This window comes from Carassius carassius, chromosome 28 (genome assembly GCF_963082965.1).
Source record: "Carassius carassius chromosome 28, fCarCar2.1, whole genome shotgun sequence".
Taxonomy (NCBI): Eukaryota; Metazoa; Chordata; class Actinopteri; order Cypriniformes; family Cyprinidae; genus Carassius; species Carassius carassius.
Window position 1 is genome coordinate 21,175,141 of NC_081782.1, and position 72,089 is coordinate 21,247,229.

At 37.9% G+C, this 72,089-nt stretch overlaps 3 protein-coding genes across 9 annotated transcripts in view; 2 read left to right on the plus strand and 1 right to left on the minus strand.

Annotated features, from left to right (window-relative positions):
- Positions 1–12,660: 12,660 nt before the first annotated feature.
- Positions 12,661–39,513, plus strand: LOC132108183 (prolyl hydroxylase EGLN2-like). Of its 3 annotated transcripts, XM_059514793.1 has the most exons (6): positions 12,661–12,857; positions 13,391–14,698; positions 30,074–30,193; positions 30,290–30,426; positions 37,779–37,846; positions 38,945–39,513. In XM_059514793.1, the coding sequence occupies exons 2-6, from the start codon at positions 13,616–13,618 to the stop codon at positions 38,995–38,997; spliced, it is 1,461 nt and encodes a 486-aa protein (XP_059370776.1). In that variant the 5' UTR covers positions 12,661–12,857; positions 13,391–13,615; the 3' UTR covers positions 38,998–39,513. The 3 variants fall into 3 exon arrangements, with proteins under 3 accessions (XP_059370776.1, XP_059370777.1, XP_059370775.1); XM_059514792.1 differs by lacking the exon at positions 12,661–12,857 and having other exon boundaries at positions 13,357–14,698; XM_059514794.1 differs by lacking the exons at positions 12,661–12,857; positions 37,779–37,846; positions 38,945–39,513 and adding an exon at positions 31,869–32,229 and having other exon boundaries at positions 13,353–14,698.
- A 5,597-nt stretch (positions 39,514–45,110) lies between these two features.
- LOC132108184 (transmembrane protein 160-like) lies at positions 45,111–48,445 on the plus strand. 4 transcript variants are annotated; one of them, XM_059514797.1, is made up of 5 exons: positions 45,111–45,368; positions 46,703–46,724; positions 47,101–47,125; positions 47,705–47,797; positions 47,884–48,445. In XM_059514797.1, the coding sequence occupies exons 1-5, from the start codon at positions 45,190–45,192 to the stop codon at positions 48,183–48,185; spliced, it is 621 nt and encodes a 206-aa protein (XP_059370780.1). In that variant the 5' UTR covers positions 45,111–45,189; the 3' UTR covers positions 48,186–48,445. The 4 variants fall into 4 exon arrangements, with proteins under 4 accessions (XP_059370780.1, XP_059370782.1, XP_059370781.1 ...); XM_059514799.1 differs by lacking the exon at positions 47,101–47,125 and having other exon boundaries at positions 47,680–47,797; XM_059514796.1 differs by lacking the exon at positions 46,703–46,724 and having other exon boundaries at positions 45,114–45,390.
- A 9,327-nt stretch (positions 48,446–57,772) lies between these two features.
- LOC132108185 (neuronal PAS domain-containing protein 1-like) overlaps positions 57,773–72,089 on the minus strand; it is a 40,526-nt gene continuing 26,209 nt past the window's right edge. For both annotated transcript variants that reach the window (XM_059514800.1, XM_059514801.1), the window contains exons 5-12: positions 71,725–71,814; positions 64,672–64,846; positions 63,766–63,878; positions 62,378–62,574; positions 61,966–62,072; positions 61,263–61,410; positions 59,836–59,948; positions 57,773–59,744 (exon numbers count right to left, since the gene is read on the minus strand). In XM_059514800.1, the coding sequence (XP_059370783.1) occupies positions 58,777–59,744; positions 59,836–59,948; positions 61,263–61,410; positions 61,966–62,072; positions 62,378–62,574; positions 63,766–63,878; positions 64,672–64,846; positions 71,725–71,814 (1,911 nt within the window). In that variant the 3' untranslated portion in view covers positions 57,773–58,776. The remainder of the gene's footprint in view (positions 59,745–59,835; positions 59,949–61,262; positions 61,411–61,965; positions 62,073–62,377; positions 62,575–63,765; positions 63,879–64,671; positions 64,847–71,724; positions 71,815–72,089) is intronic.

Here is a 72,089-nt window from a genome sequence, read left to right on the forward strand (position 1 = left end):
GATGACAAATAATTTTCTCCAATTAAATTCGGATAAGAAATCTGGGTGTTATATTGGACAGCAATTTGTCTTTTGAAAATCATATTTCCAATGTTACAAAAACCGCATTCTTCCATCTTAGAAACATTGCCAAGCTACGAAACATGTTATCTGTTTCTGATGCAGAAAAGCTAGTTCATGCTTTCATGACCTCTAGACTGGACTATTGTAATGGACTTCTAGGTGGTTGTCCTGCTTCGTCAATAAACAAGCTACAGGACGTCCAAAATGCAGCAGCTAGAGTCCTTACCAGGTCAAGAAAATATGATCATATTACCCCTATTTTACAGTCTCTGCACTGGCTACCTATTAAGTTCCGTATCAGTTACAAATTATCATTACTTACCTATAAGGCCCTAAATGGTTTAGCTCCTGCGTACCTAACTAGCCTTCTACCACGCTACTGTCACACACCTGAACTCATTTTGTGTGTTTTTGCCCCTGTGACCCAGTTTCTGTCTTCCGTGTGTGGTTTTGATTAGTTCCCAGGTGTGTCTAGTCATTTCCGCATGTGTTCCATGTCCCTGTTAATTTAGTCATGCCATCCACCTGTGTTTCCCCATTATCCTTTGTATAAAAGCCTTGTCCTTTCAGTTCTGTTTTGTCGGGTCTACTCGTCTACTCGTCTACCTGTCAACTTGTCTACTCGTCTACTTGTTACCTGTTACCTGCCACTTGCCACTTGCCACCTGTTATTTGCCACTTACCTTGCCTATGTTTGCTTTAATAAATCCTTGTTTCGTTTATCCCTCGGCTCCGTGTTCCTTCCAGCAGCGTAAGCCGTGACAGAAGACCCGACCTAAAAAGTTAAAAACTGCGTGTTTTCCCTCCGTTTTGTTTTCCGTTTTTTCACAGTCTTTTTTTCTTTCCGTAGTGTGTCATGGATCCCCTCTATCGCCCCGAATACCTCCTCCTCCTGCTGGAGCAGGAGGGACTGTCTCTCAAGGACCATACTAGACGGTTTCTCGTGCTAGCTAATGCCACCAGCTACCCGGACCACGCGCTCTGCACCTTTTATCACGCCAGCCTAAACTCCAGGTGCAGAGCGTTGTCGCCCGAAGATGGTCCTCGGGAGGATTTCGCCGCCTTCATAGAGTGGAATCTGGTGAGAAATGGGTCACCTCTCACGGTCGGCCCAATGGAGGATCTCGCCAGGTCCACTCTGGACCCAGAGCCCAGCCTACAATCTCCCCACGGTACGAGGCATAAGCCCGAGCCCACCGATGACGGAGAGCCAGAGAGCAACCCGTCAGACCAGGTGCGAGAGCCGGCGACACTGCCCACCACGAGGGAGCAAAATGTGGAGCGCCAAATGGGTCAAAATGAGGGGGTTTCCAATTCACCTATGCCAGATCCTCCTTTAAGCCCAGGACGGGCTCCTGAACCCCCATTAAGCCCAGGACGGGCTCCTGAACCCCCGTTAAGCCCAGGACGGGCTCCTGAACCCTCGTTAAGCCCAGGAAGGGCTCCTGATCTTCCGTTAAGCCCAGGACGGGCTCCTGATCCTCCGTTAAGCCCAGGACGGGCTCCTGATCTTCCGTTAAGCCCAGGACGGGCTCCTGATCCTCCTTTAAGCCCAGGACGGGCTCCTGATCCTCCGTTAAGCCCAGGACGGACTCCTGATCCCCAGTTAAGCCCAGGACGGGCTCCTGATCCCCAGTTAAGCCCAGGACGGGCTCCTGATCCCCCGTTAAGCCCAGGACGGGCTCCTGATCCCCCATTAAGCCCAGGACGGGCTCCTGATCCTCCGTTAAGCCCAGGACGGGCTCCTGATCCTCCTTTAAGCCCAGGACGGGCTCCTGATCCCCAGTTAAGCCCAGGACGGGCTCCTGATCCCCAGTTAAGCCCAGGACGGGCTCCTGATCCCCCGTTAAGCCCAGGACGGGCTCCTGATCCTCCGTTAAGCCCAGGACGGGCTCCTGATCCTCCGTTAAGCCCAGCACGGGCTCCTGATCTTCCGTTAAGCCCAGGACGGGCTCCTGAACCCCCGTTAAGCCGAGGACGGGCTCCTGAACCCCCGTTAAGCCGAGGACGGGCTCCTGAACCCCCGTTAAGCCCAGGACGGGCTCCTGAACCCCCGTTAAGCCCAGGACGGGCTCCTGATCCTCCGTTAAGCCCAGGACGGGCTCCTGATCCTCCGTTAAGCCCAGGAAGAGCTCCAGCCCCAGAGCTTACTCCAATGCCTGCTCCTCCAAAATTCCCACCCTCCCACCCACTCCTGCCTCCTCCTCCGCTGTCGTCTGGCTGCCCCTCTGCTCGCCCTCAGCCTACCATCATTGTGGTGCGAGCTCAGCGGGACCGCCATCCTCCAGCGACGCCTTGGTCGGCGTCTCCCTCACCTCCGCCTCCAGCCTCTGAGGCCTGGACTCCGCCTCGGCCCGTTGACCCGTCGGCTCCACCATGGCTCCTAGCTCCTTCCTCTCCGCCGTGGCCCGGCAGTCCACATGCTCTGCCTGGCTCCCTCGTCCCTCCGGCTCCGCCTTGGTCTGGCGTCATCCATCCTATGCCTCGGGACTCCACTCCTCCGGCTTCGCCTCATCCCTCCGTCCCTCCGGCTCCGTCAGGCTCCTTCATCCCCTCGGCTACACCTCAGTCCTCGGTCACTCTGGCCTCACCGCGGCCTTCCGGATCCACATCGCCGCGTCAGTCACCAGAGCCATCAGTTCCGCCTAGGACCTCCGGCTCCTCCCCGTCACCCTGGCTCTTCGGCTCTCCGTCTCCACCTCGGGCTCCTCCTCCACTTGCTCCGTTGCCGTGGGTCGAGTCCCTGGAGTCGGTGACCATTCCTCCTCCATGGCTCCTTCCACCGTCGGCCCCACCTTGGGCCGTTATGGCTGTAGCCTGGGTCCTGCTGGGTACCTCATGCTTCAGATCCTTCCTGTCTCCTCCCTGGCTCCTCCCTCCGTCATCTCCTCCCTGGCTCCTTCCTCTGTGGTCCCTGTCTGCTGGCCCCCTCCTGGGAGGCTGTCCTCCACCGGAACCTCCTCCCAAGTTCCCACCCACGCCTCCCTTTGTTGTTTCTACGGTGCGAGGACGCACCTACCGGGAGGGGGGAGTACTGTCACACACCTGAACTTATTTTGTGTGTTTTTGCCCCTGTGACCCAGTTTCTGTCTTCCGTGTGTGGTTTTGATTAGTTCCCAGGTGTGTCTAGTCATTTCCGCATGTGTTCCATGTCCCTGTTAATTTAGTCATGCCATCCACCTGTGTTTCCCCATTATCCTTTGTATAAAAGCCTTGTCCTTTCAGTTCTGTTTTGTCGGGTCTACTCGTCTACTCGTCTACCTGTCAACTTGTCTACTCGTCTACTTGTTACCTGTTACCTGCCACTTGCCACTTGCCACCTGTTATTTGCCACTTACCTTGCCTATGTTTGCTTTAATAAATCCTTGTTTCGTTTATCCCTCGGCTCCGTGTTCCTTCCAGCAGCGTAAGCCGTGACAGCTACAACCCATCACGCACCCTAAGGTCACAAAACGCTGGACTTTTGGTAGTTCCTAGGATAGCAAAGTCCACTAAAGGAGGTAGAGCTTTTTCACATTTGGCTCCCAAACTCTGGAATAGCCTTCCTGATAATGTTCGGGGTTCAGACAGACTCTCTCTGTTTAAATCTAGATTAAAAACGCATCTCTTTCGCCAAGCATTCGAATAATGTATCTCTTAAATTGTGAGTGTAGTTGCATCTGCATTTTTATTCTTTAGCTTGGGTTAAACTAATTTTACTTTGTTGGATCAGCAGCTATGCTAAAGATGTCTCCATTTTGTTTCTATGTTTTGCCACAGGATTTACATCCCGTGGTAACTAGGATTTACACAAGCTCCAGTCTGGATCCAGAACACCTGAGAAGAGATGATGCTGACCCTCAGAGGACCCCAGATGATCCTAACCTTGAATCAACAAACAGAACTAACAATTATTGCTACATGTGTGACTGCATCCTATAATTACTATTAATTAATAATATTGATAGTTCATCATCTAGCTGACTACGTCTTGTATTATTATTATTATTATTTTTATTTTTCTAAAATCCTGTCAAACGTGCACAAACTACTAGCTACTACTAAATATTGTAGAAACATAATTTTCTGTAAAGTTGCTTTGTAACGATTTGTATTGTAAAAAGCGCTATACAAATAAACTTGAATTGAATTGAATTGAATTCATTTAGAAGTCTTTTTATGTTCATTCTGGTGCATCTACATCTATAAAAGAAAGACAGTTTCTGTGCCTTTCTCTGACATAAAGATGTTCTGTGGAGACCAGAGGTTAAAAAGTCCCCTTAGGAATTTCAGTCTGGTTCTTCTAGGTGGGGAAAGTCAATCCAAGGATCTTGTGATCATGATTACTCTCATGGGTTTACATGTGATGCTCTTTAACCATCAATCTTGATTACTTGCCCCAAATTTGACAATCTCTTCTCCGAATTGATATTGTCAATATTTGTTTTAATGGTGTTGAAAACGTTGAAAGCTGTTCTTTGAAAGAGTTGGTTATTTGCGTCCGACTGGCTGTCACACGGATTTGATTTACAACATCCTGTTGCCTTTCTGTGGAATTCGGCTCCTCATGTTTCAACCATGCCCCCGATCGAATCTTTAATTTGTCTGGTTCGGGTCTGAGACGCTACAAAGGCTACTAAATCTTTTCCTTTTCAACATCGCTGTGAGCCATACAGTATAAGCTGATCATGTTGTGTTAACCGCTAGGATGAATTTAGTGGGGAAAGTCACCAGGACCAACAATGTAAATGAGTACATTTTTTGACAATTACACAAAATAGTCTATGCTATTCTGACTAAATATGAAGCAGTTGTGTACTGCATTCATTTATTTCACAGGTTTGGGGCACCAAAGATAATTCTTACTGACCAAGACACAGAGTCTGTTAAGCAGGTTTGTAGTTTATTCAATGAAGGGAAAAAAATCAGTATCAATTAAAATGTTCATGTGTGCATAGGTGCATTCTGATTCATACACAACATTTATGGTTCTATGTATATTTATTTTAATGCATGTTTTGCATGACAAATATTTTTTAAGCTTTCAGTGCATACAGCAAGGCAAGGCAACTACGCAAGAATTGTAGTATGTTTGCGTAATGGGAAACAAACATTCCGAGGGGAACAGAATCGACTACTACACCCTAAAGCATAGCATAGGGTTACGATTGGTGTTTGGTTTAAACAGCCTGCTGCTTACACTCAGAAAATCTTCCAGATTTGTGGACATTGACACAGAGATCAGTCATTAGGTGGCTACATTTGACCATTTATAAAAATAATTTTAGGTTTAAAAAGTGTTTCAACATTGCATCTACTGATGGACACATGAATTATTATTTGAATTATCAATCAGTAGGTTATTTAACCATGTATTAATGTTATTGAAAGGCGTTTGTCTTTCAGCCTCATTATTTACATGCAATGCAGACATTCCCAAACCTTTTGTCATCTGAACCTCTTTCACCTTATGTATTCACTTTAAAGAGATATAGTTCACCCAAAAAGTACAATTCTGTCATTGATTACTCATCCTCATGTCGTTCCAAACCCGTAAGACCTTCGCTCATCTTCAGAGCACAAATGAAGATATTTCTGATGCATTCTGAGAGCTCTCTGACCCTCCGAAAGACGGCAAAGGCCCTAACTCGTTCAAGACTCAGAAACGTAGCAAAGAGATCAGCAAAATAATCCATGTGACATCAGGGGTTCAACCGTCATTTTATGAAGCGACAAGGTTACTTTTTGTGGACAAAGAAAATTTAAATAATGACTTTATTTAACAATTTGTCTCCTCCGGGTCATCCTGGCACCATTTTGGGGCGTACACTGAACGTAAACAACGTATGTTATTCTGTGTCAGCTGCATCACGTGTTCATACACAGCTTGAGTAGCAAGATTGTGTTCAGTTTAAACTATTTCTTCCATTTTGTATTTTTGGGTAAGAATGAGCACTTCTTCCGGTACTAAGTGTCTTTCATTCCAACATAAGAAAACATTTCTGGAATCTGCATCTGAAAAAGCATGTATTTACACAGTTTATGCATCTTAGAGGGGACATGGATGCATTTAAACAGCAGATACAGATGTATAAAAAGGCCTCATGTTTTGAAGTAAATAAAATTATTATAAAATAAATAAATAAAACCTTTGTGAAAATTGGCCACAAGGTGGCACTGTTGTAGTTAGCAAATTAACTTGTTTTCTAGTAACTGCAACCTCCTAATTTCCATAAATCATTCAGATTCCATGAATCAATCGATCATATTATTTATTTTTGCAAGAAATTAAATAAATGAATAGAAACAGTAGGCTACATTTACAGTATTTATGAGCACAGCTTATAATAATCAGCTTGTAAATAAATCTGCAATCCTCAAAATTATAATGTATTCTTAAATTATTTTTGATATGTCCTAATGAAATTGAAAACATATTTGTCAAGTTTCCAGACATGATTGAATATATTGTCATTATTATTCCTGAATATCACATATCCTTTATGTCAAAAGATAAAGGCACATTTTTTAAAAATATTTAGACTGAAAATGAAAATATATCGAAGATGAACTTTTATATTGAACCATCATCCCTTCTACCAGTTCTGTCATGAGTTGTTTACAATTAACTCATCTAGAAGAATGAAAAATATAAACAAAAAAGATTAATGAATGGATCATATGTGATACAATCCAAACAATAGGCCTACTAAAAAGTACTGTTTTGTCAGTGAAAAAAAAAAAAACGTTAACATGCTATCTGTGCACCCACAGAAGTGCAAAATACAGACAGATGTTTGGCACAAGATTGTGCTTTGATGGAAGTCTGCCAGAGAAGTTTCTAACAATTCGTATTGGTGTTGGAGTATGTGGTATATGAGGAAATGATTTACATCCACGCTGTAAAATATATAAATAAAGGCAGATCACTTCTGAAAAAACATTCTTTGGACGGCTGAAATTAATATCAACATGTACCAGAATGCATGGCTTCCAGTGGCACTGGGTAACTGGTCATTTAATTGTGAGTGAAGTCCATTCATATGTAATGGGGTGAAGTAGCAGAGCTAATGCTCCATGGGACAAGATTCCCCAGGCCAAAAACAAATCTACAGTAGTACCAAAGATTAGTAACCTGGAATTAAGTGAAGTGTACAGTACAGAGGTGTACTTATTTAATTTGATTGGAAAATGATAAAAAGTCTCAGTGGATTGATTGTTTCTTTCCTGAAATGCATATTATTTACTTGGCTACCAGTCTTCATATAATTATTCAATATTTTATCATTGCATTTCATTATAAACCAATATCATTCAGTGTGAATGTTACTATTATAACATACCTTATATATCTTAATAATATATTGACATTTAAATATGTATATGTTCATAAGCCTATAAACAATTACTTTTCAAATGAATATCTGCTTTGTCTTGTGGTTATTCAGTTATCTGACTCAATTGCAATTTTTAAAATAGTTGATTTTGTATTTTACATGAGTGTGTGTGTGTGTGTGTGTGTGTGTGTGTGTGTGTGTGTGTGTGTGTGTGTCTGTGTGTCTGTGTGTGTGTGTGATTTTCTTTAGTTTTCTTTATTAACACATTGGCTAATGCATCATCATCCTGCAAAACTTACATCTTAAGTTTACTATTTAAAAGTAGATGCACATTGTTTATTTTTAGGTGTACTGTCCTTAATTTGCATAATATGCATGTGTCTATAGTCATTTAAATGTAAAAATTACTTTAATTGCTCTGTTGTTTACAGTGAGTAGAGCACATTTCCCAGTGGAATTCAGCTAAAAGCATCATTCATCTGCATTTATCTTTCCTTGGTGTCTATACTGCCCTCTTATGGATACTGTGATATTTACTTTAGTCCATTATGCTGCTAGCTATTGCTGAAATATTGCTAATATGTGCTGTGGGGAGAAAACAAAACTGTCCTACTGGTGTTAATCTATTGCTTTATCACCATTGGTGTTAAAATCACTTTTATTTAAAAATAATCTATTACTTTTGTATTTATTACATTTTTACACTGGAAAAAAAGATCTATATTTTCATTTCAGCAGTTTCTGTTCTAAAAGACATTAAGAAATATGACTAGGATTATGTATACTTGCATTATGTATACGTGCAGTCTGGCACTCTTGATCATGGCACTTGCTGAGGAACTGCAGCTGCAAGAGAGCGATGGCCTTGGCACTGGTTACTGAGTTATCCTGCTAGAAAAACAGCATGAAGATAAGGGTCACACAAACCATACACTAATGATATTAACGTCCTTGCCCTCATCACGTTTCCCTTCACCGTGGCCATTTGTGTTATTAGCGTGAACGAACATGAAAAGAAAACATTGTATTTATAACACACAAAACTTTTACCCAATACACTAAATCATAACCAATAAAGTTATCCAAACCACTATAAAAGGCAATTAACTTAAGGTTTAGTGAATTGAAATGTCAGGAAATTCCAGTATGCTGTAGTTTATTTACAGTTTTAGGACATTTTAGCTAATGTTACAGTCACACCTCAACGTTTTGGAAAGTTGGTCCAGGTTTGTGTTTATATTGTGAATTATTTAAAATGTGCCAGTATTGTGTCTGTATATGGATTTTAATAATTTCTTCACATTAATCCTCGTGTATTTGCTCTTAAGTTTATTCCAGACTATTTTCTATTTATTCTATGCTTCACTGTTGACCAATATGACCAATCACTTCATAACATTTGATTATGAAAGGAGTCTTTCTTGGAGTTGTCATGTTTCATAGAAAAAGAAAAAAGAAAAAAAACCTGATGACCTGTACTCCAAGAAAAAAGAAAAAAAACCTGATGACCTGTACTCCATTACCAGAAAAGTCAGTGACTCATAGCTAGATTGCATTACTATCAAACTGACTGGTGGGTTGAAAAGAATGAGTAATTTAGTTACTTAGAAGGACATGAGAAAACACACCGTGTGTGTGTGTGTGTGTGTGTGTGTGTGTGTGTGTGTGTGTGTGTGTGTGTGTGTGTGTGTGTGTTTTTGTGTGTGTGTGGCTTGTGTGGGAGTTGTTTCAGTACAGCCTACAAATGGCTGCTTTTCAGGTAAAAAAAAAAAAGGACATTGTCCTGATGTATTCCTTAGCATATCCAAAACCTCAGAACAACTTGATGATGAAACAAAAACTGTGGACTCTCTCTTTTCTAGCATTTTAAATACAGTTGCTCCTTTACGCTTAAGGAAGGTTAAGGAAAACAGTCTGACACCTTGGTATAATGAGCATACTGGCACCCTAAAGAGAGCAGCCCGAAAAATGGAGTGCAGCTGGAGAAAAATTCTTTGGAGGTACTAGAAAAACTAGAGGTATGTCGTATTGCTTGGCGGGAATGTAACCTATCCTACAGAAAAGCATTAAAAACTGCTAGATCCGATTACTTCTCTTTTAGAACATAACCCCAGGTATTTATTCAATACAGTGGCTAAATTAACGAAAAATAAAGCCTCAACAAGTGTTGACATTTCCCAACATCACAGCAGTAATGACTTTATGAACTACTTTACTTCTAAAATCAATACTATTAGAGATAAAATTGTAACCATTCAGCCGTCAGCTACAGTATCACATCAGAACAGTTCCACTCATTCTCTACTATAGGAGAGGAAAAATTTTATAAACTTGTTAAATCATCTAAACCAACATGTATATTAGACCCTATTCCGTCTAAGGTCCTAAAAGAGGTGCTTCCAGAAGTCATAGATCCTCTTCTGACAATTCTTAATTCCTCATTGTCATTAGGATATGTCCCCAAAACCTTCAAACTGGCTGTTATTAAGCCTCTAATAAAAAAAGAATCTCCCTTTTCTGTCCAAGATAATAGAAAAGGTAGTATCCTCACAATTATATTCCTTCTTAGAGAAAAATGGTATATGTGAGGATATCCAGTCAGGATTTAGACCGTATCATAGTACTGAGAATGCTCTCCTTAGAGTTACAAATGACCTGCTCTTATCATCTGATCGTGGTTGTATCTTTCTATTAGTGCTATTGGATCTTAGTGCTGCATTCGACACTATTGACCACAACATTCTTTTGCATAGATTAGAACACTTCGTTGGCATTAATGGAAGTCCATTAGCAGCATGGTTTAAATCGTACTTATATGACCCCCATCAGTTCGTAGCAGTGAATGAAGAGGTATCATATCGATCACAAGTGCAGTAAGGAGTACCTCAAGGCTCAGTACTAGGGCCGCTACTCTTCACATTTTATATGTTACCCTTGGGAGATATCATCAGGAAACATGGTGTAGCTTTCACTGTTATGCTGATGATACTCAACTCTATATTTCTTCGCAGCCCGGTGAAACACACCAATTTGAAAAATTAATGGAATGCATAGTCGATATAAAAAACTGGATGACGAGTAATTTCTTACTGCTAAATTCTGAAAAAACAGAGGTGTTAATTATAGGACCTAAACACTCTGCATGTAATAACCTAGAACACTGTCTAAGACTTGATGGTTGCTCTGTCAATTCTTCATCATCAGTTAGGAACCTAGGTGTGCTATTTGATAACAAACTTTCCTTAGAAAGCCATGTTTCTAGCATTTGTAAAACTGCATTTTTCCATCTCAAAAATATATTTAAATTATGGCCTATGCTCTCAGTCAAATGCAGAAATGTTAATCCATGCATTTATGACCTCAAGGTTAGATTATTGTTATGCTTTATTGGATGTTTGTTCTGCACGCTTAGAAAACAAACTACAGCTGGTCCAAAATGCAGCAGCAAGAGTTCTTACTAGAACCAGGAAGTATGAGCATATTAGCACGGTCCTGTCAACACTGCACTGGCTCCCTATCAAACATTGCATATATTTTAAAATATTGCTCATTACTTAAATGGAGGCAGACACACTTTTGCAGTTTAAATCTAGATTAAAGACCCATCTCTTTAACCTGCTTACACATAACACATTAATATGCTTCTAATATCCAAATCCGTTAAGGATTTTTAGGCTGCATTAATTAGGTAAACCCGGAACAGGGAACACTTTCCATAACACCCAATGTACTTGCTACATCATTAGAAGAATGGCATCTACGCTAATATTAGTCTGTTTCTCTCTTATTCAGAGGTCACCTGTAGCCATCAGATCCAGTCTATATCCAGATCAGAGGGTCACTGCAGTCACCCGGATCCAGTACGTTTTCAGACCAGATGGTGGATCAGCACCTAGAAAGGACCTCTACATCCCTGAAAGACAGCGGAGACCAGGACAACTAGAGCCCCAGATACAATCTGACTTTGCTGCAGCCTGGAATTGAACTGCTGGTTTCGTCTGGTCAGAGGAGAACTGGCCCCCCAACTGAGCCTGGTTTCTCCCAAGGTTTTTTTCTCCATTCTGTCACCGATGGAGTTTCGGTTCCTTGCCGCTGTCGCCTCTGGCTTGCTTAGTTGGGGACACTTCATCTACAGCGATATCTTTGACTTGATTGCAAATGATTGCACAGACACTATTTAACTGAACAGAGATGACATCACTGAATTCAATGATGAACTGCCTTTAACTGTCATTTTGCATTATTGACACACTGTTTTCCTAATGAATGTTGACGCAATGCTTTGACGCAATGTATTCTGTTTAAAGCGCTATATAAATAAAGGTGACTTGACTTGACTTGACGATACAAATCATTACAAAGCAACTTTACAGAAAATTACGTTTCTACAACATTTAGTAGTAGCTTATAAGTGGTGACTGTCAGTTTGTGTGCATATGACGGGATTTTTCAGAAAAATTGATACAAGACGTAGTCACCCAGACGATGAACATTATTAACAGCAGTTATTATATGATGCAATCACACTTGTAACAATATTTGTTAGTTCTGTTTGTTGATTCAGGGTTAACATCATCTGGGGTCCTCTGAGGGGGTCAGCATCATCTCTTCTCAGGTGTTCTGGATCCAGACTGGAGCTTGTGTAAATCCTAAACAGAGAAAAAATAGAGACTTCATTAGCATAGCTGCTGTTCCAACCAAGTAAAATTAATTAGTTTAGCCCAAGCTAAAGAATAAGAATGTGCATTTGATCAGATGCAACTGCAGTCTCAATTTAAGAGTTGCATTATTCGAATGCTTGGCCAAAGAGATGCATTTTTTATCTAGATTTATATTATTATTATTATTATTTATAATAATGATAATAATAATAACAGCCTAATAATAGTAATAATACAGTGGGACATAACGCCCATAAAACAATGGTTCATGAGGATAAAAAAAGAAAAGAAATTAAAATAGCATATATCCTCTATTTAGAAATTTGAAATAATTATTTCATCCTCATGTAAAAATTTTGTGTGACTATCTCATGAGTCGCTGTTGTTGTTGTGGCGCTCCGGGTCACGTGATGTGAATGTGCGCACGTGTAAGTGTCAGAGCCGCTCATGGAGAGAGAGAAGGAGAGGGAGGGGCGCGCTGTCACACCAGGAAGAGAGTTTAACAATCCTACTATGGGGAAACAACGCGCTTTAATATTAAGTAGCTTGCTTGATTGGATGCTTTGAGAGCATCGTAAATCAATATTCATGAGCTAAGCCTTGGGCGTAGTAGGATGCGCAATTTCGCCACCCGCTCAGTGTTTTATCAGATACGAAGCGTAGGCTGCTTACTCTTTGTTCACCAAGGATTGAAGGGACAGAAATTACAGTGTTGTCAGAGAAAATGTTGTTTTAATTATTTGTACCAGCTGGAATGAGCGTGTACTGGATATGGGCGAGAGAACACCTCGCTGCTGGCCTTTTTTGTCATATCGAGGTAAGTACACTAAGACAAAATACAGCACTATTTATATGTTCGTAACTAAGACTTTAGCTTAACTTTATGAACAGACAATTAATATATATTTACCAGTTTACCGTGATGCAAAGTATTATACAAATAGGCCGTATTTAAAGAAATATGTTAAACTAATGGAGTGGGTGCCCGATCATTTCACTGGTTTAATCATATTTGATTTAACTTATATCGTAAAATCATAGTTTTGCAAGTAGGTTTATGAAGAAGGTCTGGACTTTGCTCCTAAAATATATCTATTTTTTTCAACCAAAAGTTTATAATATATAATATATATATATATATATATATATATATATATATATATATATATATATATATATATATATATATATATATATATATATATATTATTGTTTCATTACACTACATTTCATCTATCTATATGACATTTTCCAAATTATACAGAGTATGACTGGGCACATTTATAATGTGTCAGTTAACGTTCCTATTACTGTTTACGTGATTTAACCGATGTTACTCTCTGTCTCTAGACGCTCATTAACCCGTGCCCTGGAAATAAACAACCATGGAAAATAGTTAGTATTTAATTCCGTTATAAACAACTAATAAAAGCACCGTGTTTATGGTGTGCTGTGAGAGTTTAGTGAGGAGCTCCGTGGTAACAGCGCCGCCAGGCAGCCTTGAGCAGAGCCGATTCTGCAGAAAATGAGGATTGGACGTGAGCTACGTGCGCTTCCAGGGGTAGACGACATGACATGGAGAGACTGGAAAACACGAGCCTTTTAAAAACGCACGGACGCGAGAGTGTCTGTTCCATGCAAGAGAGAGTCACCAATGGCTGTTGTAATGCTTACGCAGTGAATACAATGGTTCTGAACGCGACTACAGCAGACGAGCTGCTGGCTGAACATGCGTCTAGATCTGGACCCGGGGTCACGCTTCTGAAGGAGTCCAAGAGCGGCTTGCCCTTGTGTAACGGTGGAGGAGTGGTGTCCCCTTCACCTACAGCAGAAGAAAGTTATCGCGAGGTCCCTGCACAGACGCAAAGTGGGTGTTTACATCCAAATGGACTGGCGGAGACCCCCAATGGGGGCCTCACGGCTAATGGGGACAGGACTTTGGACAGGCCTTTGAAGAAGCCTTGTGGAGATGTGCGATTCAGACAATTCCAGCATCAGAGGAGAGAAGATGAGGAAAACAGAGACTTTGGGGCCCATGGTGGTGGTTGCCCTGCATCAGGGTCTGGATCTAGTAGTTCTTCGGAAACGTCCCACGGACCAGACCCTTCTTTTGAATGCAAAAGGAGAAGGGTTGAATTGGACTCCAAAACAGACTCTAGTAAAAGCACACGGGCTGTTGCGCCCCTCGCGGCAAATCACCAACACAAAAACTGTGGCGGCTCCGCGCCGTCGCCCGGGTGGGTCTATCACAATGGACACAAAGTTGCAGTGAACCAGGCCGATGTTTGCTCTGCTCCGCCTGCGGTGGCCACCAGTGCAGGTTGGTCTCCAGAGCACATGGCTCAGCAGTACATAGTTCCCTGCATGAAATATTACGGCATCTGCGTAAAAGATGGTTTCCTGGGCGATCGACTGGGCAGTAAGGTCCTGGAGGAAGTGGAGACTCTCAATCACAGCGGGAAGTTCAGAGGCGGCCAGCTGGTGAGCCAAAAAAACATCCCAACTAAGAACATCCGTGGAGACCAGATCGCCTGGGTCGAAGGCAACGAGCCGGGCTGCGAGAACATCGGGATACTTATGGCTCGCGTGGATATGGCCATCATGCGCAGTGCGGCCAGTGGACAGCTGGGGAATTATGTAATAAACGGACGCACCAAGGTGAGTAAGGTGACATATCTGTGCTTAAAATTGAAGCTCATGTCATTCCAAATCTATAACTTTCTTTCTTCTATTGAACCGAAAAGAAGATATTCTGAAAAGCAATGGAAGTCCATGATTGTTTGGTTGCAAACATGCGTCAGAATATTCAAAATAAAGTAGTCTTGTAGCAGTATGAAGAAAGTCATGCAGGTTTGAAATGATGTGAGGGTGAGTAAATGATGACAAAATAAAAATTTTTGGGGTGGAATATTGTTTTTGTTACTTTGGAGCAGTAGGGTAACCCTGGGGATAGCTGCTGTCACACCTTTACTGCAGAAAGCATTTCTCAGGGTAGGTTTAATTTGTGAAAGTCAATATCTGCAAAGGCACAAAAAAGAAAAGAAAAAAATAATATTACAGATGAAAATAAGATTCAGTTTATTTACAAAACAAATATGGGAAGTTTAAAACAGCAGTTTAAAATGAACAACTAAAATTCCGTGACCTCACGTGCACCTTTGGAAAAACATCCCTGTTAAATGGAGTTCACTCCAAAATGATTTAGTTTTTTATTTGCTCACCATCAATTTGTTCCAAACCTGTTATGAATTCCTTTCTTCTGTTGAACACAAAAGGAGATATTTGGAAGAATGTCGGTAGCCATTAACATCCATAGCATTTTTTTCACACTATGGAAGTCAGTGGCTAACAGCAATTGTGAATGCAAACATTTTTCAAAATTTCTTCTTTTCCATTCATCAGAAAAAATAAATGCATACAGGTTTGGAAAAACATGACAGTGAGTAAATGATAGAATTTTCCTGTTTGAGTGAAGTATCCATTTAACATCTAAAATCATACTCGAATTGCATGGTATTGTTTTTACATTCAACATCTGATGCAAATAAAAAAAATAAGTTGCTGTCAAATTTAGCATTGATAACCAAATTTAGCAGTCAAAGTCCAGTCCTTTTAATAGGAATCAATGGAATCTGAAAATCTGTTTAAGGAGTTCCCACTCTGATTTTGTATCAGGTTCAAGTTCAAGACCAACAGACAGCTGCTTGATCTAAAAATAACATCTATGTGAGCTGTACTTTCTGTATCGCTACGCTATTGACAGTGGACACTTTTTTTTGAAGAGCAAAATTTAGGTGAAAATTCATAAAGGTCATCTTGCCTTTATAGTAACAGAGATCTGGCCAACATCTATGTTTGACATTTTTCCCCGGTCTTCCCTTTATTCAGTATCAGTAGATGCTGGTTAAGCCAGTACTTGAAGGTCAAAACTGGCACACACTGTCACCAGCAGTCCTAAACTTCATTCAGGAAGTTGCGGTTGGGTGTATTGACTGGCTGTTTTTCTCACTGTTCCACTGATCTCAACTACCAAAATGCAGAAATGCAGTCTAATCTGATCCCAGATCAGTGTTTCTCTGGCTTTGAAGGTTCATCTGTCAATCTCAGTCTCCAGCCCATATACAAACAACATATTCTCACTGGCAGTAAAGTGCATCGCTTGCGTGTAAAGTGTGTGTGCGTGCTTGTATATACAGTATGCTCATTGTGCGCGTGAGACCGTATCAGCTTATCGGACACAAATCGCAAAAACAAACCCTGGATCTGAAAAAGAGAATTAAATTTTTTTAGGTTGAAATATGAGAGTAACTGAGACTGTGGTGTCACGAACCGTTGAGAAAACAAGTTGCTCAGTTAGTGTGTGGCTGAACATCTCCGCACATCGGCCCTGTCAGCGCGCAGAAGTGTGTCTGAGTGAAATTGCCCCTATGACGCAGGTCGGGTTATTTGAGCTTGCCAGGTCCATCCAGTGTCCAGTGGCATGTGATCTTCATGCTGTAGCATTTTCCAAACACAAATTAGGTAGAGGAACAACACATCTACATTCTCAGTTCTATGAATAAAGTGTTTTATGTACTGTACAGTACTAGTCATTTGATTTTTAAATGTTTTTGTTAATGTAAAGTCTCTTATGCTCACCAAGCCAGTGTTTATTTGATGCAAAACAGAGTAAAACAGTATTATTAAGGAACTTTATTCATATTTAAAAGAACTTATTTTTTAAAATGTAACTTATTCCTGTGATGCAAAGCTGAATTTCCAGCATCATTACTGCAGTCTTCAGTCACATAATCCTTCAGAAGTCATTCTAATATGCTGATTTGCTGCTCAAGAAACACTTTTTATTAGAATTATTATGTTGAAAACAGTCGTGCCGATTAATATTTTTGGAGAAACCATGATACGCTACTATTCAAAAGTTTGGGGTTAAAATCAGTCAATGAAAATGCATTATTTTATTCAACAAGTTTGCATTAAATTGTTCAGTAAAGACTTTTCTAATGTTACAAAAATATATATTTTGATCAAGTGCAGGGTAAAGGTCATTGCAAACTGAGTCTAAAATTTTAGAAAGTAAAAAAATAAATACGACGACATTTCAATTTACACACTGCTTGAGAAAATCATCCGTCATAAAAAAAAAAAATCTATAAAAATAGGATCAGGTTAAATTTTCTGCGTTTTCGTATATGTAGCAAGTATTTTAATAGGAAAGGATGACGAATATGAAAAAAAAAAAATATTCGGACTCGTGTACGAAACATTTCCGACTCAGTGTGCAAGGGCTTTTAATCCTGAAAAAAATAAATCTACAAAAATATCAAGCAGCAAACATTTTTAAATAATTGAAAATTTGACAATAAACAGGAAAATGTATTATTGTTATTAATGAATGAGCATCAATAATAACTGACAATAGCTGAGCACCAAATTAGCATATTAAAATGATTTCTGAAGGACCATGTGACACTGGCGGCTGAAGTAATGATGCTGAAAATTCAACTCTGCAGGAAAAATGTTGTAAAACAATAAAAGAGAAAACAGCTATTTTGTTCTAATCTGTTCGTCCTCGCATCGGCCTAAATCTGCAGTGAACACTTTTTAATCTGCAGTGATGGGAGCACTGCATTAGTCTCAAGTGTTGTCCTTTCATTGTGGATTTTGCCTTAACAGTATGTCACACCAGTTGCTGTTTACATGCGTAAATCATCAGAGGTTTGAGAAGAAGCCAGTGTTGGTGTGCAGCTTCACACGAGTGTTCAGTCATACGTTTATACCTCAAACCTTGAAAACACTAGCACAGCGGTGTTCACTTGCCTTTGCAAGTGATTGAAAAAGACATCTTGCAAAAACGGCTTGATATTTTATAGTTTTGCAACTTTTGATAATTGATTGGTTTATTTTGGTCAAAGCATGCTCTCCATCAATGTGCATTTTCATACTGATGTTTGTGGAATTGATCTTAGAAAGGTTTGAAATTCAGTACTGCTTCAACTGTTTCAACTGATTAATATGTCCATCTGTTTGATTAGAAAACAAAGTAAGATACAAATGGAAAAAAGTGAAACCAGACCAGTTAAATTAGATATTCAGAAGTTTTTAGATGTTTAATTGATCAAAAATAAAGTAAAAACAGTACATTTGTGGAATACTGTTACAATTTAAAAGAACTGTGTTCTATTTGAATATATTTTAAATGCCACGATACCTCACAATAACCTCTCCGGCGCTGGATTGCTAAAGACAATAATCATGTATCGATGATAGCAAGAGATATTGTCGAAAAAATCAAATATTGGCACTGTTTACAGCATTTGGCATTTCCAATCAATGTAGGCCTGTTGCATTCTTCTTATTATACGGCTTATAATTATTTTTATTAGGTAACTCTACACAATCCCAGCCGAGGAATAAGGGTCTTATCTAGTGAAATGAACTGTAATTTTCTAAAATAAATAAGTAATATACTTTTGAACCACAGATGTTCATCTTGCACTAGCTCAACCTCACACATAACACAATCACGCACACATGATGTAGGCGGAAATACCGACCCAGTGTTTACACAGCAAATGTGCAAAGAAAGTCAGACTTACCCTACCTTTTTGAATCAAAGCACACAGAAGAAGAACTTTTTATTATCATTTTTTATTATTATTATTCATTGTCTACATGTTTGTTTAGGTTTTGACATCAAAACCGGATAAAACCCAAGCGATTTTAAAACAACACAGTTTACTTGCGTTTGTCAGGTGTTTATCAAAAGCTGATTGTTATCAGTGAGTTGCTATTTATTTGAATTGTGTACAGTTTGCATGATTAATTAGTTGTTGCAACCCTAATATTTAGGTAATTGTAGAGTGTTGATAGCACTATTTGATTATAGAATTATGATGAATCCAAGGCTATGTAAAACTGTCCAAGAGAGTGATAAAGCCACATCAAAAAGGTTTCAGCGTCTCCCATTGCATCAGAATGGCTCTGGTCTCACGTCTCTGTTCCTCTGGGGCTGCGTAACTCCCTCGTTTTCTCTCCAGTGCGCTGATTGTCCTTGATCACCCATCCCATTAGTTCTCTTTTTCCTCTCCGTCTTCTCTTCCGAGCCTTATCAGACCCTTTACTTTTTAGCCGGCTAAAATATTTCTCGCTGTTACCCTGGAAACAAGACACGTAGCATGTTGTATACTGCAGGAGAATGAGTGTGGGTGCCTGTGCCCAGCCTCCTTTCACTCGAATCCAGTGCTTTCAGAAAAAAACCTTGGTTTCATTCTCGTATGCATAGAAACCATTCGATTTTGGGAAAACGTGGCTGGGGGAAAAGATGAATAGGAGGGAACAGCGAGTACCAGAGAGTACATGGCAGACTTCATACGCCTCTCCCAGAGAGAGGAAGCAGTCAAACAAAACACCACCAGCATTGCTGTATTCACATTCATCCTCTTAAGAGTTAATAGCATGAGGTCAGAGTCAGAAATGAATGGAAGCTTTAGTCAGGTTGCATTACCGTAAGTGATTAACTGTTCTAGGAATTTTAGACATTATTGCGAAATAAACTGAGGATGAGTAAGTAACCGCCCAGAAGATCCTAGCAGGCACATGCTGAAAACTACTCCGAGGGCTTTAGAGACCATTCACAACACCCTGGCATTGTGTCCGTGAGGACTGCATGAGCTAACATTTCCCTTATGATCTGCATTGACATCTTTCTGGGTTCGAAACAATATACCTTCTGATGTTTATTTTGTGCTAATAAAAAGGAAGCACGTGAACTGAGATGCCACAGCGATTAAAAGAGCCGACAAAATTTGAAAGCTGAGACTTTTTTACATGGCAATATTAACCTGCTCTGTCTTGTCTGTCGGTGTGTTATCAGTGTCCTTTTTGCTCCGCACGAGTCCGCAGTGTATTTTTCACTGCGTGAGAGCGTGTGTTGTGTGAGCTCCGCATGGCTTGTTGGATGTAGCAACAGTAACAGTAAGGGGGGTCAATTGAAATGCCAAAAGCTGACCTCATGGAGTTAAAAAAAATAAGGTCTTGTAAACACCAACGTGGAGTTATTGCTCCACAGCATCAAAGTCTGAGACTTTACGAGATTTCCAAACTCTTGTCCTACACTGTAAAAATGTCTTACTATTTTGTTAAGATGCTTAATCTTTGGCAGTTATAATTATAGAAGGTTATAAAATAGTAGAAAGTTGTAGAAAGGATATCATGTAGCAGGATCTAATCAGCACTTCAGCTGGGTGTTTTTCTCTGCAGTGTAGTAGTTCAGTGGAGAAAGTTTGACTGGATGTTATTCTAATGTTTTTGACCACAACCCAGTGACATAGATGGAAATATTTAGGAAATTATGGCATCATAATTGGTTTTCCATTTTGATTATGTAAGCGTCATAGAAACACATTAACCCAATGGCCATAAACGACTAATTCAACATTCTGGTTTCAAGAAACCTGAATAAGACAATTGGCATATGACGGTATTAATCAGATTTTGGTTCATGTAAACATCTTGGAAGATCCGCCAAAACTGCCCTTGTGAAAAAAGAAGTACACTGACTTCAGTGTACTTTTAATACATTTACACAAATAATATACTGTAAAAGGATGTGCAAGAACATAATATTTTTGAAATTGCAATTAAATGAAAAGTAGGACTTAAATTCCGTGCACCTCTATGTGTAATTTCATAATTACTTCTGTTGCCTTTGAAATATGGGTCAAGTGTAGTGCTTTTATGATATATTTGTCAGACTCTGTTCCATGTTTTGCTCCTCATGTGTTTCCTATGCCCATATTTAGTTAGTTTCCTGTTCCTGTCCTGATTACTTTGATTTAATCCCAGGTGTTCCCTGTGTAATTTCCATTGATCCCAGGTGTGTCTCGTCTTCCTATTATCCTGTTCTGTGTATAAATAGTGTTATCTGTGTTTAGTCCTGCGTTTGGTATTGTTGATGTCAACTCTTTGTGTTATGTTTGATTCCTGTGATATGAATAAATTCCTTGGTTTAGTACTCCTGTTTCTTCGCTCCGTGTTCCCACACCATAGGAAAACGTGACGATATTACTAAAATGTCGTTTAAATTCTGAAATCTGAAACTTGCATGTCATGTATTAAAATACATTTTTAATAAGTTAATATATTGTTAAAAAACAAAATATCTTTCTTTGGATTAAAAGTGCACATGAAGTACAATAAAGTGTGTTTATTTTTCACAAGGTTGAACGTTTACTCTTTATATGTACAAACAATAATAATTCTGTATAATATTAGATAAAATGGGCTATTAATTTTATTATTAACTTTTTATTTATTTTTTTAGTTTCTTTGGGACAATATGAGCAAACTTCATAAGTGAGAGACATGTTTCATTTGAGTTACATTGAAGTATTAAAGTGTGTTGTAAAATAACAAGAAAATTGCAGAAAATTTCTTTTTTTAGTTTATTGATAATATGCTGATCACATGGTTTACACAGGAACATTCCACATTCTTTAACTTAATCAGAATATGGACCTGAATCTGGTAACAAATTTGCATTTTAAACTTTAAACGTGACCCTCAGGTCGGCATTGTGCAATTGTGGGTTTTGCATTACATGAACTGCTTGAAAAGAATTAATCAGATTTCTCAAAACAAAATACTTGAGTTTGAAAAATAATTTGTTTGAAAATTGGCTGTTAAGATGAGTGCACAATGCATTGGCAGGCACATCGATGACAGCGATGTAGTATTTGAGGGACATTTAGCAGTGTGTGTATGTCCACTTTGGAAGCCACTTTCATTTTTGTTCTTTCTAATTGGATAATTGAGCATTTCTCTGCTCAGTCACACAGTATCTGTTCAGTTTTGGTGTCCCTTCAGTCTGCCAGCGGAGGTCATGTCCTCTGCTCTGTTATGAGAGAAGCCAAGAAAAAACCCAGTCAAAGCAGCTCTAGACTGCTATCTGTGGTCACTTGATTTAGAAACATATTTAGAAATGTGTAACCTAATGAATAAGCAACACATTTGTGTTGTACAAGTCTCAGTGAATGTTATACAAATGATTTTTAACCATTTGTTAATATTAGTTAATACTGTACTGGCATGCAAAGGCAAAAGACCGTAACTTTTAGCTAGCATGATTAAATCCATAACTTAAATCCATATCTTATCCTTTTCATGTAACCCGATAAAATCAATCCATGCTTGCTGGCGTTCGTCAATCCACAAGTCGTTCTTTTAGTTTAGGCTATATTTAATACAAGTCAATATAAAAGCAATATGCTATGTCTAGCAGTATTTTACATTAATGAGCATAGCAAATAAACAGTATCCATTTGCATGTTAAACTTTTAGTCTGCTTGTTATGATCAAAAAAGAATAATAATAGTACAACCCGAATTCCGGAAAAGTTGGGACGTTTTTTAAATTTTAATAAAATGAAAACTAAAAGACTTTCAAATCACATGAGCCAATATTTTATTCACAATAGAACATAGATAACATAGCAAATGTTTAAACTGAGAAATTTTACACTTTTATCCACTTAATTAGCTCATTTAAAATTTAATGCCTGCTACAGGTCTCAAAAAAGTTGGCACGGGGGGCAACAAATGGCTAAAAAAGCAAGCAGTTTTGAGAAGATTCAGCTGGGAGAACATCTAGTGATTAATTAAGTTAATTGATATCAGGTCTGTAACATGATTAGCTATAAAAGCTTTGTCTTAGAGAAGCAGAGTCTCTCAGAAGTAAAGATGGGCAGAGGCTCTCCAATCTGTGAAAGACTGCGTAAAAAAATTGTGGAAAACTTTAAAAACAATGTTCCTCAACGTCAAATTGCAAAGGCTTTGCAAATCTCATCATCTGCAGTGCATAACATCATCAAAAGATTCAGAGAAACTGGAGAAATCTCTGTGCGTAAGGGACAAGGCCGGAGACCTTTATTGGATGCCCGTAGTCTTCGGGCTCTCAGACGACACTGCATCACTCATCGGCATGACTGTGTCAATGACATTACTAAATGGGCCCAGGAATACTTTTAGAAACCACTGTCGGTAAACACAATCCGCCGTGCCATCTGCAGATGCCAACTAAAGCTCTATCATGCAAAAAGGAAGCCATATGTGAACATGGTCCAGAAGCGCCCTCGTGTCCTGTGGGCCAAGGCTCATTTAAAATGGACTATTTCAAAGTGGAATAGTGTTTTATGGTCAGACGAGTCCAAATTTGACATTCTTGTTGGAAATCACGGACGCCGTGTCCTCCGGGCTAAAGAGGAGGGAGACCTTCCAGCATGTTATCAGCGTTCAGTTCAAAGCCAGCATCTCTGATGGTATGGGGGTGCATAAGTGCATACGGTATGGGCAGCTTGCATGTTTTGGAAGGCTCTGTGAATGCTGAAAGGTATATAAAGGTTTTAGAGCAACATATGCTTCCCTCCAAACAACGTCTATTTCAGGGAAGGCCTTGTTTATTTCAGCAGGACAATGCAAAACCACATACTGCAGCTATAACAACAGCATGGCTTCGTCGTAGAAGAGTCCGGGTGCTAACCTGGCCTGCCTGCAGTCCAGATCTTTCACCTATAGAGAACATTTGGCGCATCATTAAATGAAAAATACGTCAAAGACGACCACAAACTCTTCAGCAGCTGGAAATCTATATAAGGCAAGAATGGGACCAAATTCCAACAGCAAAACTCCAGCAACTCATAGCCTCAATGCCCAGACGTCTTCAAACTGTTTTGAAAAGAAAAGGAGATGCTACACCATGGTAAACATGCCCCGTCCCAACTATTTTGAGACTTGTAGCAGAAATCAAAATTGAAATGAGCTCATTTTGTGCATAAAATTGTAAACTTTCTCAGTTTAAACATTTGCTATGTTATCTATGTTCTATTGTGAATAAAATATTGGCTCATGTGATTTGAAAGTCTTTTAGTTTTAATTTTATTCAAATTTAAAAAACGTCCCAACTTTTCCGGAATTCGGGTTGTAATACAATCACATTACTGTATGCAATAGCCTATATGGGATAGCCCATGATCTCTAGATTTTATACAGGTGGTACTGCTATAACAATTTTGTAAGTGGTGATCAGTAACGTCTCGGTTACGTATGGTAACCCTCGTTCCCTGAAGGAGGGATGGAGACGCCACGTCGGTGACCGACGAATATGGGATATCGCTTCGATAGACCAATCTACTTCGAGTGTAAACTAAACGAGCCAATGCACATTGGCATGCAATTATTGCATCCAGCTGCCGCTGATCACTGCGTGAGTATAAGAGGGCAGCAGGTGCAATGCATACCAGTTTTTCGCTGAGGAGCCGAGCTGGGGACCCGGCAGCTCAGCGGCGGTACAGCAACCATGGTGACGGGACGTGGCGTCTCCGTTCCCTCCTTCAGGGAACGAGGGTTACCATACGTAACCGAGACGTTCCCTTTCAGTCGGTCACTCTCGACGCCACGTCGGTGACCGACGAATATGGGATCCCTATCAAAGCGCCATGGGTGCTGCCCCTTCCAGTGCCCTGTGCGAGCCGCCTGCGCCCCTATTAGGTGTAGGCCGGGGCTCTGAACAAGTAGCTCCACTCACCGTTGTCAAAGCACTACCTCACTGGGTGAGATTGGATAACACTGGGAAAACGTACCCGGTCCGCTTGGAGCCAGGACGCTGCGGAAGCCCCATCCTTCCCGAAGGAGGTCTCGGAGGCAGATACACATATAGCATCCGTTTAGGAGTATAAGGAGAAATTTGAGGTGATTAAAACCCTCTTGGGAAGGCAGAAGTCTGCCGGGGAAACACAGGCTCTAAGGCTATACCGTGGACTATACACATATGAGTGCCGCTTAGGTCTCAATATGGAACCCACCCTTCCATGGTTCTCACAGATTCATCATGAAGGTCTGGCGCCGGACGTTCCGCTGCATCCAGCTGCTTAGGGTGATGGAGGATCTCAACAGGGTCTACAATACGGACACTCTGGAGCGGTTTAAGCAAGCCGACACTAACCGGGGCCTCTCAGTGCCACTACCCGTTTGAGATGAGAACACAGGAGGATACCGGCTCTACACGAAGGCTATAGAACCTAGCGAACGTGTTAGGGGTCGCCCAGCCCGCAGCTCTACAAATATCTGTCAGCGAGGCGCCACGAGCCAGCGCCCAGGAGGATGCAACACTTCTAGTTGAGTGAGCTCGCAACCTGAACGGGCAGGGCACATCCTGAGCCTGATAAGCCAGGGTTATGGCATCCACAATCCAGTGGGCCATCCTCTGCTTAGAGGCCTCTGCCCCCTCTAAGGAACCTGACGATGAGGTCATGCTTACCCAGAGACTTCCCATTCACGGGGTCATGGTACGCAGCAATAGCGGCAACCTGGACTTTGAGGGTGGAGGGAGACAGCCTTCGCTCCAACCCTTCGTCGCTCGGAGCGCGAGGTCAGTGACGGTTTGGAGCTCCTTTAGAACTTCCGGGTCATGACCACCCTCGTGCAGGTCCTTCAGTGCCTTAGCCTGGTGCACCTGCAGTAACGCCATGGCGTGTAAGGCGGAAGCAGCTTCCCCGCAAGCCGTATAGGCACTGCCGGTCAGACCAGACGAGTGCCTACAGGCCCGGGAAGGAAGCACCGGGTCTCCACGCCAGGAGGAGGCGGACTTAGGACACAATTGCATCGCTACCGCCTGCTCCACCGACGGGATTCCCGAATACCCCTTCGCTGCACCGCCATCGAGGGTGGTGAGGGAGGAGGAGCCCACCGGCCGGTTTCTGGCAGTAAAAGGTGCCGTCCACGACCTGGTGAGCTCGTCATGCACTTCCGGAAAGAAAGGCACTGGGGTGGGGCGCTGAGAACCAGTGCGCGCCACCCCGAGAAACCAATCATCCAGCCGCGAGGGCTCGGGACGCGGTGGAGGATTCCACTCTAGCCCTACCCTCTCGGCGGCCCGGGAAAGCATAGCTGACATTTCGGGGGTCCGACTCAGGCCTTGCCACCGTCCCAGAGGGCGGCAGCGCAGCCGAATCTTCGTCCGACAGCTCTCCCTCCGATGCTGAGATCGACATCCGGTCGGGGGGAGGCCCACTGGATACCACTGGTACGCTCGCTGTAGAGGGCCCAGTGCGTTCCGTGGGTTGCTCCACTGGATCGGAGGTGCAAGAGGAGTGGTGGGCCCCAGAGGGTTGGTTCCCTGCGGGGTTTGCCACCACTGTGACCCTGTGACACTGTGCAGCGGGACTCCGCCCCCCTGAAGGTAGCGGAGCCTGGTTCGCAGCTCCGAGATGGTCATATTCCCGCAGTGAGAACATGACTCATCCACGAAAGCCACCTCAGCGTGCTCGACGCCCAGACACGCGAGGCAGTGATCGTGACCATCACCCGTTGCCAGGTAACGACCGCACCCAGAAACGCACGGGTGAAACGGCATCCTTACAAGGACGATCCGTCGTCTTTACAAAGACGCACCCGTGAAGCTCTTTTAGAGAAATTTGCTCTTTAGGAAATGCTCTTTTAGACCCTGTGACACTGTGCAGCGGGACTCCGCCCCCCTGAAGGTAGCGGAGCCTGGTTCGCAGCTCCGAGATGGTCATATTCCCGCAGTGAGAACATGACTCATCCACGAAAGCCACCTCAGCGTGCTCGACGCCCAGACACGCGAGGCAGTGATCGTGACCATCACCCGTTGCCAGGTAACGACCGCACCCAGAAACGCACGGGTGAAACGGCATCCTTACAAGGACGATCCGTCGTCTTTACAAAGACGCACCCGTGAAGCTCTTTTAGAGAAATTTGCTCTTTAGGAAATGCTCTTTTAGTGCTGAGGCGCACAGGGGAATTGGCCGTTTGCAACATGACAGGGGTAATGCAGCCTGAAGTGTGCAATCCACTCGACACAGGAACGACCGCCGCTGAAGCGCCGTCTCGCCAACACACGAAGCTTCCGAGAGCGTGCTGAACTCGTAGTTCACAGCAGACACAGTTGAGCAGAGCGATACTAACGCTCGGCTCCGAAGCGAAAAGCTGGTATGCATTGCACCTGCTGCCCTCTTATACTCACGCAGTGATCAGCGGCAGCTGGATGCAATAATTGCATGCCAATGTGCATTGGCTCGTTTAGTTTACACTCGAAGTAGATTGGTCTATCGAAGCGATATCCCATATTCGTCGGTCACCGACATGGCGTCGAGAGTGACCGACTGAAAGGGAACCAAATATTGATAATGTGGAAGTTACTGCCTTTTGCCTTGGCCTTACTTGGTCTTGCAGACAATGTAAAGGCAGAGTACATCAACTTCTAAATAGGGGTAAAAGTTTAAACTCACAATTTTTAAATGTAGATAATTTTCATTACTAATACATCTAATTGTTTAATTGTCCAGTGTCCTACCTATAATTAATTTGGATGGACAAGTAAAAAACTTTAAAGTAATTTTTCTCAGTTTCACAGGCGAGTTAAAGTCTTTTGCCTTTGTAGGGCAGAATAGTTAACATGAAAAATACTTCTAAAGCATTTATTAATGGTTAATTTTAGTTAATTTTTAGTTAACATTTACTAATACATAAATTCAAAAGTTTTATCTGCTAATCATTTTTTAATTTTCTCAAAAATTTACTAATTCATACCAATTTTGAGTATTTAATTTAGTGCTGTTAAACGATTAATCGTGATTAATTGCATCCAAAAAAAAAAATGTCCCCATAGTGTATGTGTGTGTGTTCTGTCTATATTTATTATTTATAAATAAATACACAACCATGCATGTATATATTTAAGAAAAATATTTCCAGTTTATATTACAAATATTAACAATAATAATAATACTGTATGGATATATATATATATATATATATATATATATATATATATATATATATATATATATAATACATTTAAATATTTTCAAAACATATACTGTATGCATGTCATGTGTATTTATATATACATAATAAATATACACATAACACACAGATATATTATGTAAATAAAAACGTTTATATTGGATGCATTTAATCGTGATTAATTGTTTGACAGCACTATGTCCTTCAGCACTGAATCATTCATTCATGCATTCAGTCATAATATTCTTATATTATTTACTGAGTGTAACCTTGTGTCAGTATGTAGAAAGCGACAGTTTAAACATATATATATATATATATATCTATATATATATATATATATATATATATATATATATATATATATATATATATGTGTGTGTGTGTGTGTGTGTGTGTGTGTATCTACTGTATTACCCAAAATTACCCAATGTACCCAAAATTAAAGAGATCATTTACTCAAAAAAAAAATCCCTCTCATAATTTACTCCACAACTGTTTGACATGAAACATAAAAGAAGAAATTTAGAGCGTTCATTTCTCTCTGTCATTGGTCACCAAAACTGTGGTTGCCAACATCAAAATATCTTTTTTCTGTGTTCCACAGAAGTAAAAAAGTCAAACAGGTTTGGAATGACATGAGAGTGAATATTGACAGAATATTCATTTTGGAGGAACTACTGTATCCCTTTAAGGAAATAGTGCATAGTCACTTTTGTTGATCTTCAAACAGACCTTTTGCTGTAGTGCATGCTGGCTGTGAAAGAGAGGTGGACTGAACGTGCCGCTGTCTGTCCACGTGCTGCCGTTTAACCCATGTGACACATGTTAGCACTATGCTGTGCTCCAGTGATAAAGGCTGAGATAAGGGTTAGGGGAGATTCTCTCTGGGGCTTGATAAAGAACTGACCATATCACAGAGCCGCAGCTAACAGAGCACCCTGATGACTTGCATTCCTGCCGAAACAGAGCCCTTTAACATCTCCACCATCATCCAGCCCAGGAATGCCTCATATCAGCCAGAAGTTGTGCCAAAGCTCAGCTCTGCAGAAGCCGAGCCATATGCTGTTGGTGGTTTGTTGGCCTTTTTTTCTGAACAGTCAAAAGACGATAGTAACAGATCGGGGGTGGGGTTCTGGAAATGGTACGAGCTGATGAGGCCTGTATGAGCACCACAGCTTAACACATCGGAGCATGTAAACAAACTACTGGAACAAACAAACCCTCCCCCTCTGTGTTTTGTATTTAAATTTGTCTTGTTATTAAATGAAGGCATAAAACAATTTCATTTATCTTTTTATTATTGAAAATTAAAGAAACTTTATTTTTAATAAATTAAATTTTTTGCAAACATTAAAATTAAAACATGGAAGAAATGATGTGTGAGTGTTCCTTAAAAAAGTAAAATAAAGTTTTAATAACTTTAGTAGTAGTAGTAGTATATACATTCTATTGAAGAGTAGTTATGTATTTCTGGCAAAATGTCCTTGAGTTAAACCAAACTTTTATTTTGACAGGTTGCTGTGAATAACTTTAAATTTCTGTGTATATATGATATAATAGTAATGGTAAACAGAAATGGTAAAATGCTCATGAAGTGACTCTCAGTGCAGATTAGGAGATGTTCATGTATTTATGTCCTCATTTAGTGAAGCGACCAATGCTGAAGCCACCACGAGCGTCACACGCTTTTCAGTGTGCGTGTAGTAAACGATACCATTGCATCTGTGCCATTCATTTGCACAGAGACACGCAGAAAATAGAGGATTCAAATTTAAATAGTCTTTTTGCGACTTAATATTTATGGATGCTATTCTGTATCGCGATTTGATTACATTTAAGTGTAACGACTTAACGACGATTACTTTCCGCATTATACAGTAAGTTCCGTTTTTATGACTGAATTCCACGATTCTGTTCGCGTTTTCCATATTGCAGAAAAGTGAGCTGGAAATCTCTTAAAGGGCCAGAAGACTAAAATAATGAAGAACGTAGTGTTGTCAAACAGCCCTGGACTTCAGTACCAGGTCGATACTTAAATTTATTATACTAAAAACCTTTTTGCTTAGTTTAAAACCCTTGTTTTGGTAGTTATTACTTTAAATGTGAGTAGGTGTTCCTGTAGTGTTTAACAATGTCACAAAATGTCTTTACTTAATTGTTAATCATCCTAAAACCTTACGTTTCTTTAACCCCCTCTCTTCTGTACGATCAGGCCATGGTTGCGTGTTACCCTGGAAATGGAACAGGATACGTGCGACATGTGGACAATCCTAACGGTGACGGACGCTGTATAACCTGCATCTACTATCTGAACAAGGACTGGGATGCGAAGGTATGCCGTGACCCTGCGTTTGCTCTTGCTGTATTAGTCAGGAGGGGAGTCTCCTCTAATCGATTTCTGCTGTTTGGTTTTGATCTGTTTATCCAGGTTCATGGAGGTTTATTGCAGATCATCCCCGAGGGTCGTAATGTTGTAGCCAATATCGAGCCTCTGTTTGACCGTCTGCTCATTTTCTGGTCAGATCGCCGGAACCCACATGAGGTCAAACCAGCTTTTGCCACTCGGTGAGGACACACACTGTTCAGTTACACAGTTACTCACAAAGAGCCAAATGCATTTCAAACGTACAACCTATTGTTATTAGGGCTGTCAAAATTGCTCAAAAATGACATTCGAATATTCCCTCTAAAAAATACACGAATATTCGAACTATTCGAACATCTGGTTGCGAATGTTGTAATTGACGCGCATTACGTCAATAACAGGACAAAATAATACAAAGAGACATAACTACTTGTATAGATAGTCTATTTAAGTTTAAACATATATGACAACGTATTACCTACACAAAAACAAGGAAATCAACTAATGGCCAAGACTGCAGACCTCAGGCTCTCTCACCCTCACGTTCTCTGCGCATAATGGTTTAAATGAACAAACAAATTTTTGTGCAAGCAATTTAAGGTCGCGACTGTTGTCCCAAATATAGCAGGCTTCCTTCAGTGATTGAAACAAATATTATTAATATTATTGAAGTTTTACAGCATATAGAACTGACATTGAATGCTCCGAGCGAGCTGTGCTGTGGTAAACATGGAACTTTTCATTGACATGAAATGATAAATAATCAAACCTCGGATCCATTGCTTGACAGAACTCCCCGAAGCGTGCCCCATCCACGATACTGATCGGTCTCATGTCCTTACAAATGAACGAAATTATTTTATCCGTTATGGCCTCTTGTCATGTTGCAGACAAAGTGCTTGCGGCGGGCGATGCAAAGTAACGTTAAGTGTCAAGACGTGACTGTTTAGCTGGAGTTCCACACATTATGCCATGCTCATTTGGGTGCACATTTTTGAGATGTGACCTCATGTTGCTAGTTGTCGAATGGTATGCTAACTGTAAAATAGCTTGCATACAACAATCTCGCGGGTCAACAATTTTACCTCATTTTCTCTGCTGCGGTCGAGTTGGGCTCTGCACTTGTTGGCATCTTCCATGAAGACGCGTCAACTTTCAGCAGTGATGCTGTGCCAGACAGTGCGACTCCTGTGAGGCTGTGACCTGTCCCTGAACCCTCAGGCGCGCTAGCGCGCCCACTCGCAAGGCAGACAACCATGCCTCTACTACCGCGGGCCTTTTTTTCCACATTTTTTTTTTTATTCGAATATTAATTTTCACCTTCGAAATTAGTTTTTTTAAAACTATTCGAATACATATTCAAATTTAGAATATTCGTTGACAGCCCTAATTGTTATTCAAGCATTATTTATGAAAAAATAAAATATTAAGAATGGGTTTAGTTTTAGTTTAATTAGTTTTAGTTAACAATAACAGCACTGGTACAATGTCTTAAATGGACCTCTTCTTTGATTATCATATTTTTAATTTATGAATTAAAATAAATATTTTTTAGTGAATTAAGTAAAACATGTCAGGGTGGTGAAATTGTCTTTCTGTATATCTATATCCATCTAACATTTTCTATTATTGTTGTCAAAAGACCCGGTACTTCGGTACCAAGTCGGTACAAAAAAAATGAAACCATTACGGTACCAGATTTTCTTAAGTACCGATGATACCGAGTACCCCGGTTCTTGATGCGCTATCCGAAAGGAGCGCCTATGCTCCCTCTTCATAAAAGCACTGGGTGACCTCAAAGGAGAAAGCATGCCAAACAAAACACTTTAAAGACGACACCCAGAAAAAAATGAAAGAGTTCAATCAGGTAAGTTTCATTTTAATTTGTAATATTTGGATTTTCTGTTATGAATATTATTCCATATTTTAATTTGAATGTCGGATTGAAAAAACGTCACTGTTTTTTGCATAGTTTATTGTTAGCATAAGCACGGCTAACGCTAATATAATGAGCATTAAAATCAAGTTTCTTTATTAACTATTTAATGCTCCTATAACTTTTATTAGGATTAAAAAAATGGATGACAGGATAGTATTTACTATTTTTGCACACCAGAGGCTTTTAAATGAATTGTGAATCTAAAATACGTGTGTTAGAGAATCTACAAATGGTTAACATAGTTTATTTCATATCAATCAGTCAGAAAAAAAAACAGTTCTGGGCTTTTTTTTTTTTTTTTAGCTAACTTTGGCTGGATAACTCTAGCTGGTCTTAAAAGCCCTTTAATATGAAATATGTACACAGCTTGGATTAAAGTATAGTCAAATTTGATCTCCTGTAGTCTATAAACTTTACAATAAGATACCATTCATTAACATGCCGTCTTGTTATTTTCTAACATCAACTTACATCAACTTAATTACATTAATTAATGTTTTTGAATGTTATTTAATACAAACATTTGATCATTCATGTTCATTCATCGTGCATTCAATAATTTTAGCAGATTGAACTTTTGATTTTATGTATTAGTAAATTTTGAAATTAACTCTAAGAAGAATCATTTTGTTTATTTGTTTGTTTATTGATAGGTCATGTTATTAAAAAAAATTAATATTATTGTAAAGTGTTTTTAATTAATACTATAGTTGCCATCTATTGAATATACACTTGACTTAAAATATCTGTAATCTTATCTAAATTTATTATAAAAGCTGAGGTTTGTTATTTACTGAAAAGTTATGTTTTAGCTGTTGTCTATGATCTAATGTTGCATTTGGTCAGACTCAGCTCAATGCTTTACTTAAGTAACATTATAATGTATTTTCCTTTTACAGCTGCAGACTATGAAGATCCTGAAAACACATCAGCAAACCCTAAAACAGACATCAGTTTATACTGTAGATGTTTTTCAGCAGCAGCAGAAATATTACAAAAACTTTCGGATGAAACTTTTTTTCATGCTTTTGTTACTTGCAGAAAAACTTGATACACAATTTTAAATAAGTATAAAGAATTGTGAATTTTATTTTTCTTTGACTTTATTAATAAAAATAATGTGTTTTTTAATTAACATGTTTTTGTGTTTTGCTTTGGTACCGAAATTGGTACAGAGAACTGCAGATTTTCACTGGTATTTATACCAAATACTGAAATTTTGGTACCTTGACAGCACTAATTTCTATTTATTTTAATTTATTTGTATTTCATTGTTTTTATATATATATATATATATATATATATATATATATATATATATATATATATATATATATATATATATATATATATATATATATACAGTACAGACCAAAAGTTTGGAAACATTACTATTTTTAATGTTTTTGAAAGAAGTTTCTTCTGCTCATCAAGCCTGCATTTATTTGATCAAAAATACAGAAAAAACAGTAATATTGTGAAATATTATTACATAATTATATTTACTTAAAATAATAGTTTTCTATTTGAATATACTTTAAAAAAATAATTTATTCCTGTGATGCAAAACTGAATTTTCAGCATCATTACTCCAGCCTTCAGTGTCACATGTAACATCCAGTCTATCACATGAACATTTAGAAATCATTCTAATATTCTGATTTATTATGAGTCTTGGAAACAGTTCTGCTGTCTAATATATTTGATGAATAAAAGGTTAAAAAGAACTGCATTTATTCAAAATAAATAAAAATCTAATAATATATTTTCTTTACTATCACTTTTTATCAATTTAACACATCCTTGCTGAATAAAAGTATTGATTTTATTAAAAAAAAAAAAAAGAAAAAAATTTACTGACCACAAATTACTGACCAGTAGTGTATATTATTAATACAAAATATTTATATTTTAAAAACACAGCTTCTTTTTTTTTTTTTACTTTTTATTCATCAAAGTATCCTAAAAAAGTATCACATGTTCTGAAAAAATATTAAGCAGCAGAACTGTTTCCAACTTTGATAATGAATCATCATATTAGAATGATTTCTAAAGGATCATGTGATAATGATCCTAAAAATTCAGCTTTGCATCACAGAAATAAATGATAATTTAAAGTATAATAAATTTAAAAACAATTATTTTAAATTGTAATAATATTTCACAATATTACAGTTTTTTCAGTATTTTTGATCAAATAAATGCAGGCTTGATGAGCAGAAGAAACTTCTTTCGAAAACATTAAAAATAGTAATGTTTCCAAACGTTTGGTCTGTACGGTATATAAGTTTTTAATCTAATATTTATATTTAAAAATGACAAATAATGGTTTAAGACTAAAATAATGAAGCACCTACTGTTGTCAAGCAGCCCTGGACTTAATGATAACAACACTGGTACAATGACCTCTTCTGTGTTTACCATATTTTTTATTTATTTATTAATTAAATATCATATTTTGGGGGATTACATAAAACATATTTTAGGGTGTTACAACTGTCTTTCAACAGTTCTATATCCATCTATTTTTTATTATTTCTATTTCTATTTAGTTTAGTTTGTTTTATTTCAGTTTTAGTTCTAGTAAGCACATTAGTACTTTCTTCAGTTAATTGCCAATCATTTAAGCTTTTCCTTTAAGTTTTACATCTAATATTTATACTTAAAATGATTAATAATGGTTTTAGTCATCTCTTCTGTGATTATCATGTTTTTATTATTTGAATAATTATTACTATTATTTTTTTTTTTTTTTTTTGGAGAATTGATTAATAATGTCAGGGTGGTACAACTATCCTTATATCATAATGAAAAAAGCTTTATTAAAATAATGTAATTCCTAATAAAGGAACTCTGCATAATCCTTTATTATTGTAATTATTTATTTATTTTAAAGTAATCAGTTCAATTAAATTCCATTTTATTTGTATAGTGCTTTTCACAATACCAATCGTTGCAAAGCAGCTTTACAGAAAATATTAAGTTTCTACATTATAGTAGGTATAGAGTAGGTTATTAGTGGTGATTATGGCAGAAATTTTACAGTAAGAATCATGCAGTTAGTTACAAATTACATGTAATCAAACAAATGGTAAACACTATTAACTGCAATGATTATATGATGCGATTAAACTTTGCGATTGTGATTAAAATTTGCGATTGTGATTAAACTTTGCGATTAAACAATATTTGTTAGTTCTGTATGTTGTTCCAGGGTTGAAATCATCTGAGATCCTCCAAGGGGTTGGCATCATCTCTTCTCAGGTGTTCGGGATCCAGACTAAAGATTGTCTAGTTCCTAGTTGCCTCGGGATGCAAGTCCCATGGCAGAAACAGAGAACCAGATAGAGACTAAATTAGCATAGCTGCTGTTCAACCCAAGCAAAAGAATGAAAATGTGCATTTGATCAGATATAGCTGAAGTACAAAATTACGAGAAACATTATGTGAATGCTTGGCTAAAAAGATGTCTTTAATCTAGATTTAAACAGAGTGTGTCTGAACTCTGAATGTTTTTAGGAAGGTTATTCCAGAGTTTGGGAGCCAAATGCGAAAAAGCTCAACCTCCTTAACTGGACTTTGCTATCAAAAAGTCCAGCGCTTTGTGACCTTAGGGAGCATGATGGATTGTAGCGTGGTAGAAGGTTAGTTAGGTACGCAGGAGCTAAACCATTAAGGGCGTTATAAGCAAGCAGTAATATTTTGTAACTGATTTTGTAACTTAATAGGTAACCAGTGCAGAGACTGTAAGACTGGGGTAATATGATCATATTTCTTGACGTTGTAAGGACTCTAGCCGCTGCATTTTGGACTACCCTTAGCTTGATTATTGCAGGACAACCACCTAGCAGTGCATTACAATAGTCCTAATATAATAAATATATAGAGGAAGTAACAGTCTGTCTAGTTGCCAGTTGTAATCCAAGAGATTCTGTGTACTGTTTTTGGTCCAATAAGTAATATCTCTGTCTTATCTGAATTTAATAGGAGAAAATTATTGTTCATCCTTTTAAATTTTTAACACACTCTGTTAGCTTAGGAGATATATAGTTGAGTATCATTGGCATAACAGTGGAAAGTTATCCTGTAATATTACCAAGGTGCAACATGTATATAGAAAATAGCAGAGGACCTAGGACAGATCCCTGCGGCACCCCAAACTTATCTGCTGATAATTGAGATGATTCCCCATTTAAATATACAAAGTAATAATGATCAGAAAGGTAGTATCTAAACCATCTTAAAGCCTGTCCTTGAATACCTGTATATTTTGCATTCGATGAGTATGTCATGATCTATGGTGTCAAATGTAGCACTAAGATCAAGTAAAACTAGCAATGAGATGCAGCCTTGGTCTGATGCAAAAAGCAAATCATTTGTAATAATTTAACAATTAAATTATTAAACCTGAAACCTGAAACCTGACTGAAATTCTTCATAGATGTAATTTTTTTTGCATGAAGGAGAGCAATTGAACCGACACAACGTTTTCTAAAATTTTAAACATAAAAGGAAGATTTGAAATGGGTCCGTAATTTGCCAGTTCACTAGGATCTAGTTGTGGTTTCTTAATAAGAGTCTTAATAACCGCCCGCTTGAATGGTTTTGGGACGTGACCTAAAGATAACGACGAGTTAATAATATTGAGAAGAGAAGCGGTTCTTCTGGTACACGTAACAACTCTTTCAGTAATTTAGTGGGTTCAGGATCTAATAAACATGTTGTTGGTTTAGATGCAGTTATAAGTTTCTTTTGCTCTTGTACTATAGTTGTAAAGCACTATAGTTTTTCTGTGGATGCAATGAATGGAACTGTATTACAAGCATTCTGTCAGATCTCAGTCATGTGGTGTGACCAAATGCAGAAACAGAAAACAAAAAAATGATATCATAGAGACATGGACTGTGTGTTCAGGTCAATAAGTCTCTTAAAACATCAGATAGTTTTACATTTTTATGAAAGGGAAAAGTTATTTTATGTTGTAAAATGTCATGTGGTAGAAACCGCAGTCCTACCGTTCTTGCAACCGCTCATCTCATGGAATGTGATCTATCCAAACACACACACACACACACACACACATGCACTGGTCTGTCCTCATCCACACCATTGTTCTCGCACCGCTACAAATATGCGGTTTGATTTGATCCTGCTCTTAAACCGCCGCACCTGCAGCTGCTCTTCCTCAGGAAGACGCTCTGTGTTTAAATGAGTTTGATGAAACAAACCAAACGCTGTAATTTTAGCCCATCCTTTTCTAGTAAAACAATCAAAAGAAGCCCTTGCTGTTTACGTTTTACATTACATCCTACATTTAGGATGAGGGTCATGGTGTATCAGCCCCCATCGCAGCTGGGGGGCGAGGTGGGGCGCAGGAAGTACGTACTTCCTGCTTGCAAGTGGCCACCGCTTCAGTTTGTGCACGCGTGCTGGTAGGAGAGATCTAGGAATAAACAAACGAGTCGCTTTACTATCATTAACCCTTTCTGTGCTTTATCCTAACAATGATCCACATGACTCCGTATCACAGTTCCTAAACATCTGCCTTGAGATAATCAGATCAATACAAGGTCATCAGACTGTCTGATTGAATTATTCTTTCTCTTCCCACAGCTACGCCATCACTGTTTGGTACTTTGATGCAAAAGAGCGTGCTGAAGCTAAGGAGAAGTACAAACTGGGTGAGTTTCGTACCTCTTAAAAGAAACTTGTGGCATAGGCTGTTTTCTCACTACATGTTTTCAGTTTGACTTAAGAGGTCAGTGTGTTTGGTTGGTGGGAACACAGATAGACATAGTAATATTTGAAAATTGTACTGTTTTTGCTGTATTTTGGATCAAATAAATCAGGCTTGGTGAGCAGAAAATAATTCTTAAAAAAATAATTAAAAAAATCTTACTATTAAAAAACAATTGACTGGCAGTATTTACTGTATTTTTAACTATTTGTTTATTTTTTGGAAAATTAACAGTAAATACATTTATAATTTTGCAAGAGATTTCTATTTTTAAATAAATGTCGTTCTTTTGAACTTTATATTCATCAAAGAAAAAAGAAAAAAATATGTATGTATCACAGTTTACACAAAAATATTAAGCAACACAACTTCAACATTGATAAAAAAAAAATAAAAAATAAAAAAAAAAGTTTGTAGTGATTTAAAATTCAGCTTTGCCATCACAGGAATAAATGACATTTAAAAAAAACAAATGATTATTTATTTAAGTTATTTTTATTTGTGACAATATTAATTAAATAATGCATGCAGACTTGGTGAACATAAAATCAAAGATTTTTTTAAGGTCAAAAATCTTACAGACTACAAACTTTTTAATGGTAGTGTGTACAAAAATATTATTCATATAAATAAGTATGCAGTTTTAGAGTTAAGGTATATTCAGCTGCATTATTATTCATATGCTAGATAACCATAACCTATTTGTAATCATCTAATAAAAAAAGATAAATAACAAACATTTCTTTTTTTTTATGTGTATCTGGATGAACACAAACCAAAAAAATATGATTGTTCGTAACAAATGAATGACATTAAGAAGCACAATTTAAAAATAAAAGATCCAAAATGTATCTGACTGGATGAGCCACAATTAAAGCTGTAAACATTAAAGTGAAAAAGAAAAAAACTTAGTTAAAATTTTAGATAATTTTATAATAACTTTAACGTAACCAAGTTTTTTATGCCAATTTGTTAACACCTAACACTTTAATTTTCCTGCTGTTCATCATTAAATATTGTCACTTTCTCTGTCTTTTAACAGCTACAGGACAGAAAGGAGTTAAAGTGCCTGTCACTCAAAGCAGCAAGACCTGAATCTCAGTCATTCGAGTGAACACTCAAGTGTGTCTTGTTTATGTGTGTGGCCGCCTGTGCCACCGCGCAATTGGCTGTTTTCAAGAGGAGATGAAAGAAACCCAACAATCATGGCTCTTTCTGTGGCCTCAAACATCCAACAAGAAGTTTAATTTGATTGGGTGGAAATGAACACCATAAACAAACTTGATGGTCACAGCTCTGAAAGGCTGGCAGGATTGGCCGATTTTCCTCATCGTGTGGAAAGTCAACAGTGGAAACATCACAAATGGACTTGAGTTATTTTAGTGTTTAGAGTAATTACTGTATTTAATGAGAATTACAATCTCTAAACTCAGCCCTCGAATTTCACAACCCTACACCTCTGTGTGTAAGTGGGTAGATGAGATTTTCCAGTGGCCTTTGTCATATCCTGTTTAGCCCCACGAATGTGTAACCAGCTTTACACTGAGATCTTCACTTATGCCAATGCTCTTAATCATGAAAACTGACATAAAATAACCAACAATCACATTATACATGAATGCTTCGGTGGACACAATCCCTTACGATTGAGCCTGAGCCCTAGGAGACATTCAGGGTGAATTCATTCAGAATGAACAGCGCCCTCTGATGGCGTCAGTTTTCACGTAATGCTTTGTTCACGCAAATCTAGTAGCACCACAAAAATGTTTGCAATAAGCAATTTTGCTTGCAACAGTTTCCTAGTATGCAGCAGACCTTAGAGTTGTTCATTTAAGATGTATTTTTGTGGTCCATCTTCGCAATTTTATTTTAAGTGTTGTCCTCGCCATTGCTTCATATCTCTGTGTATTTTCAGAGATTCGCTCCACGAGAGCTGCGTTTTTAAGATGCATCCAGACTGTGTCCAGTGTGAATGGCCACGACCTCAATTTGTAATACTTTGCTGGGACTGTACACTGGGCTGCAAAAAAAAAAAATCCCGCCGATAATAAAAAGCGATAATTATTGTCTAATTATAATCGTATGTTATAACCGATAACCGATAAATGGATATAAATATTAAAATTCCATATTATTTTGTAATAATACATTAAAAATGAAACGCTAAAAACTGAATTTAGTCATTTTAAATGCTACAAGTGAATGTTAGGTGTCATGACATTCACTATGTAAGTATGAAAAATGATTTAACATTAAACATTTAACAGTGATATCAAATTATTCATATTTTTACAGAAGTTTAAGTGTTTAAGAACATTTTATATAAAAATGCAGAAAATGAACTGCACAAATACATATTCAGTATTGATTAATACATTTTTTTTTACCTAACATGGAACCGATATATTGTACATCCCTAACTGTAACTAAAGGTCTAAATTTGCATTTTGTGTTTGAATTGCATATAAAATTTTAACTTAATTTGGGATGCACATTTGTCAGTCATGCATAAAAGGATCATAAGGTGTTATAGCACTAATAAACTGTCTTAAAAACATAACCAGGTTGATATATGTATCAATGAATCCAGTTGTTTTTATTCTCATACATTTGAACTAACCGAATTGTTGCTTGTTCCAAAACTAGCCATAACTAAAAACTAGCCTTATTAATCATCCATTTTAACTGAATAAATGTAAAAAGTTTTGGAAAAAACAGGTTAATGCTGATTCGAAGCCATTTGATAAAAACATTTTAATACTATAATTTAAATAAATTCAAGTAGATGCAAATGATTACTAATAAACCATGCAATGATTTTTTGTTTCTCTTTATGTTTATGAATGTCTGACAAATATGCATCACATTACATTTACTAGTTTATGTTAAAACTCTAAAGCTCAAAAAAAAAAAAAATGTTTTGAATGCACTTAAAATAAATAAATCCTACATCTAAGCCTAAATATTCTGCAGATTCGCTTCGCCACAGCAATCGATTAATCTGAATCAGGAGAAAAAGCTTCATCCCTGGATATAAAACCGATTTTAGGGATCTCCATCATTTGATGAAAAATTGTAAATCATTTTAATTTAAATAAAATCCGGTTTACATGCTTTCCATAAAATGGCAATAAATGGCTACGATAAGTGCGCCGACCACATGCTACAGTCAATCTGGCATTGACTCATTTGCATAGACAGAAGCTATGTTTGCCCAGAAAATAATAACAATAACTTACTTTGAATGTGCATGGCACAATGTCCAACCAGCTCATGTAGAACCTGGATTAACTGGATTCTCTGCGCAGCGGTGAAATCTGCTTGCTGTGAGTTAAAGTGATTTCACCCCTCAGTTTTCTGATAATAATTTAGAATTTGCAATCTGCAGAATGTATGCTATGTAAAAAGAAAGTCAAAACAGGGTGTTTGTGACTTTTTCAAATACTGCTGCATGCTAGCTTGGCTTAAAAGGGTCTTTCAACAGAGATGCACTTACCTGAGAGCTGACAATCTCCTTCCAGCCTCAGAGAGGCGCTATACAGCAGAAGAGATCTGTATGGGGCTCTCAGTTCATACAGGGGACAAGGAACACACAACAGCCTCATTCTATCAGGTGTCCACACGTGCACTACCCTAGTTCCTAAATCTATTTCCCAGAGGCATTGCAAGTTTATAAGGTGCTCATAATAAGCTATGTTCAGAATACACTCTGCACTGCTTGTTTAGAACCAGTATGCAACAGTTTGGAAAGCAAAATTGTCAAACGGACTCATTGTCATGCCAACAACAACCAAAAATAGGATTTTTTTTTATTTAATTCAGGTTTTTGTAAAAATGTCTTAAGTCAAATATATATGAAATATGAATAAAAATGTATTTCAACATTTGTAAATATATCAAAATGCACCTAGTATTACTTTGTCTCTGAAACAGAAGGTCAGGCACAATGCATTGTGGGTGCAGTGGTCCATGCATACTGTGAATTTTGGCAAATGTAGGTCATCCAGGTATATACATACTGTATACTGCAGAAAACAGTGAGACAGGACTGTGCTATTCTGAACATAGTAACAATCTGAGAACCTGAGAATTCATGCAAACACGAAACAGCACACAACATGAGATTTCCCTGCGTACTATGACCTAGGGAGTGTAGTATTGAGCTGTTCTGTGCTGAGTGCCATAAACGGCCAGAGAAGTAGAACAGTAAAACACTTTATCATATAATGTGTGATGCTTGAATGAGAAGCTACCGAAAGAAATGCTTTGTGCCGTGGAACAGTATGAAACTTAAATAATCAACTGAGAAAAAAAACCATGTTTGCTTAACCTTTCTGAGTTTTGCTGTATTTAATTAAAATGTGTCCGATTTTGTACAGCTGACCACTGTGGCGTTTTTCTTTTCAGCTTTGATATAACTATTTGGATCATTATTCTACTTAATAGTAACTCTGCTTGTTTCTTTCTAAACGGCTGAATAGTCATAATCAATAAAATGATAGTTTATGTTAAAACGACATTTGTAAGTCACATTTTTGATTTTATTTTTGAAAATGTAGTTGCTGTCTTATCTGTGTCTCTATGTAAATATGAGAAAAATAAATCAATAGCTCAGCCTAAGGACAGACATGTGATACTAGTACTTGATCTTTACTCTAGCCTGCTGGCCTGATGAGGTTTACAAGCGATTGATGTTGATAAGCAGTTGGTATTTTCAGAGGAAGCTGGTTCTAGATCAGTGTCGTCTTGCGTTCCGCAGCAGCAGGAGAGATATTAGTCCTGGAATGTGTCGACAAACAGGAAGTGTTTTTCCTTATCCGGTCGGCAAGCTCCTGCTCATTCATCATCTCCACTGTTTGCGAATGCGGCCTTTGCACTCGGATCTGTCTCAGATTACTGGAGCGGTTTGTTTAGTTATCTCAGACTGACCTCCAACCAACATGTCACAACACAAACACAGGGACACAATGACATTTGCCTCCAGAAAACAAAAACTGAACAGTGTATAAAACTATCATAGTATCTAGAACTTTCATATTCGTCGAACTCTTCTTTTTTTTTACATTCAGTTGTTTTACATTCAAAATAATAACAGCATCATAGCGTGACAATCTGAGTTCAGTTACTCTTTATTTCAAAGGCAGTCCTTTCCCAGACGCATTCTTCACACACGTGCATACAAATACACACAGCCTGCGACCCACTCCTTCCTCTCTGTGTTCCTCACGCTATATGACCATCAAGGTTGTTCAGGCGTGGTGACCCACAATCCCAGAGGATCACATTCAAGACAAAAGACCTCTGCAGTGAAAGAGAAGCAGGCCGGAAGAGACCACTCAAACACACAACACCAGTGCATACTCTGAATGACTTTCTTATGTTACCCTTGCTCTCATATGAGTACTGTATGTACTGTATGCCTTAGAAAGAATTTTGACATTTAAAAAGTGGATTGCAACAACTAAAAATGTGTTGCTATCAGCTAGGCATCCAATATTAAGGTGGTCAGACAGGTTTCTGGATTATTTAACAAGCTAATCAGCGTCTAAGACCAGCTACTGTGTTCAGAAATACAGCTACAGTCTGGATTTTCCAGTCAAGTTACAGGGTTTCCATTTAATCATATAATGTTACCATGTTAACTTATTCTTTTGTTATGTTTTATGTTTTGTTTTAAACGTGTGCTTGTGTTGTCTTTAATAGAAATAAATGTCATTGGCTTGATATTTTGTGATATGTTTAAGTGATTTACTGTATGCCTCCAAATATGCATCATATTAACAGAACATGTTGAATTAAAAGAACATGTGAAGCAGCTATTTCTAAAATGTTATCATCAAAAAAAGCAGTTTACACCTAAATAATAATAATAATTATTATTATTTTTTTATACGTATAAATCTATAAAAGTTACTTTGGAATTGTATTGTAATTAATGGTAATTTATGGTTTTCATGTACATTCACACCAGACTTATCAAAAATAATATGCAAGCCCATTTTCACCACAGAAAAAAATCATGCATAAATATGTCATAAAAGTCTAAATTATGAGATACTATATCATTATTGTGGGAAAAATTCTAAATTATATACTAATGAAAATAAGTCTTTTTTTTTTTTTGTCAAAATCATGATTTGCCAAAACGTGTGTCGGAAATGAGCCTGTGTACAAATAACATTCTGTACACTATAACATTTTGTTGTGTTTTGGCTCCACCTTATGGACATTATATGTCGAGTGCATCTTTCTAGGATTTTATATTAGTCCCATAATGGGGGGTGCTGGCTAACAGGTTAAAACATTTAAACTTTTCTTTTTTTAATTATGCATTTTAAAATACAGTATCTGACAAAGAAATGTAAATAAATAAATAAAAATAACTACGTATCATTGATATTTAATACGAATAGGCTAATAAAAATTAAATCTGATATTAATTTTGCTCCTTTTGTGTCAATTGCCCTGAAACGTATCTATGGACGATTAGACTTTCAAAAACAGTAAATAAATAAATAAATAAATAAATACGCAAATAATTAAATAATAGGAACTGTGGTTTGTGTTTTGACATTCCCCTTTTGTAAAACAATTTTGGCAGAATGTCTGTGATTTTATTGTACAAAATATTGATAATAATTTTTTTTTGTCATGGAAATTTGTATTATTTGGTATCTTAATTAGAACAGCAAAGAAAAGCAGACTCACGTTTGCATTAGGCTACGTCTTTTTTTTCTTTTTTTTCTTTTTTTTTTTTTTTTTACATACATTTCATATTCACAAATGTAAGTTCTCCTGCAATAAATAAATGAAATAAAATATTTTAGGAAGAAAATAGAGCATTACGTTGATAGGTTACTATATGACTTTCTATAACACAACAATCAATTAAAACTTGGAATTTTTTAAAGGTTTGTAGCAACTAATAACACATGTGTATTTGTGTACAACCGCCTCTTGTGTATAATGTTTGCTCTTTAATTTTTATTCTATCCCCTATAATATGTTCTTGTTCTAATGTTTATCTCTCTCTCTCTCTCTCTCTCTCTCTATCTCTCTCTCTCTCTCTCTCTCTCTCTCTCTCTCTCTCTCTATATATATATATATATATATATATATATATAAAGATATATACATCACATGAGTAAGTAAAGATAGATGGCGCCACTGAAATCCACGCACACTCCTGCCCGCACGCGGCAGCGTCTTTACGCACACTCATCTGCAGTGTCAAAGTTTAGAGTTCGGGTAAAGGTCGTGTTTTGAGTTTATTCTCCTTTACAAACAATGGCTTCCATAAGTTGGTTAACATGCAGGCGGTTTTCTCGGCTCGTGCGGCGGCCGCTGCTGCTGCAGTATGTTTGGGCTCCAGCGCGAGCACTACACCGGGGGAGCGCGCGACGTGCGGCGGAGAAAGCCCCGCTGAACAGATCACAATCATCACCGGAGCAACAGTACTTCACAGCGCTAGACATAGCTGATGCGCTGGTAAACACAGTATTACTGTATAACAGTACTTCACTGAGCTAGACATTTACATTTAGTCATTTTGCATAGACTTTTATCCAAAGCGACTTACAATTGGGGGATAAATTAAGCGATTCTTCTTAAAGAGGCATACAGACACAGGAATTGCTTGTAATACCAAGATCGAGCAGTCTTTGTAATGTGGTCTTTGAAGGTCAGCTGGTCATTAAATGTTACACCAAGATTTCTGACCGAAGTTGATGGGGAAATTGTAGAAGAGCGTAGCCGGATGGAGAAATCATACTGTAGAGTTGGAGTGGCTGGGAAGACGAGAAGCTCAGTCTTTGCCAGGTTGACCTGTAGGTGATGTTCTTTCATCCTTGCCGAGATGTCCGCCAGGCAGCCTGAGATCCGTGCAGCTACTGTTGGATCATCTGGTTGAAATAAAAGATAGAGCTGTGTGTTATCAGGATTGCAATGGTAGGAGAATTTGTGTATCTGTATGATGGGACCCAGTGATGTCATGTATATGGAGAAGAGGAGGGGTCCAAGAACTGATCCCTGAGGAACCCCAGTGACCAGTTGATGTGCTTTGGATACCTCCCCTCCCCAAGCCACCCTGAAAGACCTACCAGTGAGATAGTATTCAAACTAAGTGGAATCTCTGTGATGCCCAGTGATGAGAGGGCAGACAGGAGGATCTGGTGATTGACAGTGTCAAAAGCAGCAGATTGATCCAGCAGAATAAGAACTGATGATTTGTAATCAGCTTTTGCAATCTGCAGGGCTTCTGTGACTGGCAGTAGAGCGGTTTCCGTTGAATGGCCACTCCTTTGTTTTACAAGAATGTTGTCTGCAATACATTTGCGTGTGTAAATTAAGTCAAGTTGGTTGCCTGATTTCTGCGTGCTTGAAGTGGTAAGTCGTTTGAAATCAAATGAATCAAGAAGTGAATGGAAGTCTGTAGCATAAGGCTTGTCCAGAAGAATGTTGAAGTTGCCAAAGACTAAAACCCCGGGAGTGAGGACAGCAGGCCATCCAGCTCCTCTAGGAAAGTGCCTAGAATTTGCCCAAGAGGGCAGTAGATTACCATAACCTGGAGTTTTATAGGAGCTGTTACAGTGATCACATGAGATACAAATGAGTTATAATTGCATAGGGGAGAGTGGGTTGAGTATTTCCAATTGTTAGAAATGAGAAGACCAGTGTCCCCACCCCGGCCAACCTGACGGGGGGCTGTGAGAGAAAGAGAAATTGTTAGAGAGAGCAGCTGGGGTCGGAGCTGATGCGCTGTTAAACAGAGTATTAGTAATGTATAATAGTACTTCCCTGAGCTAGACAGAGCTGATGCGTTGGTGAACACGGACACAGAGTATTACTGTATTTGTTAAATTACAATTGTTCCTTTTTATATTACACTAATTAAGAAAAGTACTGGTGGTACTGTGGTACACTTAGTGGTTTTTTATGTTGTCATATGATTACTATATTCATAAACCATTTTATTAAGTTGTATTCCAATTAATGTGATTATCCTATGGTACTAGTACAAAATTAAGTATTATAGGCCTATTGTCTCCGAAATTCATGGCATTACCCTGTTATTATACTGCATGTCAATAATACTATTACTAATTATAATGGTAGCACTGTAAATAATTGTTTTATTGATTTAACTGCCGAATAATCTGTTTGTAGACCCTTATACTTTTTTTTTTTTTTATTTTGTAGATGCTGAGGAAGTCTCATGAAACAGGTGAGGCCATTTGTCCAGGCCTATCTACTATCGACGATAGAAAATCTTGTCATCATTTACTCACATCCATTTTTTCTGTTTTTCTGTTTCTGTCTTTTTTCTCTTAGTTTTATTGTAATATTTTGTCTCGTTTAAGTATAGTGGAAAGTAGTAGGACTCTCGAGCTTTAAATAAATAAGTATAAATACACAAAGGATCATAAGCCCAAATGTATTGTCCCTTTGTTTAAAGAACAGGCCACAAATCTGAAAGCTTTTTCAAGATCGGTTTGTGTACAATTCGTGAATGAATCATTATACAGAGTCCGGTTTGAATTAATTGTTTGATTTATTTCAGTCTAATTCATTTCAAACCGGTCTGTATTATTCAGTCAAGAATAACATTTCAGTCTATTACTCAAAGTTCTCGTTAAAATGTAATACTTTAAATAAATTGCACAATTAATTTAGACTGATATTATTTTATGTTTATGGTGTTTTGAGGTCCTTTTGAAGCATGAAATTTGAAGTTTGTTGTATATCCTTGGGAACATGCAAAAACATTATCAGATAAAGCAATTTTTGTTTATTTTTTTTGCAGGATTTTTGTCCTGGTTCCGGAATGGTCTCCTGGCAACAGGAATTGGTGTTATTGCGTTTGCACAGAGTGAAGTGGGCCGAGAGGCCGGACACGGTACTGTTTCTTTTTCCACTCAGTCTGTCGGTTTTTCTTTTAAACCATAGTCCTGTTTTGAACCGTTTCTTCCTTTCCTCCCCTAGTGTTCTTCATCCTGGGCGGAGTGTGTGTGTCGTTCGGCGGAGCGTCGTATGTGACCAGTCTTCTGACCCTGAGGAGGATCATGCTCCTCTCGCGGATGACGGTGCTGCTCCACGCGGGCCTGGTGTCCGTCGCCGCCCTCTTCTGGCTGTGCGCGGTATCGCTCTACATCGGCCGCCTGGAGTTGGAGATTATTCACGAGGAGGATGAGGAAGAGCACAGGGGAGGTGAAGACGGGGAATGCACCGAATGCAGTGCGAGACGCGAGAGACGCGGCGCTGAAGAGAAAGGCCAAGACAAGTGAGAAGAGAGGATACTCCGAGTTCAAATGGCCTTTTACACTGACCCACAGCCAGATTTCTGTATTCACAAGCTGTTTAAACCGCTTTAAGAGAAAAGGAAACTGGTTTGTGGAGTTGGAGCATCTATCAACATAACTGTCCAGTACTCTAGTGCTTGATTTATCAGGTCGAGTGAGTGTTTGTGTTTCTAATATTCCTTAACAACAGCTGTCCCACTGCGTACAAAGGGTCAGTGACATAAATGCATATTTTTTCTTTGCAATATTTTCGTTGTATTTGGGGTGTGTGTGCTGGAACATGAAACTTATCAGGCAAGTAGTTAAGCATCTTGGTTGTTCAACTGTTATAAATGGACATGTTCACTTTTTTATATAGTGGCATGATTCAGAAATAAGTTTTTTTTTTTGTTTTTTGGGGTAACTCACTTTACACTAAGGTTTGATTTTCTAACATTAGTTAATGTATTCATATAAACTAATGATAGAAACTTTTTTTAACAGCATTTAGGAATGCAACATACATTAATATCATGGTTCATAATAATAGTACATATAATATTTATGCTAAATGCTATATTTAATTTATAATGTATACCAATTATGAGTTTTATCATTTAGATTTGTACATTTATAATTTAAATATACATATATAATTTAGAAACATGTATTTGTGTGTGTAGAAATGAACATTCATCAAGATGTGCTGTGAAAGTAAGTAACAAATTGAACCTTATTGTAAAGTATTGTGTGCTTTTATAATTCGTGGTTTCTACATAGTATAGCATTAATCCATCTATTTAGGCCTCGTTCAGGTTGAGATTTATTTTTAAATGATTGCCTTACATCTCTCACTATTCATTTCAGATTTCCTGCTCTAGCGGTCGCAGTCTTATTTAAGAAAATCACTCTTTGCAGATTTGAGAAGAACTTCTAGACGTCTTCTGGCTCATGGCTTTCACTCAACAGAGATGTCAGCACATCTTTTTCTTTTGTTATACATGAATCCAAAGTTTAGATATTGTTGGTATCTTTTTTTACAGCATGCAGTCGTGCTGTTTGCTGTTTTAGGTGTGTAGATATTCTGTTGGTGTGAGATGTAGTGTCAGGTGTGTGTGTGTGTGTGTGTGTGTGTGTGTGTGTGCGCTCATACAGTCATTCACTTTACTGGAGTGTGTGTCTGTGTTTACTAATCACTGAATCAGCGCACGCTGCACACTTGCAATCAGTTAGCTATAGATCTAGATCAACTCGTATTTAAAAAAGAAATTTCCCTGTTCAGAGCAAATATACAAATCTTGCCGGACTACAAGAAGGAATAACTCAACCATGTCATGCAAAATGTCCTTTACAGATTAAATTGTTGTCAACTGCTCATTTTTCTTGTCTGTTATTTTGGATAAGTTATTAGTGGTGCTAAAACATTTCAGGTTTTAAACGAGTTAAAAGATAAAATAATAATTTGTGACCCTGGACCACAAAAGCAGTCATTAGTCACATGAGGACATTTGTAGCAATAGCCAACAATACACTGCATGAGTCTGAATTACAGATTTTTCTTTTTTGCCAAAATCATTAGGATATTAAGTAAAAATAATTTAGATTTTTGTACGTGATGCTTTGTAAATTTCCTACCATAAATATATTTATTCATATTCATAAATACATATATTGATTATTCATATGCATTGCTAAATTTACAAGCGATTTTCTCAATATTTGGACTTTTAGAACCTCAGATTACAGATATTAAAATAGTTGTATCTCTGCCAAATTTTGTCCAATCCTAATAAACCATACATCAATGGAAATTTTATCTATTCAGCTTTCATATAAATTGAATTACTTGTTTTGGGTCACATTTTACTCATACCTCAGATTGTTAAAAAACAAAATGCATTTACAATTATGTATTTACAGTAGAAATCTATGAGGCTCTGCTGTTTATGTATTATTTAAATATGATTATAATATTTTGAATGAGATTTAATTTTAATTCTGCTATCTGTCATTTTTTTTAATTATTTACATATTTGTATTAACTAATTTTCATTTGATTTTAAGTTTTTGTAATTTTGTAATTTCAGTTAGTTGCCAAGTCAATCTTTCTAATTTTGGATCAAGATTTTAAATCTATTTTAATTCTGCCTTATTTTAATAACAACACTTCTTCGGTGCAAGATACTTCAACATCATAAACACTAAAATAGCCTACGCACATTTGAAATATAATTAGCTAAAAATGTAAACATGAATTGTTTAAATATGACACTAGTGAAAGGAATCCTTGCTAACTTTGTTATATATCCATATGGACAGATGAAACAAGAAAATTAAATTGCACAGAAAATGTTAGCATGCCGACGATTTAATAAACAGCATTACGTTTACGTTTTATAGTTATATTTTAAAATGGTGTGGTTTAATGTTATTGTAGAGCATCACTTGTCCCTTGGACTTCCATAGAAAGTGCATTACAATCAAATTGATTTCTGTTTGTTGACGTAAACACCTGAATAAGCTTCTTCCACCGTCATTCAGATCAGATTTGCTGGGTTAAAACCTTCAATGCTGAATGACTGTTATGGGTTAATTAATTACAACTGTGAAATTGTAGTGACAAAAAAAGTTGTTAAATCGTAAAAAGTTGTGTCAGATATCAAGGATAGGTGGGGTCTCCTGAGGGTGGGATTCACGGTAAACAGACAGACGTGTTGATCTGTATTCGTGTGAGGTTTGTTAATAGCGCCGGGGACTTTCATCGGTCGTTCCACTTCTGTTTGTACATCTTCAAAGGGCTGCTCATTCATTTGATTATTGATTTTAATTCTTGTCATCCAAAAGATTTATTGTTGTTGATTTCTTGTCACAGTGGCTGTTGTTGTCATCAAACTCCATGTATGAATCCTCAGAGAAATGATGGCACTTATCTGTCCACATATAAATGGGTTTAAGAATCGTCGTTGTTTGTGTTTTTGTAAATTATAGAACACATTTAGAATTGTGTTTTCGTTTAGTCTCTTTAGTCCTGAAGAGGTAGACGATTGTCTTTGCTATATGACTTTTGAACCTAGAGCCTGATTGGCTGATGTTCATACTTCTACCTCTGTCATGACTGTTTTTTTTTTTAATGTATATTTATGTTAATGTGAAATGCAGAACATTCTATAAATGTACTCTTTTAATACTGATGACATTCAATGTATGTTGATTGTGAGTGTATCATGAGGTTACAGACTATTTGTTTATGCATGACCTTCAGTGCTATTTACAGTACATAATGAGTCTATGAATATGTACATAAATGGGGACTATGCAAGCACATTTGTCTCCTGCAATTTCTGAGAAGGACAAGTTTGATGTTTAAGGTGGCGTGAATTCATCACTGACACTTAAGGTGGAAATGTCATGTTAGTGGCCTTTCGAGGTTAACAAGTTGACTGTGGCAGAAGAAACTTTTGAAAAGGTAGATTCCTACATCGCAATTAAAGTTTACATTACAGACCAGCTGAACTATACATGACAGGTAGCCTATACAAGTTACCAAAAAGAAAAAAGTAAGTAAGTCTTTTTTTAAATGTATGACAATACTATATTTTAAGTACAAGCAGAGCATTCTTTATCATTTCTGGGAGTTAAACATTAATATATAAACAAATTTATACACACAAGTAAAGGTGTGAAAGAATTGAACAATTCTGGTTTGATTACGGATTTGTTTACGCCAGATTAGTTAAATCATTTTATTGGGGAATCCAACAATCCAATACACATTGTACTAACATACATCCTATGATTCCGACGTTCTAAAAGTTTTAAACTAATTTATAAAATAACAAGTTTAAACAAGTTTCCAAAAATGGAGAGTTTAAAGAAATGTAAAAAATGTATTCCATTGGACTAGTTGAGCTACATGGTGTTGCTTTACTTAAAATTCACTTAAAACTAACCACTCATTAAATCACCGGAGATTACTACAGGAAACACTGTGAAATTATTTTAGTACACAAAGGCATGTGTAAGACCTATTAACAGAACCAAACATCATTGTTAACTGATTATCAGTATTATAAACAGTGCATGGTTCAGAATTTTATCAACTGATACAATACATTTGAAAATCACTAAGACTGGACCACGATCTGAGGCTGAGAAAAGAACATAACACTGCAGTCAACTGGTAAATGCCGTTATCGCTGTTTTCCATGTTCGTGGAGAAAATATTTTCACGGGTAGCCAGTGTTTCGTATGCGTTTGGCCAATTAGTGTACACTTATGTCACTGGTAGTTGTTTCAGAACCTACTTATTTTGTTCCCCCAAATGTAGTTGCTAGAACTAAAACCATTTGTAGTTCCTGCAGTGTGAAAAAAAAAAGTGCCAAAAAGCAGGTAAATAGTTCTAGGAACTATGAAAAGGTTCCTTTGGTGCGAAAGCCCCTATTAGCGACATTTCACAAAAATCCATGGTAAATTGTCATTGCACTAAAAAGTCACTTCCAAACAGAGCATCCTTCTATCGGAAAGCATGCAGAATTTGTGTGAAAAACTTGAAAATGAAAAGTGCACCTTTGTGCTTAATTCCAGATGAAATGACTAGATTTTGCCTTCAACATTTTTATATGCAACAATAAATGTGTGCACCTTTCCTTGAAAAGCTCTCTTTAGAAAACTGCTGAGCTACTGAAATACTACTGAGAAATGTAAACCTGTATGCTACAGGTGTTTTAGTTATTTACACCTCAACACTCAGAGCTAAATAGGGAAGTGAAAACACGTCTGACGTTCTCCATCCTTTTCTTGCCTGTTCCACTCCTCCTTGTTCTGTGGCGTTTTGGTGCAGTTCGTTAGTTACTGATTCCGTGCGTGTTTCAGTGCAGTAGGCCCGCGGTCTGTCTGTCTCTCCCTCCCTCAGCACATGCAGCTCTGCTTCAAATTCAGGGCGTCTACAGGGGCCGCCACACGGCTAAAGGGCATAGCGCCCAAACACACATCGCCACAAGCAAGACTTCACACACCTGCGTTACATGAACTGAGTTCATAATCGCACAGAGTGGCATTTCCATCACACGGAATCAGTATGTTAAACCAAACTTAATTTGTTTTTGTTGCAATATGTGAATGTGCAGAACAAGATCATTGAAAGCCACAATGGTTTCCCTATTTATTGCTAAAATGACCCATAAAAGGAACTAATTCCTATTTATATGTCAACCTGCTTTTAAGAGATGGCCATGGAGGATATTTTAGAGGAGAATCTTCGGGTCACAATCGAGTTATTGTATGCGTACACATACGGTCCAACCATTTGCCTTTTCTCCCCAACAACTCGGCTTCTTTAGTATGCAATTCCTTTAGTCGTCAAGAGGGAATGATCCTCACACTAATGAACTGAGGCCTGCCACTTGAATGTAAAACAGGTTTTAACCCGTCTTCAATGTCAGAGCCCCTCCCTGGGGTTCCTTGAAACAACACAACACCATCGCTAACACCAGCACGCTCCACGTTTCAATCACAACGTCTGCCTTTGTCTCGACCCTCCGGCCTATTACTATGACAGCGGGCCGCTCACCGACTCCGCTTCAAAGACACGGAGCCAGAGTTATGAATCTGTACACAGATTATGATGAACGCCAATCAAAGGGCTTTATTGTGAGCAGAGCGGAAGAGTTGACAGAGTTGGGTAGCTTACATGTGCTCCCAGAGGGAGCTGTTGTTAAAGCAGCTTATCACATCAATCCGATCCATGTTCTTTCATCTTTCCTTTCTTTTCCTCTTCTTTTGAACTTGTTAACATGGAACGGTGTGGATTACAAAATTTACACAAGATAATAGTCAATTGTTAATCCCTTTTGAATGTTCACTTTTCAAATCCAAAAGCAATCCCCTTCACGCCATTCAAGACAGTGACTTCAAATGTCTTAAAGTTTCTGAGCATGCAACTGGTGTACTTTTTTTGCCATTGTATTTTTTTAGGCTATTCTTTAAAAGGATCACTGCAAACCTGTACTTACTTTTTTTTTAAAACACCAAACCAGACATTTTAAACAATGTGCTAGTTGAACCATTTTCATGCTTTTACAGTGAATGAGGACAGAAGCTTTCAAGGTTTCAAAATGGATGTAAAAATGTAATTAATAGTATATTTTAGTACACTTAGCGTGAGAATAAGAATTCATTTTAAGTTGTCATTCTCTAAAATGCTTAAAAACCACCTCTTTGGCACAGAAGTTGTGATGTACGTTTCGTGAATGAATGGTTCTTTTGAGTTACGTTTTTTTTTTTATGAAACTGCTTGATCTGTTTCGCAAAATTGGTGATTCTTTCACAGATTCATCTGGTTCCCTATGTTAACTGCCTCAGTGATCCAGTAGCACAAGACAAATGGACCGCTTTTTTATACTTTATGATGCTTTTTTGAAGCTTGAAGGCTTTAGTCCTCCTTCAGTGTAAAAAAAGAGTTATTAGAATATGGACTTTTATACATATTTTATAAACTATTGGGGGTTGGCGATATGACCAAAACCTACACCTACAATCTAATTTTATTTCAGTAGTACAAATAAATAAGAAATGCTACATACATTCTTATATAAACAGATCACATTTATAAAAACACTGCATATTCGTCACGGTGTAAATTAAATTTAAAGTTACATAACCGATTTAGCCAAGAGCAGTGAGAGATTCGCTCTCTTTTGTTGTTTGAACAACATGAATGACAGACATCAGCAACATTAGCAACTGCAACTGCTGTTACTTTAAGACCTAAATTACTGTGTTCATGAGGATAATTGTAAAGATGGGCATTTTGACACATACAAGTGTGTATTTAACCATTCAAGGCCTATAAAATGGCAAAAAATAGCTCTGTTCAATACTCCCGTGCTATGCTATGTGCAACGTCTTCATGTGCGCCAGCTTTTCTGACAATACTTAGCCAGTGTGCGCATTTAGTGAAATGAGTTGTCTTTCAATTCCGTTCCAACGGCTTAAAATCACTTGCTTTTAAAGTGCAATGCTTAAAAATGCATGCAAGCGATATGTTTTCATGACAACGTAGCACAGAAATGCCATGTGAGCGTGTACAGACAATGATAAGAAACTATAGTCAAAAATTTCTACTGGTTAATCATGTCTGCCGGAATATCGCCCACTGAGCAACCAGTATCATTTTTCACTGATTTTGCATAACCAAAAAGTCATGGGTTTGGAAAATGAGGGTAAGTAAATCATTATTTTTTCACCCTCATGTCATTCCAAACACCTTTTAATTACTTTATTCATGAATCACTGATGCATCTCGACTGGTCAAGTTTAAATATGCAAAGTACAAAATGACTGCACAAAGAAATGCTCAATTTTTGGAATAGAGTTTATTATTGTTTGGATTATCATAATAATTGTTTTTACAGTGTATCATTTTCATTTAATGCTCACGGTGCTGTATTTTCACAAACATCTCATCATAAAGAAGTTAGAATCACAGTGATGGTAAAGGTTAAGGGAACACCAACTCGTGCTGATTTTTCAGGACTGATTCTCTCAACTATTTACACATTCATCCTCAATCACAAATACAAAAAAAAAAACATCTCATATCGTTTAGTGCTACTGAAAACCATCATATCTGGTAATACTGCATGGTGCACACAAAAAACAACAACAACAACAACAAAAAACCTAGAAAATGTTCACATGGTGAATCTTGTATCTGTCCTTCTGTAATTAGTTACTGCTTAAACCACATTGTTATCTTTAATGTGGTTTCATCAGTTATCCTTAATCAGTTAAACTTAATAGTTTTCGTGGTCCACTTACAACATCCATATTGTTGTTCATAAAACTATTTTAATGACTACAACTTGAAAGGGATTGAATTTTTTTTTCATCTATTCATCCTCATGAAAGGTACCCATACCGTTGTTTATTTATTTATTTATTTTACATCTTTAAAGAACATAGACCTTATTGTTCTACACCCTGACTCCAAAATCTAGTGAGCTGCCTCACTTTCTATGTCTACAGACAAAAAATACACAAATAAAAACTATTTGATTCCAATAATTTTACATTAGCTAAAAATACTTTGAGCACAAAGAATATATTGTAAACACTGCTGCAATGCATTCTGGGATTTACATTCAACCGATACCTTAGAATCTTTGCAAAAAGGAGGTATCTCATTTTAATATTTACTATTTTACTGTCTGTCTTACATGAGGAGCATAGAAAATGCCTTACAATGCTACGCAGCTCACTAGGTTCTGGAAAAGTGTGCCTTAGCTTTAAATAGTGGTGTGAATCTCATTGTCACAGGTAAAATTTTACTTCAAAATCCACTAAAAGTTATATTTTTAGGACAATTAAGCTTTTTTGCAGTTTAGTATTATTTTAATGAAATTTGTGCACAATCTCCCCCTAATTCTCAAGTAGTAATGTCTGTACTTGTCTTACACTTTTTTTTTCTTTTTTGGGTGATTTTCTCTAAATTCAAGTACTTTTTTGCGTTACAGTAATGAGAATTTACAGGTGCATCTCAATACATTAGAATGTCATGGAAAAGTTCATTTATTTCAGTAATTCAACTCAAATTGTGAAACGAGTATTAAATCAATTCAATGCACACAGACTGAAGTAGTTTAAGTCTTTGGTTCTTTTAATTGTGATGATTTTGGCTCACATTTAACAAAAACCCACCAATTCACTGTCAACAAATTAGAATATGTTGACATGCTAATCAGCCAATCAACTCAAAACACCTGCAAAGGTTTCCTGAGCCTTTAAGTGGTCTCTCAGTTTGGTTCACAAGGCTACACAATCATGGGGAAGACTGTGGATCTGACAATTGTCCAGAAGACAATCATTGACACCCTTCACAAGGAGGGTAAACCACAAACATTCATTGCCAAAGAAGCTGGCTGTTCACAGAGTGCTGTATCCAAGCATGCTTACAATGTCATCTGCTGGTGTTGGTCCATTTTGTTTTTTTGGAGTACTTCAATGCTTCCTTCTGCTGACCAGCTTTTTGAAGATGCTGATTTCATTTTCCAGCAGGATTTGGCACCTGCTCACACTGTCAAAAGCACCAAAAGTTGGTTAATGGACCATGGTGTTGGTGTGCTTGACTGGCCAGCAAACTCATCAGAACTGAACCCCATTGAGAATCTGTGGGTTATTGTCAAGAGGAAAATGAGAAACAAGAGACCAAAAAATGCAGATGAGCTGAAGGCCACTGTCAAAGAAACCTGGGCTTCCATAGCACGTCAGCAGTGCCACAAACTGATCACATCCATGCTACGTTGAATTGGGGAAGTAATTAAAGCAAAAGGAGTTTGGTGGGTTTTTGTTAAATGTGAGCCAAAATAAATTAAATGCACACAAACTGAAGTGGTTTATTTAATACACAAGTTTCACAATTTGAGTTGAATTACTGAAATAAATGAAATTTTCCATGACATTCTAATTCATTGAGATGCACCTGTATAGTAAATGTACTAAATTCACATTTCAATAATGTCATAAAAAATGAATATAAAGGAGCAAAATACAGAATTTGTAAGTGAAATAGTACCTGGACATGTTTATGACAAGGCTTGTGATATCCAGTGGACAATTTATTTTAAAATAAAACATTACACCTTTATATAACAGACAACATTCTTCACACTTTAGTTTCTGATATCATCTGCACATTTCTGGCACAACTATTGTAAACTTAATTCTTGTGTTTTTTACAGTAGAAGAACTAGAATGTCTGGCCATGGATGAAGTGCTACATGTATGCAACAATATACTATAAGTGCTTGGACATGAGATATGACAAATAGACACACTTAACCACCCCCACCCCCAAAACCCCCACATTTCTTATAGGAAGATTAGTCTGTGATATTTGCTCATGTCTTGTGGGGGGGGAAATCTTTTGAAGCATTTGCATGTATGGAGTCTCTTAACTCAGCGTTATCTATATGGCTATGACCTTGAATTAATAATTTTTCAAGTGATTCTTTTAGATGTTTAAAGACAATTCCTTTTTTAATACAAAAATGAAAATTCTACACTGTTCAAAAGTTCTAATCTTTATTTTCATTATGACCCCTCTGTCAGTCTGGGACCTGTGGACTGTGCTTTCTTATGTATTGTTTCCTTAGGAATGTCTTATTTGGCAATTGCCGCCATTCTACTTTTGTCCATACTTGCATATTCCTGTGTGGTTTCTTAAATTATGGGGACTTGGAAAAATGTATAGGTGGGCCCATCTCCCTAGGGATCAAAGAGGACCTATGTATGCAACCCCAGGACAATTTCCTCGGCTCTCCTTCCACATGACCTCCCTGTATTTCCAGTGGTTTAGGCCTCAAATGATGGCCCCTTTGTGTAAGTTGCATGATGTCCTTCACATGTTCATTATGGCTTTGACTGCTTGTCCAGAGAGAGAGGAAGACACACTAACAAATTAACAGAGAAAAGTCTGGAGAGGATGCTCGGAAGACTGTTTTAAAAACCCAAAGTTCTTCTGCAGTTCCTCTCTCAACGTTGTGCCCTGTCCTTTATGACCTTTTCTGCCTCCCCTTTAAATTTTTTCTATCTTTGTCCTTCAATCCTCATCTGTCCCTGCCGTTCCCCTCAGTCCATTCATACAGAAGGGCAGAGTTGGAGGAAAAGTGGGTTCAGCTGGAGAAAATCCACTGAAGGGAGGCAGAGAGGCGATCCTTTGCAAGTGGGGAAAGAAAGTAGGAGTTTTGGCCACATGGTCTGAGCGGTGCCCTTCAGCGTGAGCTGTAGACATCTCAGGTGGGGCGTAGCGAATAGTGCTGGGAGCATAGAGACTCTGAGGCCCCTGTGGGCCTAAAGCCAGGGGATGAAATAGCACACGTCCTGCAGCCCCACTAGCAGTCAGTCTCTGCAGCAGTTCGAAGTCCGGAGCACGCCCTCCGTGGATTGACCGATCATCTCTGGGCAGGGATGAGGCCAGAATGGATGGCGACAGGGTCGGGGAGGATGGGTTGAACAGACCCTTGGATGGAGCTTCTGTCGAGGTCGAGTTTTGAGGTTGGGAAGGTGGACTGCTGCCATTGGTTCCTCCACTGCTGGGTTGAGCTTGGCTCCAACGCCTTCCAGAACCTGCACCTACACTTGTTCCCATTACTTCTTGTTCAGTCTTAATATTCGACCCGGAACTGGTCACCACACTCTTAAGATGCTGGATCACTGCACGACCGTTGTGGATCTTACTTGCTCCATTGGCCCCGTTGCCTTGTTTCAACTGCCCCTCTTCGCTCTTCACCCGTTTTCTGGAGGGGTTGTGGTCCCATTCACTCTCCCTCTCATCGTCCTCTTCCACCTCGCTGTCGCTGGCTTGGTCCGAGGAGGTACATGGGCTTTCCTCTCTCTGCCGAAACACCTCCATCCGCCTCCTCACCTCAGGAGGACCGCTTTCAGCATTAGACTGGTGCGATCTCTTTCTGGTGTTCTCTGATCGGCTGGCAGCAGTGTTTGAGAAGGCTTCCTTCCCTTTGTGGTCTGTCTCGGTCCTGCCTTTCAATGGCTGTGTCCCTGCGGAGCCTGAAGTAAAGATAACTCTGCTGATTTGGGCTGCTGAATAACGTACTACCAGTGTGTGTATGGATAATTGTGTGAGGGGCTAAAAGCATACCTTGTGCCTTTGGAGAGGTGTCACGTGGGGAGGAGCTTGCTTGAAGTCTCTCTGCCCTCAGGCTTTCTGGGAGTTGTAATAAGTCCAAAGGCATGTCTGCCAGCTCTGGTCGACTGAAAATACAGAAAAAAGTGTGTGAGCAGTTTACCTTCAGGAGCTTTACACATTTAACAGTCTAAATACTAAACTCTATGCCACAGGTTAACAGCGTTCTCCAATTATTTTTATTTATTATTATTATTATTATTATTATTTATTTATTTTTATTAGAAAACTTTATTAATCCCTGAAAGGGGAAACTAATTTTGCCACCATTACACAATACAAACAACATAAATATAAACATACAAAAATGACATTTAGACATTTTACAACATAGTCTAAGAATGATTGGTGGAAAAAAAATATATTAATAATTGCAGACAGATCAAAAGTTAAATGTATAATAGTTTGATCTAATTAAAATGTACTTATTCACAGAGAAGGTAATCCCAGAATGCATTGCAACAAGCAAACATCCAAGATGGCAGACAGATAAAAAGAAGTTCTATAACGTAGCAAAAAAATTGACATATTTAAAGTGAATTATTTGACCCAAAATTTGTGTAAGCGTAACCCCACCTTCCGGGTCCTTATCACCACACCTCGTTATTATTCCAAGTGGGTCTCGAACCCGGGTCTCCAGCATGGAGGCTAAAGACTGCAGCCACTAGCGGCAGCTGCTAGTGCGCCTCTTGAAACCTGCTGGCCTCCGTTACACTTGCAATGTATTTTATACTTATTGGAGTACTGAGTCATTTACTTAGCAACATGTGCTAATGGCAAACTCTTAGGATCAGCTGTAAAAACTGAATTTCTCTTGTGTTGTGCAGCAGAACTGTTATTCTTCTGGTGCCAATAAATTACCTTTGCTGACTATGTTCCAAATCAGTCAAAAGAAGGTATCTTACAAGTAGGCAGCTACACAGTTCACTAAATTTTGGAACACAGTTTCCTCCTCATAGAGATTAACAGCACAGTAAGAGAAGTACTCACTTGTGATACCGCTTCTGAACACACACACACACATCCACTAGAAAAGTCCTTCTGAACATGAACATGGCTCCAGCAGGGTGCTATAGAAGTTAATTAGCTCTCGTAATTACAAAGCTAATTAACTAAAACACCATTCAGCCAGAAAATTTTGACATCCATTTGGTGTAATTATATATCTCCAGTCCAATTATCACTGAAATTCAGCCAATTTTTTTCTTGTTTTTGTCTGACTTCTTTGAACGTGCACGCTTGTGTGATGAAGATAACTGTAGACAGATGGAGAGGACGAGCGCTTACGAGGGCCTCTGTGGAAACTCTCAACACATTAAAAAATGTTATACTGTAGCACAGCACTCAAAAACACAAACACACAAGGTCACTTAGAAACTGACCTGAGCACATAGTTGACCCAGATGACGTTACGCTCATGGGGCGCTTTGTGGTTAATGGACACGGTGGCACACGACTGAATCCAGAGATACCCTCCTCTCCTTTGCAACCAGCGATAATACCCCGTCACAACCTGCCCTTTCCGCAGCACTAACAGAGAATGATTAAAATATATAGATTTATATTTAGGTAAAGGAGTCTGAATAAATATTAGATTTTAAAATGCAAAAACCAATGGCTAAAAAAAAGATACATTTTATAACCTGGATGTAGAGAAGAATTTCACAATTTGTTTATTTGGCTAGGGGGCGCTGTTGTCAAAATGTAAAATGTAAACAGCAGCTTCAGGCTCTTAAACTGACAAAACCGCTACAGCTGATCTTTAATCATGAACTAAAAAAGTTTCTTTTTTTCTTTTTTTTCCATTAATTTTATTATTAACCTTGCAGCCACCCTCACTAAAGCTCTTTATATTTCCTTATCCAACAATCTACATAAAAGCCAATAGTCTACTGGTCATTATGACAAAATAAAATCCAATAGCCATGTTTTTGAGTTCATGGCATGAAACACATAAATAAAAAAATATATGATTTCTGTTATATGATATACAACCTTGAGAGATATTTGTGACATGTCATAAGCTTTTTTATTTGTATTTTTTTTTAGATGGGGCAAATAGATCACAAATCTTGACAGGCTTACAGTCTTCATGGCTCTGCCTGATGGTGTCCAGGTCTTCTGCATGGATGAAATGGTAGCAGGTGCGTCCAACCACCTCAGTTGGGCTCAGGTCCATATACTCTGAAATCCTACAAAATCCATACAAGTACACATATAAAAGTGACATTGTCTATAACGCTGGCATTTCAATTTGGCCAGTTTGCTGTATTAACATCCAATGAGTTTTTAGTTTGAGTGCATGTAAATTTGTATCTAACTTTTAAATCATTCTTTCAGCCATTTAGTGTAATTCTATTCCACAGGCTTGAGATGTAGTGTTGATGTCACAACACATATTTGGTACACATTATCATTTACACCAATAATGGGCAAACACTATGGCAAAGGTAGCAGAAAATATTGTAACTGAGACAGAGGCATGCTGGGAGTTTACCTGTTCTCACAGTAGGTGACCTGCAGGTCCATGTTGACTCTGGAGACAAACATTTGACTTTCCATGCGCACCTCATTGAGTGTGGAGGGTGGAAGCGTGTGAGCCAGAGCAACCAATCCCATTGGTCGATGCAAGGGGCGGGAGGAGCCTGGCACCAGGGCTGGCCGACACCGAATCCGACCTGTCACATGAATCACCTGATAAGAAATTAAATAAGCAGTTCAGTTTTGAAAACATTCAATAATGAAATTTTTTTTTTAAATGCTAATATACTAGTCCACGTTTCCCAACCATATTCCATGAGCCCCCTACTAAATGATTGGCTAGTATTATTTACAATTCAATGAAAGACATTAAAACACTTCTTCATAAAAAATCTGACACTTTATAAGCATGTGACTCTTTATGCTAGTCTAAAAAGATACATTAACTATGGAAACCTGTTTCCACTGCTGAATTAAAAAAAAGGAAATTGTGACTTTTTAATCTCACAATTCTGACTATTTTTCTTACAATTGTGAATTCACATCTTACAACTCTGAGTAAAAAGTCAGAATTGCAAGATGTGAACTCACAATTGAAAGAAAATGTTGCTAGTTAGAAACTATTTTGAGAAATAAAATTCTTAGAAATTAAGTCAGAACTGTGAGATAAACATTTGTCTCACAATATGCAAAATAGAACTGATATTTTCTCCATATTGCTAGTATATAGTTTGCAGCTTTGACTTTATAACATGCAGTTGTGAGAAAATATCAGTCCTTTTTCCCCCTCAGAATTGGTTGTGTGAGTATATATCTCACAATTCTGAGAAAAAAAAGTCAGGATAGTGAGATGTAAACTCGCAATTACAAGAAAAGTCAGAATTGCACGTTTATATCACGATATTCTGAGAAAAGGCAATTCTGCAATTGACTCAATTGAGTTTGTATAATGCAATTCTGAGAAATAAAGTCAGAATTGCGAGATGTAAACACAATTTCGAGAATAGTAAAAACTGTGGGTTTATACTATGCAATTCTGAGAAAAAAAGCAATTCTGCAACTGACTCAGAATTGACTTTTCATTTCTTAAAATTACGAGTTGGTATCATGCAATTCTGAGAAAGTCAGAACTGTGAGATGTAAACTCGCAATTGTGAGAGAAATCTGAATTGCAAGTTTATATCAGCCAATTCTGAGAAAAAAAAGTCTGAATTGCAAGATGTAAACTCACAATTACCAAAGTCACAATTTTGAGATAAAAAGTGACAATTACCTTCTAATTATAAAAAAAAAGTTGATCATACAGAATTTTCGCACTGAACACATGCCTTAAGACTACAGAAGAAAATCCTTAAAAATGTGTGCTACAATTTAACACACAAAACAGTACAATCAAGGACTCACTTTATAGCCCGAGGACTTAACGTGGAGGCCACGCTTGGTGAGGGTGGATTTCATTCTGATGAAGAATCCACGTTCTGATAACTCACTTCCTGGAGAACAGGGACTAGATGGTGCTACATGAGAAAACACACATCGCAAAGATATCCACCCTTTGAACAATATTCCACTATCCATGGATATATGACATAAATCAACAGCTAAAAACAGGTATTGGATAGACAGTCAAAACATATATGAAAAATCGTATTTTGTGTTTTTCAGAATTTGTCTTGTTCATAATAGGGTTTTGTGCTTTTAGGTTTAGGGATGGACCTTTATGCTTTTTCTGTCCAAAAATTGTACGTTTGCAATTTAAAATAATTTGCCAAATTGTAAAATTGTTAATTTTTCTCATTCGTTTGGGTTGGGACAGCTCAGAACAACCAATGTGGAGGAATAAAGGACATTTTCAGTATCATTTTATTTTTTACCTGTGGCCCACTTATTATTTTTTTCAACAAAAGCTGTCATATTTTAGTTTTTAATGTCATTTCCTACCCCCCTCTCTGACCCTTAGAATGAAGCAAGCAGTTGCTTTGCATCAAGGCTTCTATGCAAATACCCTCTTGAAAGTGAGAAACAGCATTTTCCTGCAGAACGGCTGGTGTTCTGTCCTGGATCAGCACAAGGTCTGAAAGGCATTGGTATGACAACACCAAATAGTGTATGTGGGTGGTCGTTTTAATGCATGTATATTACTGATGATGAAAAGTTATTCCAGCAGCATAGTTTGATCATAGGTTTTGAGTTCCTGAAAGTTACAGTACAATTTTTGTGTATCTGTTTTAACTATTTATGTCAAATGAGACACAAGAAATTGAGGGAAATTTTGATTTGATTAAAGCTGGATCTCTGAAGGCGTGTTACCTGGTTCTGGAGTGCCGGCCAGCGAGGATGTGGAGGCGGAGCTTGAAGCGCTCTCATGGGACGTTTGACAGCCTGCCTCTGCCCGGAGGTGTGGCCTAATGCCAAGACGCTCTGCCATCTCAACATGATCCGCAGGGTGGATGTAATCGAACACACTACTGCCAGTCAACTCAACCTGAGCATGCGGATACACACATACACATGCACACAGATCAATACAGAATAACATTCATATAAGAATCATGACATAGATCACAACATATTGGCTAACAGCCAATGAGAGACCTTGAAAAACACAAGCTCGTCTATAGCTATTCCTACATTTGTAGTGTGTAAGTGTACAAACGCACACACATACACACACACACACATACACACACTACTAAAACCATACACTGGGGGAAGCAAACATCAGAGAGAGATAAAAGCAATGCTACACATAAAACATTAATTATAGCTTTCCATGACCTAGACTGAATATTCTACCTGCTGCATTTTACAAAATGAATAAGAAACTCGAAACAGGTGAGCTTCATAAAACCAACCAACCATAAATGGATATAACAATGTTACAAATCTTTGCAAATCTGTATGGTTTCTGTAGATTTCAATCTAAGTTCAAAGAGGAATTTTTCATTTTTAAGCTCTTTTCAGCCATTGGATTTACATGCTCTCCCATTGTTTATTTACTGGAAAAGAACTAAGAATAAGGACTTTTATAGCTTTGAAAAAAAAAGTATATTTATTGAAAACCATTCCATGGAGTTTTAGGTCTACCTTAATATTAAGAGAAATTTACAAAATATCTGGCCTTAACTTATTTTAATGCATTTTTTATGATGATATATATTTTTAAATCACAAGCAGGAAGGATATTTAGCTGTAGTGACAAAGAAAATAACTGCATTAATTTCTTTAAGATGTATTTTTTAATATACTTTTATGTTATTTGCATGGCTTTAAATGAGAATGGTCATACAGGCATTTATAGTATATAAGAAAAATTTTTTTTACCTTTATTTGAATATTAAAAAGGGCAACCTGGCCATTCTGCAAAACATCTCCTTTTGTGTTGTACAAAATAATAATAATAATAAATAAATAAAGGAATTGGACTGAAACTTGTATCCATATGTGTGTACATATAAATTCCCTTACTACTAAAAATGGTATAATTTGCATTTCTGTGACTCCTGGATCAGATTCATTCTACAGTATCTTGATAAAAGGCTGGTTTCTCCCTCACACCCTTGTCTGCGGGACAAAGCCTTTTATTATGGGATTAGATCCATTTACGGAGGGATTTTAACGGATTTTCCGCTGGCCGTCAAGGACACTAATGTCTGTGTGCAAGGCAGGTTGCATGCAAACAGAGGGAAGAGCAGAAAGGAGAGGGATAGATGATGGAGTAAAGAGCGGGCTGTGTAATTGGGGATCAGTTGAGGGATGAATTGTGAAGAGTCAGGGGTTTTAAGCCTGTGTCGGCTAATTGAGAGGTAAAGGTGGAGGTAAATCCAGCAGACAGGTGGTCTATATTATATTATATTATATATACTATATACAGGTTTTATATTCTAATACTTTTTTTTTTATTACAACCGGGAAATCTCATAAGAAAATGTCTCTTGATTTAAACAGAATATTTAAATATTATGTTATGTGTCAGTAACTAAGTATGTATTTATTTATGAATGAAATTTAAATTGATAAAATTTTACTTTCCAGTACTAAAGTATGCATTAATATACAATCCTTTTTACTTCCATGGATTTTTCCATTTTCTCAAAATACCCATATAAAATACACAATAAAATGTCTAGCATATATTTATTTCACACTGTGTCTTGTGCCAAGGTGTTGTGTTTTTAAGAGGCTGTGTCAAGTTAAAACAGTGAAACTTTGAAAAGCGCGTCTCAAGACGCCTGCAATGTTACGCTCTGTCTTGCTGTTTTTGAACACAAGAATGTGTCCTGTTCAAGCAGGACACGTTCTTGCATTCGAAATGAGCTAGACGCAGTGAAATGGAATAAAAAAAAGCATGTGCCTTGAGACGCTTAAGTTTAACTGTGTTTAACTTGACACAGTAGTGCTCATGGTGCAAGACACATATACTACCATACAATACCATATAAAAATCTGGGGGAAGTAAGAATTGTGTTTGAATGAAATGAATACTTCTGTATAGCAATTAATGTATTAAATTGTTTAAAAGTGACTTATAAAATACTTTGTGTCAGATTTAGTAACAGCTTGCAGCAGTGCAAACCGTCTTTTGGTCTTAAAATTGTACTGGCAGGATTTACTAAAGACGCGCAGTGAAGAATTAGCTCTGAAAAGGCGTAGACAGTTATTTTGTGCCTGACCTAACGTCTGCCATTACAGGAATAAATCAAATTTGAAAATATATAAAAATAGAAAACAATTACAAAATGTAATAATATTAACACAAATAATATTTCACAATATGCATATTTCCCCCGTATTTTTTTAGCAAATAAATATCTACAATTTGATCATATATACGGAAATCATATTTCATTATTCTGCTACATTTGATATTTTTATGAATCCTTATTTTTTTCTGAATTTCTGTATTACCTTCTGACAGCCATAATAAGAACACAAAAGAACGATTTGTTTGAAAACCCGAAATCAGTAGAAAAGATCTGCAAAGAACCAGAGAGATGCTTAAAGAGGAATGAGAAATGGAAGAAGTGAGAAAAGGTTGTTGGTAAGTGTTAAGAAGAGAGTTAGGAAGAGAGAGAGAGAGAGAGAGAGAGAGAGAGAGAAGACATGATATAAATAATAGCTAGGCTTTAATATGTATGAGGCGTCCGGGCAGTTGTCCACAACACTCTCTCAGTCTGCTTCTGACTGATGGGAGAGGAGCAAGAGGAGGTAGAGGAAGAGATGGGGAGGAGGCAAGGTGATGGGTCTGCATACTAACCAGCCCAGGATCAATTTCCCAACCCATACGCCCCTCCACATTTCCCAGATTCTGTGGCTTTGGCCGCGGAGAGGAGACGAGAGGCTAAGCTCCTAGACCTCCATCTAGGCTTCTGCAGGGCAAGCATCCTGGAAGCAGGCGTATCATCCCGCTCTCAAGGTCCCTGACCCTGTCTAATCCACCTAAGGAACCCTACTGTCTTTGGAGAGGTCACAGAGATTAACCAGAATGGATGGTTCTATATACGATGGCGTGTCATGACCTCTGACACAAGGTAACAAGTGGGGTCTTATGCTTACAGTTAATGGATCTCCTCCTGCGTGACCTCTGAGACCCAGACAGAGGCCGGACTGAAGGACCGTGGCCGTGTAAACTGGCAGCAGTTGGACGCACTTGACTGAACTGAAATGTTTGTGATTCTAAAAGCCTTCTGATCTTGGGCTTTTTAAGTGCATGGATTCCTACTGAAATGGTAAAATAATGCCAGAATGCACTGTGCAAAGATCAGTGAAAGAATTCAAGATTGCGGACATGACATTTTTAGCTATAAATAAACATACATCATCGAATAGAGAAAACCATCAATAAAAATAGTTCAGTGTAATATATTCAATAAAAGCTAATAATAATGAATAATAATAATCATTCTAATTAAATATTTAATATATATCCAAATTTTAATTATTGCGGGTTTATATAATATTCTGAGATTGCATTTCATTCATTTTGAGTAATACTGAATCTGTTTTCGTGCAGGTGAAATGAGTAAATACATCATATTTAGGCCCCGTTTACACTAAACGTTTTCGTTTTGAAAATGGCGTTTAAGAATGAAAACGATCCTCGTCTACATTGGCATTTCATCTGCGTTGGAGAAACGATCTACGTTTACACTGCACTACCTAAAACGCATGTCACATGACCGTTCATGCAGGTACAGCCATAGATATGAATATGCAGGTTCCCTATCATTTAGATCGCGGACGCATCTACGTGCTTGGAGCGATCAAATGGAGAATCTACCTATACATCTACGGCTACAACAATGCACATGATGTTATTGTTTACATAGTCATCAAGGATACGCAGAAGCCCATAGACTGTATAAAAACATGAACGTAGTGTCCGTGACGTCAACCGTAGACTCTGAAGTGTTTTTTTGACATAGACAGTAAAAGAAATGGACACAGCGACCCCATTGGATTCAACGGAGACAAGTGAAGTCAATTAAGTTTGAAGTGAGTGAGCCAAGTATGGTGACCCATACTCAGAATCTGTGCTCTGCATTTAACCCGTCCAAAGTGCACACACACAGAGCAGTCACACACCCCCATTAGAAGCACGCACTTCCTGGGGGTCGAGCGTACTGCGCAGACTCAAACTGAGTTTGATGACGTAGATGTCACGTGAGCAACCTGTAAATCTTCTAATCGCTGTGCCAAGAGAAATCTGAATCACCCACCGAATCTTCCAGAGAAGGCGAGCGTGAACAGGAGCAAATTTTGGTAAGTATTCTGATTAATTATCTCCCTTGACTTCATGCTTCAGTGTCGCCCCGATAGCCTCATAGACAGCAAAAGATTGTCTGCGAGCTTCTCCTCCTGTCCATACACTAATGTCTCTACTAAGCGACAGAAAGTTGCTGGTTATGACGCAATCATTAGCCTATTTTTGACAAAAACTACTACGGGACCATAACGTAGATAGGAGGTAATGGAGCCTTTTATACATTTTCGTGTTTCTTTAGAAATAATTAATGGACAAATGGAGTCTTTAAACGCCTCAGATGTAAAGTTATTCGCTGTCAAAGTGACGCCAAAATGAATGGGAGTCAATGGAGTGCTAACAGCAGGTGGGGGTCCGCTAGCCAATGGCGGCGCCCAGGGGTGCTTCTATAAAATATGAAACCCTGCCCCCCTGGTTTTTGAAGCCTAAATTGTACAGAGCGGGTCGTCGCCATCTTGGCAGCGTGTCACCGCATGACTCTCCCGTACAATCAAAAATTGGGCAAAAAGGCGGGAGCTTCTTGCTGAAGCCACGCCCACCTAGCTCGACGGCAGTGTCAGCATCGGCATTCCACCTGTCACTTAAGTGGCCACGCCCTTAATTATGCAGAACTTTGAGTCTTAATATAATTTAAACGGATGAGTTATAAAAAAAAATTCACCCCTCTCACAGTTGTCATGAAGGGCAAAATTTTTAATTTTTTGCACCAGTCTGTAAACATGTTTTTTTCTGCTGTAAAGTTGGGCATTTTAACATGGGGAGTCTATGGGATTAACTCCCTTTTGCAGCCAGCCTCAAGCGGCCAGTCGATGAATCACAGTTTTAGTCACTTCCTTATTGGCCTCACGAGAGAGAGCGGGAGGTTGGCACTCGGGGAAGTCACGCCATCGTTTTTCAAAAGTTTCCGTTTTGGTCCGTTTACACTGAAACGCAACCCCAGAGTTTTCAAACTAAAACGGGGTCTGCAGCGTTTTCAAAAGTCTCCGTTTTCGAGGGTCGAAAACGCCGGAGTAGTGTAAACGATAGGTGAAACCATAGCAAAGGTATGCGTTTTAAAATGAAAACGCAATAGTGTAAACGGGGCCTCAGTCTGGAACTACAGTAAGATCATGTTCACAAAGTGCACACACTCCCGATTTTGCTCTACATGGCAACACAAGAGTTGTCAGTCCATACATTGGGAAAAAATAACTGGAATTACTTATTTGTAAAAGTGACTCAGGTTTCAAATTAGAAAAAAAAAACAAGATAAAGCTTATTTTGAGTACATGTCCTTTTTGCACAGGTATTCAGTAACTGAGCTTGTCAATAATGAAATGGCAAGATGCCTATAAAGGGCTGACCACTCACAATTCCACTTGTTTTCCTCAACCACCCGAACTCATTCACATCTAATATCTTTCCTCCCATCCCCCCTCACACCCATCCCAGAGTGTGTTTGTGTGTGTGTGTGTGTGTGTGTGTGTGTATTCTTTTTTGCCACACAATCAATGTGGCTTTTAAGATGTCTATCGATTTGTTCCCGAGACAGACCCCGGCTCGCTGGAGCGACGCTTTGATTGCTGTGCGAGTAATTACTGTTATTATTTATGCATCTGGGTGAAATGGCAGGACTTAACATTCCCTGTACAAGAGGCCACAGGCAATCAACAGAGAGAAAGCACCTGGAGAGGCCAGAGGCTCAGGAGAGGAAGAGAGCAGGAGGAATGAGCACAGGGACACAGGGAGATTCACACGACACAAAAAACACAATCATACATGAACACAGATTAAAGTATATGCAGGTATTTGAATGGCAAAATATGTCAACTAATGAATCAATCGCATTAATTGCATATTTAAATATTTGCCGATCGATCATCCACACAAAAATTATTCCTTGCATTTAATCTGTTATTAAACAAAAATAATTTTAGATTTCAAATGTGTGTATATATATATATATATATATATATATATATATATATATATATATATATTGCATTGTATTTAGTCATAATGATATATTAATTACTATAGCTAATACATGAATTACACATTTAGTTTTATTAATAATAATGATATTTTATTTATTATTATTACTAATAATTTACTCATTTATAATCTTATAATTATTAGTCTATGTGTCTTCTTACTGATGTCTTTGGGTATTGTGTCAAAAAAAAATTTGTGTCACGCCAATGAGTGCCATGTTTTTAGATATAATTTTTTCAAGACAGGGTTTATTTAAAATAATAATTATTATAATAATACTTTACAATAAGGTCCCATTAATTCATGTCAGTTAATGCATTGACTTACACCGAGCAAATGCATTTGAGCACAGCATTCTTTCATTTTTGTTTATGTAAATAAAAATACAACTGTACATGTTTATACCCAAAGTACAATAAATCATTTTAAAAGATAAAACTTTAAATTAAATTTACTACATTTTTAAGTAGTATTTAGTTCATGTTACCCAATGTGGTTATCTAATGTTAACAAATTAAAACCTTATTGCAAGGTGTTACCGAAATAACTAGTTGCACAAAATTAACAGATTAAATTCCCAGCCCAAACATAAAGTATGCTACAGTTTCTAAATGTTTTGGTCTCACCTGTGAAAGGCCAAGGTAGATGGACACAGTCTCTGAGATATAAAGAAATCGTCCTTCCTGACTGACCACGAACACAAATCCATCCAGAGACTGCAAAGAGAAAAAGTATTTCTAATAAATCTGTTCTAACTGAAAGCCAAAGTTTTGCACAACACAACACAAAGTATATCGAATGTCTATAGGAAATCAAAATTATCATAGTTTAACTTTCTTAAAAATAACAAGTAAAAAGTAGTTAAAATACTTTATTTTCAATTTTCTGTCACCAAACCCTTTTTTTTTAGCTACAATTTCATATAGACTCCACTTTTCATGACGTAATCGTTAAATGATAAAATCTAATTTTCTTCATCATTGATTATGCA

Excerpts from the sequence above, each read along its gene's own strand:
- LOC132108184 (XM_059514797.1), top strand. The coding sequence starts at position 45,190 with ATGGCTTCCATAAGTTGGTTAACATGCAGGCGGTTTTCTCGGCTCGTG. Across the intron at positions 46,725-47,100 it reads TAGACAGAGCTGATGCGTTG|ATGCTGAGGAAGTCTCATGA; the intron begins GTGAACACGGAC and ends TTTATTTTGTAG. Across the intron at positions 47,126-47,704 it reads GAGGAAGTCTCATGAAACAG|GATTTTTGTCCTGGTTCCGG; the intron begins GTGAGGCCATTT and ends TTTTTTTTGCAG.
- LOC132108183 (XM_059514793.1), top strand. The coding sequence starts at position 13,616 with ATGGAGAGACTGGAAAACACGAGCCTTTTAAAAACGCACGGACGCGAG. Across the intron at positions 30,427-37,778 it reads AAACCAGCTTTTGCCACTCG|CTACGCCATCACTGTTTGGT; the intron begins GTGAGGACACAC and ends CTCTTCCCACAG. Across the intron at positions 37,847-38,944 it reads TAAGGAGAAGTACAAACTGG|CTACAGGACAGAAAGGAGTT; the intron begins GTGAGTTTCGTA and ends GTCTTTTAACAG.